A 60,948-nucleotide genomic window follows, 5' to 3' on the forward strand; every position below is an offset into this window, starting at 1 on the left:
ATTTGGGCAACTTGGGACATCCCACAGTTGAGCCTTTGTCTGTATGTCAGTGCTCCCCCCCCCTCCTCGGCCCCCAGGATTTAGGGAAGCTGGGACATCCCACAAATAAGCCCTGGTTTATAGGCCTGTCCTTCCCAGATGTTTAGGGACTCTGGGACGTTCCACAGATGAGCCCTGGGCTGTAGGCCAGTCCCTCCAGGGATTTAGGGCATCTGGGACGTCCCACCGATGAACCCTGGGGTGTAGACCAGTCCCCCAAGGGATTTAGGGAGCCTGGGACATCCCGCAATGAGCTCTGGTGTGTAGGCCAGTCCCCCCAGGGGGTTAGGGAACCTGGACAGCCCACAGAGGAGCCCTGGTCTGTAGACAGTCCCACAGTGATTTCAGCAACCTGGGCCACCCGACAGAGAAGCTTTGGTGTGTAGACAAGTCACCCCCGGGGATTTAGGGAACCTGGGACATCCCACAGAGGTGCCCCGGTTGTAGGCCAGGCCCCCAGGGATTGTGGGGAGCAGGAATAGCTGTAGTCTGTAGGATAGTCCCCCAAGAGATTTAGGGAACCTGGGACCTCCCTCAGGTGAGTCCTGGTATGTAGCCTAGTCTTCCCCAGGGAGTTTGGGCACTGGGCCGGCCCACAGGTGGGCCCTGGTCTGTAAATTAGTCCCCAAGGTATTTGGGCAACTTGGGACATCCCACAGTTGAGCCTTTGTCTGTATGTCAGTCCCCCCTCTTCCCCGTGATTTAGGGAACCTGGGACGTCCCACAAATATGCCCTCGTTTATAGGCCTGTCCTCCCCAGATGTTTAGGGACTCTGGGACATCCCACAGATGAGCCCTGGGCTGTAGGCCAGACCCCTCAGCGATTTGTGGGACCTGGGACAGCCCACAGAGGAGCCCCGGTTTTTAGGCCACTCCCCAACAGGGATTTGGGGAACCTGGGACGGGCCACAGATGATCCCTGGTCTGTAGATGAGTCCCCCCAGGTATTTAAAGACCTGGGACATCCCGAGGATGAGCCGTGGTCTGTACGCCAGTCCCCCTAGGGATGTAGGGAACATGGGACAGCCCACAGATGAGCTCTGGTATGTGCGCCAGTCCCCCCCAGGAATTAAGGGGACCTGGACCATTCCACAGATGAACCCTGGTCTGTAGGCCAGTGCCCCCCCAGGGATTTAGGGAACCTGGGGCAGCCCACAGAGGAGCCTTGGTCTGTAGGTCAGTCCCCCCAGGGATTTAGGGAAGCTGGGACATCCCACAGCTAATCCGTCGTTTGTAGGCCAGGCCCCCCCCCCCCCAGGGGTTTAGGGAACCTGGGATGTCCCACAGTTGAGCCTTGGTCTGTAGGCCCCTCCCACCCTGTGATTTAGAGAACCTGGGACATCCCACAGATGAGCCCTGCTGTGTAGGCCAATCCCCCCTGGGCTTTAGGGAAACTGGGACTTCCCACAGTTGAGCCTCGGTCTGTAGGCCAGTCCCCCACCCCCCCCTCCGACATGTAGAGAATCTGGAACATCCAATGGATGAGCCCTGGTCTGCATGCCAGTCACCCTTGGGCAATATAGCAAGGACCCATCCGTACACACACACAAAAATTTATTTGGCTGTAGTGGCTCATGCCTGTAGTCCCAGCTACTTGGGAGGCTTAGGATCGCTCCAGCGTGGAAGTTCAAGGTGGCAGTGATCTGTGCTCGTGCCACTGCACTCCCGCCTGGGTCACAGAGACCCTGTCCAAAACAATAACGGCAAGAAAAAGAGCTATATCTTGGGGTGGCATATTCTAGTCTTCTAGGCTGTCTTCCAGAGTGACTGTGTACCATTATGCATTCTCCCAGCAATGAATGAGAATTGCTGCCTTGCCTCCAGCAGTGGCTTGTTCTTTTTCTGTTTTCTTTTTTAAAGAGTTTAGTCATTCTAGCAGGTGTGCTCTGGTATCTCATTGCTGTTGTAATCTGCTCTTCCCTAACGATATATGATGCCGAGCATCTTTTTGTATGAATATCTGCCATCTCTATATGTTCTTTGGTCACGTGTGTGTTGAGATCTGTACCGCTTTTTAATCGAGGAGTTTGTCTTCTCATTGTTGAGTTTTAAGACATCTTTTTATATGTAGAATGTGAATTGTTTTTCCGGTATGTATTTGGACATATTTCTTATCATTCTGTGGCTTGTCTTTTTATTCTCTGAATTGGGTCTTTCACAGAGGATGGCTATTGAACGTTATAACAGCCATGGTATTCTTTTTCTGTTGTGGATCAGATTCTTTTTGTTGTTGTGTGTTAAAAACCCATCACCAAACCCAAGGCCACGTCAATTTTCTTTTCTGTTTCTTCCCCGAATCTTTAAAGTTTTGCATTGCAGTTGAAGTCTGAGGACGGTTTTGAATGAATTTTGATGTCCGTTGTAAAGTTTATAGCTACACTTATTTCATTATATATGCTTTCCCCTTAATTGTTCCCTCCCTCCCCGATTTTCTGAAAGACACAGGACAGTGAGCCCATCTGACTTTCCCTTTCCAGATCCTGGCTGGGAAGACGCTGAACTCGGAGTGTCACTGGCTCTCCGGCAAGGCCAGGAGGGGCGAGTTCGCCGCCGTCCCCGCCCCGATGAGCAGCGAGGGCTGCAGTGCCGGCGCGGGCCACCAGAGGGCGCAGCGCCCTTCATGTCCCGCGGCGGCTTTGCCCGCGGCGTGAGAGGACGCGGTGCCCCCACGTTAGCGTCGCCCCGCAGGCGCTGCAACCATGCCGTCTGCCGGCCTGGCCTCAGACCCGAAGCGACCGCGACCTCCTCGTCCGCCCTCAGACGCGAGGCCCCGAGGGTGAGTGCGACCTTCCCTTCCGAGCCCCCGCGGGCACCGCCTTCCCGTGCGCAGCCGCCTGCTGAGGGGCGGCCGGTCCTCAGAGACCCGGGAGGGGCTCCGTGGGGACATGTGGAAACGGGGCACCCGCACTCTCCCACCCCACCGAGGTCCCCCACGCCCAGGACGTGGTGGCCACGGGTGTGACGTCCACGCGGTGGCCTCTCCACCCCAATGGGGTAGCGGCCTCTGAGCTGGACGTGGGTCTGGCTCAGCCTCTGGGAGGGAGGTCGCTGTCCTCTCTGTGTCACTGGCAGGGCGTTCAGGTGGTTGCTCATGAACACAGTTTCCTTACAGCAATTTCGTCCTTCCCGGGAACGTGGCGTCGCCGCGCAAGGTCCTCTGTCTCCCGCCTTCAGAGTCTCCGGCGTCCTTGCCGTGTGAGGTCTGCTGCTTCACGGTAAGTCCTCCCGTGTGTTTCACCGTGTGTTTTGCAGCAGCCACACGCTCCCAGCTCATCACCGTTAACCCCAAATCAGGGGTTCCATTTTTTTTAAATAGTAGCCTTTCTAGTGTGTGTGAGAGGGTGTGTCATTGTCGTTGGAATTTGAATTTCGGACGACCTGTGACCTGGGCGTGGACTCTGGGCAGGTGCAGTTGCTTCTGTCAGGAGGACCTGTGACCCTGGCCGGGACTCTGAGCAGTGACAGTTGGTGGAGTCTGTGAGGACTCCCTGTGACCTGTGACCTTGGTGCAGAGTCTGCACAGGCACAGTTGCTGGTGTCTGTCAGGGAGTGACCAGGAGGAGGGGGTCCCCCTCTCAACCATGGGGTGTGCTCCCTTGCACATCCTGGGCCGCTCCCCTGTCCGGGCCGCCTGTAGCGACACAGGACTGTGTGAGGTTGGCACGGGCCTGGGGCTGGGTGCAGGTTGCTCTTGTGAATTCAAGTGAAGTTTGGGGAAGACCCTTCCCTACAAAACAGGAAAGGAGCCCTTCTACCTACCGTTTTGGAGGTTTTGAACGCAACTCACCTCCCTCAGTACAGAACATAGGGTAGATGGAGCCACATTCCCGACGAACGAGCTCAGGGGAGCTCAGAGGAGTGAGACTTTAGGGTGGAAGACAGGAGCCTCTATGTGTCCAGAAATGACTGAGGTACACTGTGTGGGCAGGCAGAGCCAACCCCGGTGTCCTGCCGCCTTCCTCCTGCCTGCCACAGCTCCCGCTGGAACCGCCTCCTGGCCCACAGCAGCAGCAGGGGCTCCGGCCATCACACACAGGCTCCACACCTGATAAGAAGGAAGAGACGGGTAACGGCTGCTCCTCCCTTCCAGGTCAGCCCAGGAATTCCAGCGGCCCTCTGCTCATCCCTTAGTCCTGTCCCGACCCTGGGATGTGCAGGAACCAGGGAGAAAAAGCCTTCTTAGATGCCCTGCCCAGCGAGATCCTGATCTCTGCCAGAAAAGGAAGAAAGACATGCATTAAGGTAACCTAAGTGGCTGTCACAGTCTCCCACACATTGGGACTCTGGGGAGAGTCCCCAGAAGATCTGTGGTCTGTAGCCCTGGCACCCTAGGGATTTAGGCAACCTGGGACATCCCACACATGAGCCCCGGTCTGTGGGCCAGTTCTGCCAGGGTGATTTAGGAGACCTGTTACATCCCACAGATGAGCTCTGGTCTGTAGGCCAGTCCCCCCGGGGATTTAGGGAACCTGGGACAGCCCACAGAGGAGCCCTGGTCTGTAGACAGTCCCACAGTGATTTCAGCAACCTGGGCCACCCGACAGAGAAGCTCTGGTGTGTAGACAAGTCACCCCCAGGGATTTAGGGAACCTGGGACATCCCAGAGAGGTGCCCTGGTCGTAGGCCAGGCCCCCAGGGATTGTGGGGACCTGGAATAGCTGTAGTCTGTAGGGTAGTCCCCCAGAGATTTAGGGAACCTGGGACGTCCCTCAGGTGAGTCCTGGTATGTAGCCTAGTCTTCCCCAGGGAGTTTGGGCACTGGACCGGCCCACAGGTGAGCCCTGGTCTGTAAATTAGTCCCCAAGGTATTTGGGCAACTTGGGACATCCCACAGTTGAGCCTTTGTCTGTATGTCAGTGCTCCCCCCCCCTCCTCGGCCCCCAGGATTTAGGGAAGCTGGGACATCCCACAAATAAGCCCTGGTTTATAGGCCTGTCCTTCCCAGATGTTTAGGGACTCTGGGACGTTCCACAGATGAGCCCTGGGCTGTAGGCCAGTCCCTCCAGGGATTTAGGGCATCTGGGACGTCCCACCGATGAACCCTGGGGTGTAGACCAGTCCCCCAAGGGATTTAGGGAGCCTGGGACATCCCGCAATGAGCTCTGGTGTGTAGGCCAGTCCCCCCAGGGGGTTAGGGAACCTGGACAGCCCACAGAGGAGCCCTGGTCTGTAGACAGTCCCACAGTGATTTCAGCAACCTGGGCCACCCGACAGAGAAGCTTTGGTGTGTAGACAAGTCACCCCCGGGGATTTAGGGAACCTGGGACATCCCACAGAGGTGCCCCGGTTGTAGGCCAGGCCCCCAGGGATTGTGGGGAGCAGGAATAGCTGTAGTCTGTAGGATAGTCCCCCAAGAGATTTAGGGAACCTGGGACCTCCCTCAGGTGAGTCCTGGTATGTAGCCTAGTCTTCCCCAGGGAGTTTGGGCACTGGGCCGGCCCACAGGTGGGCCCTGGTCTGTAAATTAGTCCCCAAGGTATTTGGGCAACTTGGGACATCCCACAGTTGAGCCTTTGTCTGTATGTCAGTCCCCCCTCTTCCCCGTGATTTAGGGAACCTGGGACGTCCCACAAATATGCCCTCGTTTATAGGCCTGTCCTCCCCAGATGTTTAGGGACTCTGGGACATCCCACAGATGAGCCCTGGGCTGTAGGCCAGACCCCTCAGCGATTTGTGGGACCTGGGACAGCCCACAGAGGAGCCCCGGTTTTTAGGCCACTCCCCAACAGGGATTTGGGGAACCTGGGACGGGCCACAGATGATCCCTGGTCTGTAGATGAGTCCCCCCAGGTATTTAAAGACCTGGGACATCCCGAGGATGAGCCGTGGTCTGTACGCCAGTCCCCCTAGGGATGTAGGGAACATGGGACAGCCCACAGATGAGCTCTGGTATGTGCGCCAGTCCCCCCCAGGAATTAAGGGGACCTGGACCATTCCACAGATGAACCCTGGTCTGTAGGCCAGTGCCCCCCCAGGGATTTAGGGAACCTGGGGCAGCCCACAGAGGAGCCTTGGTCTGTAGGTCAGTCCCCCCAGGGATTTAGGGAAGCTGGGACATCCCACAGCTAATCCGTCGTTTGTAGGCCAGGCCCCCCCCCCCAGGGGTTTAGGGAACCTGGGATGTCCCACAGTTGAGCCTTGGTCTGTAGGCCCCTCCCACCCTGTGATTTAGAGAACCTGGGACATCCCACAGATGAGCCCTGCTGTGTAGGCCAATCCCCCCTGGGCTTTAGGGAACCTGGGACTTCCCACAGTTGAGCCTCGGTCTGTAGGCCAGTCCCCCACCCCCCCCTCCGACATGTAGAGAATCTGGAACATCCAATGGATGAGCCCTGGTCTGCATGCCAGTCACCCTTGGGCAATATAGCAAGGACCCATCCGTACACACACACAAAAATTTATTTGGCTGTAGTGGCTCATGCCTGTAGTCCCAGCTACTTGGGAGGCTTAGGATCGCTCCAGCGTGGAAGTTCAAGGTGGCAGTGATCTGTGCTCGTGCCACTGCACTCCCGCCTGGGTCACAGAGACCCTGTCCAAAACAATAACGGCAAGAAAAAGAGCTATATCTTGGGGTGGCATATTCTAGTCTTCTAGGCTGTCTTCCAGAGTGACTGTGTACCATTATGCATTCTCCCAGCAATGAATGAGAATTGCTGCCTTGCCTCCAGCAGTGGCTTGTTCTTTTTCTGTTTTCTTTTTTAAAGAGTTTAGTCATTCTAGCAGGTGTGCTCTGGTATCTCATTGCTGTTGTAATCTGCTCTTCCCTAACGATATATGATGCCGAGCATCTTTTTGTATGAATATCTGCCATCTCTATATGTTCTTTGGTCACGTGTGTGTTGAGATCTGTACCGCTTTTTAATCGAGGAGTTTGTCTTCTCATTGTTGAGTTTTAAGACATCTTTTTATATGTAGAATGTGAATTGTTTTTCCGGTATGTATTTGGACATATTTCTTATCATTCTGTGGCTTGTCTTTTTATTCTCTGAATTGGGTCTTTCACAGAGGATGGCTATTGAACGTTATAACAGCCATGGTATTCTTTTTCTGTTGTGGATCAGATTCTTTTTGTTGTTGTGTGTTAAAAACCCATCACCAAACCCAAGGCCACGTCAATTTTCTTTTCTGTTTCTTCCCCGAATCTTTAAAGTTTTGCATTGCAGTTGAAGTCTGAGGACGGTTTTGAATGAATTTTGATGTCCGTTGTAAAGTTTATAGCTACACTTATTTCATTATATATGCTTTCCCCTTAATTGTTCCCTCCCTCCCCGATTTTCTGAAAGACACAGGACAGTGAGCCCATCTGACTTTCCCTTTCCAGATCCTGGCTGGGAAGACGCTGAACTCGGAGTGTCACTGGCTCTCCGGCAAGGCCAGGAGGGGCGAGTTCGCCGCCGTCCCCGCCCCGATGAGCAGCGAGGGCTGCAGTGCCGGCGCGGGCCACCAGAGGGCGCAGCGCCCTTCATGTCCCGCGGCGGCTTTGCCCGCGGCGTGAGAGGACGCGGTGCCCCCACGTTAGCGTCGCCCCGCAGGCGCTGCAACCATGCCGTCTGCCGGCCTGGCCTCAGACCCGAAGCGACCGCGACCTCCTCGTCCGCCCTCAGACGCGAGGCCCCGAGGGTGAGTGCGACCTTCCCTTCCGAGCCCCCGCGGGCACCGCCTTCCCGTGCGCAGCCGCCTGCTGAGGGGCGGCCGGTCCTCAGAGACCCGGGAGGGGCTCCGTGGGGACATGTGGAAACGGGGCACCCGCACTCTCCACCCCACCGAGGTCCCCCACGCCCAGGACGTGGTGGCCACGGGTGTGACGTCCACGCGGTGGCCTCTCCGCCCCAATGGGGTAGCGGCCTCTGAGCTGGACGTGGGTCTGGCTCAGCCTCTGGGAGGGAGGTCGCTGTCCTCTCTGTGTCACTGGCAGGGCGTTCAGGTGGTTGCTCATGAACACAGTTTCCTTACAGCAATTTCGTCCTTCCCGGGAACGTGGCGTCGCCGCGCAAGGTCCTCTGTCTCCCGCCTTCAGAGTCTCCGGCGTCCTTGCCGTGTGAGGTCTGCTGCTTCACGGTAAGTCCTCCCGTGTGTTTCACCGTGTGTTTTGCAGCAGCCACACGCTCCCAGCTCATCACCGTTAACCCCAAATCAGGGGTTCCATTTTTTTTAAATAGTAGCCTTTCTAGTGTGTGTGAGAGGGTGTGTCATTGTCGTTGGAATTTGAATTTCGGACGACCTGTGACCTGGGCGTGGACTCTGGGCAGGTGCAGTTGCTTCTGTCAGGAGGACCTGTGACCCTGGCCGGGACTCTGAGCAGTGACAGTTGGTGGAGTCTGTGAGGACTCCCTGTGACCTGTGACCTTGGTGCAGAGTCTGCACAGGCACAGTTGCTGGTGTCTGTCAGGGAGTGACCAGGAGGAGGGGGTCCCCCTCTCAACCATGGGGTGTGCTCCCTTGCACATCCTGGGCCGCTCCCCTGTCCGGGCCGCCTGTAGCGACACAGGACTGTGTGAGGTTGGCACGGGCCTGGGGCTGGGTGCAGGTTGCTCTTGTGAATTCAAGTGAAGTTTGGGGAAGACCCTTCCCTACAAAACAGGAAAGGAGCCCTTCTACCTACCGTTTTGGAGGTTTTGAACGCAACTCACCTCCCTCAGTACAGAACATAGGGTAGATGGAGCCACATTCCCGACGAACGAGCTCAGGGGAGCTCAGAGGAGTGAGACTTTAGGGTGGAAGACAGGAGCCTCTATGTGTCCAGAAATGACTGAGGTACACTGTGTGGGCAGGCAGAGCCAACCCCGGTGTCCTGCCGCCTTCCTCCTGCCTGCCACAGCTCCCGCTGGAACCGCCTCCTGGCCCACAGCAGCAGCAGGGGCTCCGGCCATCACACACAGGCTCCACACCTGATAAGAAGGAAGAGACGGGTAACGGCTGCTCCTCCCTTCCAGGTCAGCCCAGGAATTCCAGCGGCCCTCTGCTCATCCCTTAGTCCTGTCCCGACCCTGGGATGTGCAGGAACCAGGGAGAAAAAGCCTTCTTAGATGCCCTGCCCAGCGAGATCCTGATCTCTGCCAGAAAAGGAAGAAAGACATGCATTAAGGTAACCTAAGTGGCTGTCACAGTCTCCCACACATTGGGACTCCGGGGAGAGTCCCCAGAAGATCTGTGGTCTGTAGCCCTGGCACCCTAGGGATTTAGGCAACCTGGGACATCCCACACATGAGCCCCGGTCTGTGGGCCAGTTCTGCCAGGGTGATTTAGGAGACCTGTTACATCCCACAGATGAGCTCTGGTCTGTAGGCCAGTCCCCCCGGGGATTTAGGGAACCTGGGACAGCCCACAGAGGAGCCCTGGTCTGTAGACAGTCCCACAGTGATTTCAGCAACCTGGGCCACCCGACAGAGAAGCTCTGGTGTGTAGACAAGTCACCCCCAGGGATTTAGGGAACCTGGGACATCCCAGAGAGGTGCCCTGGTCGTAGGCCAGGCCCCCAGGGATTGTGGGGACCTGGAATAGCTGTAGTCTGTAGGGTAGTCCCCCAGAGATTTAGGGAACCTGGGACGTCCCTCAGGTGAGTCCTGGTATGTAGCCTAGTCTTCCCCAGGGAGTTTGGGCACTGGACCGGCCCACAGGTGAGCCCTGGTCTGTAAATTAGTCCCCAAGGTATTTGGGCAACTTGGGACATCCCACAGTTGAGCCTTTGTCTGTATGTCAGTGCTCCCCCCCCCCCTCGGCCCCCAGGATTTAGGGAAGCTGGGACATCCCACAAATAAGCCCTGGTTTATAGGCCTGTCCTTCCCAGATGTTTAGGGACTCTGGGACGTTCCACAGATGAGCCCTGGGCTGTAGGCCAGTCCCTCCAGGGATTTAGGGCATCTGGGACGTCCCACCGATGAACCCTGGGGTGTAGACCAGTCCCCCAAGGGATTTAGGGAGCCTGGGACATCCCGCAATGAGCTCTGGTGTGTAGGCCAGTCCCCCCAGGGGGTTAGGGAACCTGGACAGCCCACAGAGGAGCCCTGGTCTGTAGACAGTCCCACAGTGATTTCAGCAACCTGGGCCACCCGACAGAGAAGCTTTGGTGTGTAGACAAGTCACCCCTGGGGATTTAGGAAACCTGGGACATCCCACAGAGGTGCCCTGGTTGTAGGCCAGTTCTTCCAGGGTGATTTAGGAGACCTGTTACATCCCACAGATGAGCTCTGGTCTGTAGGCCAGTCCCCCTGGGGATTTAGGGAACCTGGGACAGCCCACAGACGAGCCCTGGGGTGTAGACCAGTTCCCCCCCCGGGATTTAGGGAGCCTGGGACAGCCCACAGATGAGCCCTGGGGTGTAGACCAGTCCCCCGAGGCATTTAGGGAGCCTGGGACAGCCCACAGAGGATCCGTGGTCTGTAGACAGTCCCACAGTGATTTCAGCAACGTGGGCCACCGGACAGAGAAGCTTTGGTATGTAGACAAGTCACCCCCGGGGATTTAGGGAACCTGGGACATCCCACAGAGGTGCCCTGGTTGTAGGCCAGGCCCCCAGGGATTGTGGGGACCTGGAATAGCTGTAGTCCGTAGGGTAGTCCCCCAGAGGTTTAGGGAACCTGGGACGTCCGACAGGTGAGTCCTGGTATGTAGCCTAGTCTTCCCCAGGGAGTCTGGGCACTGGGCCAGCCCACAGGGGACCCCTGGTCTGTAAATTAGTCCCCAAGGTATTTGGGCAACTTGGGACATCCCACAGTTGAGCCTTTGACTGTATGTCAGTCCCGCCCCCCCACCCCGTGATTTAGGGAACCTGGGACGTCCCACACATAAGCCCTGGTTTATAGGCCTGACCTCCCCAGATGTTTAGGGCATCTGGGATGTCCCACAGATGAGCCCTGGGCTGTAGGCCAGTCCCCTCAGCGATTTGTGGGACCTGGACAGCCCACAGTGGAGCCCTGGTTTTTAGGCCACTCCCCAACAGGGATTTAGGGAACCTGGGACAGGCCCCAGATGATCCCTGGTCTGTAGATCAGTGCCCCCAGGTATTTTAAGACCTGGGACATCCCAAGGATGAGCCCTGCTCTGTACGCCAGTCCCCCCAGGGATGTAGGGAACATGGGACAGCCCACAGATGAGCTCTGGAATGTACGCCAGTCCCCACCAGGAATTAAGGCAACATGGACAATTCCACAGATGAACCCTGGTCTGTAGGCCACTGTCCCCCAGGGGTTTGGGAACCTGGGACAGCCCACAGAGGAGCCCTGGTCTGTAGGCCCGTTCCCCACCTCCCAGGGATTTAGGGAACCTGGGACATCCCACAGAGGAGCCTTGGTCTGTAGGCCAGTCGCCCCAGGGGTTTAGGGAAGCTGGGACATCCCACAGTTAATATCTGGTTTTTAGAACAGACCCCCCCAGGGGTTTAGGGAACCTGGGATGTCCCACAGTTGAGCCTTGGTCTGTAGGCCCCTCCCACCCTGCAATTTAGAGAACCTGGGACATCCCACAGATCAGCCCTGCTGTGTAGGCCAGTCCCCCCTGGGATTTAGGGAACCTGGGACTTCCCATAGTTGAGCCTTGGTCTGTATGCCAGTCCCACCCCCCCCCCCCGACATTTAGAGAATCTGGGACATCCCAAGGATGAGCCCTGGTCTGCATTGCCAGTCAGCCTTGGGCAATATAGCAAGGACCCATCTGTACACACACATAAAAAATTATTTGGCCGTAGTGGCTCATGCCTGTAGTCCTGGCTACTTGGGAGGCTTAGGATCGCTCCAGCGTGAAAGTTGAAGGTCGCAGTGATTTGTGTTCGTGGCACTGCACTCCCTCCTGGGTCACAGAGACCCTGTCCAAAACAGTAACGACGAGTAAAAGTCCTATATCTTGGGGTGGCATATTCTAGTCTTCTACGCTGTCTTCCAGAGTGACTGTGTACCCTTATGCATTCTCCAAGCAATGAATGAGAATTCCTGCCTTTCCTCCAGCAGTGGTTTGTTCTTTTTGTGTGTGTGTGTGTGTGTTTTCTTAAAGTGTTTAGTCATTCTAGCAGGTGTGCTCTGGTATCTCATTGCTGCTGTAATCTGCTATTCCCTAACGATATATGATGCTGAGCATCTTTTTGTATGATTATGTGCCAGCTATATATGTTCTTTGGTCAGGGGTGTGTTGAGATCTGTACCGCTTTTTAATCGAGGAGTTTGTCTCCTTATTGTTGAGCTTTAAGGCTTCTTTTTATATGTAGAATGTGAATTGTTCCTCCGGTATGTATTTTGCACGTGTTTCTTATCATTCTGTGGCTTGTCTTTTTATTTTCTGAATTTGGTCTTTCACAGAGGGTGGATATTGAATGTTATAACAGCCATGGTATTCTTTTTCTGTTGTGGATCAGATCCTTTTTGTTGTTGTGTGTTAAAACCCATCACCAAACCCAAGGCCACGTCAATTTTCTTTTTTGTTTCTTCCCCGAATCTTTCAAGTTTTGCATTGCAGTTGAAGTGTGGGGATGGTTTTGAATGAATCTTGATGTCAGTTGTAAAGCTTATAGCTACACTTATTTCCTTCCATATGTTTTCCCCTTTATTGTTCCCTCCCTCCTCGTTTTTCTGAAAGACACAGGACAGTGAGCCCATCTGACTTTCCCTTTCCAGATCCTGGCTCCCAAGAGGCTGAACTGGGAGTGTCACTGGTTCTCCGGCAAGGCCAGGAGGGCGAGTTCGCCTCCGTCCCCGCCCCGATGAGCAGCGAGGGCTGCAGTGCCTGCGCGGGCCACCAGACGGCGCAGAGCCCTTCATGTCCCGCGGCGGCTTTGCCCGCGGCGTGAGAGGACGCGGTGCCCCCACGTTAGCGTCGCCCCGCAGGCGCTGCAACCATGCCGTCTGCCGGCCTGGCCTCAGACCCGAAGCGACCGCGACCTCCTCGTCCGCCCTCAGACGCGAGGCCCCGAGGGTGAGTGCGACCTTCCCGTCCGAGCCTCGTGGGCACCGCCTTCCCGTGCGCAGCCGCCTGCTGAGGGGCGGCCGGTCCTCAGAGACCCGAGAGGGGCTCCGTGGGGACATGTGGAAACGGGGCACCCGCACTCTCCACCCCACCGAGGTCCCCCACGCCCAGGACGTGGTGGCCACGGGTGTGACGTCCACGCGGTGGCCTCTCCACCCCAATGGGGTAGCGGCCTCTGAGCTGGACGTGGGTCTGGCTCAGCCTCTGGGAGGGAGGTCGCTGTCCTCTCTGTGTCACTGGCAGGGCGTTCAGGTGGTTGCTCACGAACGCAGTTTGCTTACAGCAATTTCATCCTTCCAGGGAACGTGGCGTCGCCTCAGAAGGTCCTCTGTCACCCGCCTTCAGAGTCTCCGGCGTCCTTGCCGTGTGAGGTCTGCTGCTTCACGGTAAGTCCTCCCGTGTGTTTCACCGTGTGTTTTGCAGCAGCCACACGCTCCCAGCTCATCACCGTTAACCCCAAATCAGGGGTTCCATTTTTTTTAAATAGTAGCCTTTCTAGTGTGTGTGAGAGGGTGTGTCATTGTCGTTGGAATTTGAATTTCGGACGACCTGTGACCTGGGCGTGGACTCTGGGCAGGTGCAGTTGCTTCTGTCAGGAGGACCTGTGACCCTGGCCGGGACTCTGAGCAGTGACAGTTGGTGGAGTCTGTGAGGACTCCCTGTGACCTGTGACCTTGGTGCAGAGTCTGCACAGGCACAGTTGCTGGTGTCTGTCAGGGAGTGACCAGGAGGAGGGGGCTCCACTCTCAACCATGGGGTGTGCTCCCTTGCACATCCTGGGCCGCTCCCTTGCCCAGGCCGCCTGTAGCGACACAGGACTGTGTGAGGTTGGCACGGGCCTGGGGCTGGGTGCAGGTTGCTCTTGCGAATTCAAGTGAAGTTTGGGGAAGACCCTTCCCTACAAAACAGGAAAGGAGCCCTTCTACCTACAGCTTTTGAGGTTTTGAACGCAACTTACCTCCCTCAGTACAGAACATAGGGTAGATGTAGCCACATTCCCGACGAACGAGCTCAGAGGAGCTCAGAGGAGTGAGACTTTAGGGTGGAAGATAGGAGCCTCTATGTGTCCAGAAATGACTGAGGTACCCTGTGTGGGCAGGCAGAGCCAACCCCGGTGTCCTGCCGCCTACCTCCTGCCTGCCACAGCTCCCGCTTGAACCGCCTCCTGGCCCACAGCAGCAGCAGGGGCTCCGGCCATCACACACAGGCTCCACACCTGATAAGAAGGAAGAGACGGGTAACGGCTGCTCCTCCCTTCCAGGTCAGCCCAGGAATTCCAGCGGCCCTCTGCTCATCCCTTAGTCCTGTCCCCACCCTGGGATGTGCAGGAGCAAGGGAGGAAAAGCCTTCTTAGATGCCCTGCCCTGCGAGATCCTGATCTCTGACAGAAAAGGAAGAAAGACATGCATTAAGGTAACCTACGTGGCTGTCACAGTCTCCCACACATTGGGACTCCGGGGAGAGTCCCCAGAAGATCTGTGGTCTGTAGCCCAGGCACCCCAGGTATTTAGGCAACCTGGGACATCCCACACATGTGCCCTGATCCGTGGGCCAGTTCTGCCAGGGTGATTTAGGAGACCTGTTACATCCCACAGATGAGCTCTGGTCTGTAGGCCAGTTCCCCCGGGGATTTAAGTAACCTGGGACAGCCCACAGATGAGCCCTTGGGTGTAGATGAGTCCCCCCAGGGATTTAGGGAGCTTGGGATGGCCCAAAGATGAGCTCTGTGGTGTAGACCAGTCCCCCCAGGGGTTTGGGAACCTGGGATAGCCCACAGAGGAGCCCTGGTCTGTAGACAGTCCCACAGTGATTTCAGCAACCTGGGCCACCCGACAGAGAAGCTTTGGTGTGTAGACAAGTCACCCCCAGGGATTTAGGGAACCTGGGACATCCCACAGAGGTGCCCTGGTTATAGGCCAGGCCCCGAGGGAATGTGGGGACCTGGAATAGCTGTAGTCTGTAGGGTAGTCCTCCAGAGATTTAGGGAACCTGGAACGTCCGACAGGTGAGTCCTGGTATGTAGCCTAGTCTTCCCCAGGGAGTCTGGGCACTGGGCCAGCCCACAGGGGACCCCTGGTCTGTAAATTAGTCCCCAAGGTATTTGGGCAACTTGGGACATCCCACAGTTGAGCCTTTGACTGTATGTCAGTCCCGCCCCCCCACCCCGTGATTTAGGGAACCTGGGACGTCCCACACATAAGCCCTGGTTTATAGGCCTGACCTCCCCAGATGTTTAGGGCATCTGGGATGTCCCACACATGAGCCCTGGGCTGTAGGCCAGTCCCCTCAGCGATTTGTGGGACCTGGGACAGCCCACAGAGAAGCCCTGGTTTTTAGGCCACTCCCCAACAGGGATTTAGGGATCCTGAGACAGGCCACAGATGATCCCTGGTCTGTAGATCAGTCCCCCCAGGTATTTAAAGACCTGGGACATCCCAAGTTTGAGCCCTGGTCTGTATGCCATTCCCCCCAGGGATTTAGGGAACCTGGGACATCCCATAGGGAAGCCCTGGTGTGTATGCCAGTCCTCAAGGGATTCAGGGAACCTGGGACATCCTACAGATGAGCCCTGGTCTGTTGGCCTGTGCCCTCAGTGATTTAGGGAACCTGGGACAGCTCTGGTCTGTGAGCCAGTCCCCCCAGGAATTTAGGGAACCTTGGACATCCCACAGACGAGCCCTGGTCTTTAGGCCAGTCTGCCCCAGGGATTTAGGGAGTTGGGCCAGCCCACAGGTGAACCCTGGTGTGTAAATCAGTCCTCAAGGGGTTTGTGTAAGCTGGGGCAGGTCACACCTGAGCCCTGGCCTGTATGCCTGTCCCCCCCCCTTGAATTTAGACAACCTAGGACAGCACAGAAATAACCCTGGTCTGTAAGCCTGTCCTCCCCAGTGATTTAGGGAACCTGGGACAGCCCATAGAGGATCCCTGGTTGTAGGCCAGGCCCCCAGGGATTTTGGGAACCTGGGGCTGCCCAGAGATGAGCTCTGGTCTGTAGACCAGTCCCTTCCTAGGACTTAGAGAACCTGGGACAGTGCTCAGATTAGCCCTGCTTTGTTGCCCAGTCCCCCCCCCCAGAATTGAGGAAACGTGGGACAGCCATCAGATGAGACCTGGTCTGTAGGCCAGTCCCCAAAAGTATTTAGGGAACCTGGGACAGCAAACAGATGAGCCCTATTCCGTTGGCCAGGCCCCTTGGCATTTAGGGAACCTGGGACATCCCACAGATGAACCCTGTTCTGGGGGCCTGTGCCCCCCCCCAGGGATTTAGGGAATCTGGGACATCCCAACAGTTGAACCCTGGTCTGTAGGCCAGACCCCAAGGGATTTAGGGAACCTGATGTTGCCCAGAGATGAGCCCTGCCCTGTAGGCCATTCCCTTCCAGTGTCTTACGGAACCTTACAAACTCCAGAGATGAGCCCTGCTCTGTAGGCCAGTCCCCAACCCTGGGATTTAGAGAATGTTGGACAACGAACAGATAAGCCTTGTTGGGACTGCCATGTCCTGCGTGAGAAGTGGGGACCCGTTCCCTGCATGAGGGGAGATGGGGCTAACGCATCCCACCCACTGTTAGAAAAGGTGGGGACACAGCGCGCTGCTTGAGAGGAGACAGGGACCCTTGTCCCGAGTGAGAGGAGGTTTAGCCAATGCGCTCTCAATACCGTTAGAGCAGGCAGGGCTGCCGCGTCCTGCATGGGGGGAGGTGTGGTGGCCACGCCCTATGGGGCAGGAGCCGGGGCTCCTGAGCCATGCCTGGGAGAAATTGGGGCCCCCATGCCCGACGGGAGAGGAGGTGGTTCCCCGTACCCTGCCTGAGGATGTGGGGACCGGAGTCATGTGTGAGAGTAGGGGGAGCCATGTGCCCTGCATCAGAGGAGAAACGGCACCTGCGAACAGGTTGATATGAGGGGGCCCTCCCTGCCCTGCGTGAGAGGAGGAGGGGTTGCTGTGTCCTGCGTGAGGACAGGAGGGGCCAATGGGCCTCCCCCACAGAAGAGGAGGGGCCTTGTGCCCTGCATCGGAGGAGGCGGTGCCGCCATGCCCTGCGTGACAGGAGGCTGGACACCTGCTCCGTGCTTGACAGGAGGTGGCCCTCTGTGCCCTGCGTGAGAGGAGGTTGGGTGGTTGTGTCCTGCGTCAGGAGAGTGTCCCGCCCCACAGAAGAGGAGGGGCCCCGTGCCCTGCATCAGAGAAGGTGGTGCCGCCATGCCTTGCCTGAGAGGAGGCGACGCACCTGCGCCCTGCTTGACAGGAGGCGGCCCTCTGTGCCCTGGTGAGAGGAGCAGGGGCCAATGCGTCCCACCCACTGTTAGAAGGGGCAGGGTCATAACGCCTTGCTTGAGAGGAGGCGGGGCCCCTTGCCCAGAGTGATAGGAGGTTAAACCAAGGCACCCCCCGCCCCCGCCATTAGAGCAGGCAGGGCTGTCTTGACCTGCATGAGGGGAGATGGGATGGCCACGCCCAATGGGGAGGAGCCAGGACTCCTCAGCCAATCGTGGGAGGAAGTGGGGCCCCATGGCCCACAGAAGAGGAGGTGGAGTCCCCTACCATATATGAGAGGAAGTGGGGTCCGGAATCCCAAGTGATAGGAGGTGGGGCTACCGTGCCCTGCGTGAGAGGAGGGGCCAAGCCGTCCCACCCACTGTTAGAGGAGGTGGAGCCACAACGCCCTGTTAGAGAGGGGGCAGGGCCCCTTGTCCAGAGTGACAGGAGGTTTAGCCACTGCATCCCCCCCACCGTTAGAGCAGGCGGGGCTTTTGCACCCTTCATGAATGGAGGTGGGATGGCCACGCCCTATGGGGGAGGAGTCAGGATTCCTGAGACAATCCTGCGAGGAAGTGGGGCCCCCTTGTGCCACGGAAGAGGAAGTGGGGCTACGTACCCCAGATAAGAGGAGGTGGGGGCCCGAATCCAGCGTGAGAGGGGTGTGCCTGCCATGCCCTGCATGAGAGAAGGATGGGCCAATGCGTCCCCCACGCTGGTAGAGGAAGTGGGGTCACAGCGCCCTGTTTGAGAGGAGGCAGGGCCGCTTGGCCAGAGTGACAGGAGGTTTAGCAATGCAATCCCACACCCTTAGACCAGGCGGGGCTGCCGTGCCCTGCGTGGGGGGAGGTGGGATGGCCACGCCCTATGGAGGAGGCGCAGGGACTCCTGAGCCAATCCTGGGAGGAAGTGGGGTACCCATGCCCCGTGGAAGAAGAGGTGGGGGCCCCATAGTGTCTTTCCCATGATTCTCAGGTAGGCCCCCTGTGGACGCCTGAAACCAGGATACTATCAAACCTACTTATACTATGATTTTTTCCTACACATACATGTTTATGATAAAGTTTAATTCATAGATTAGGCATAATAAGAGATTTACAACAATAATAATAAAATGGAAGAATTATAACAAAATACTATAACAAAAGTTATGTGAATGTGGTCTCTCTCTCTGTCAAAATAACTTACTGTACTGTACTTGCCTACTTTCAGACCTCACGTGACTGCTGATGACTGAAACTAAGTATAAGTACATATGCCGACTGATAACGAGAGCAAGACATTTTAGCCCAAAGGTCTTCCTTCCAAACTCCTGGGAGAAAGGACAAGAGGGAAAATATGTGAGCATTATAAAAGTATGCTTATCGCTGATACTTCTTTAAACCACAGGTGTACGGGATCTCCTCCCGTTAGATGTCAGATACAGATTGACTGACTTTGATAGACAATCTACTTGGAACGTAGATTTGGGGTGACCTTGCCAAATTGGTAAAAGCTGGTCCTGTTCTTGTTGCAGTCCTGTTTGCATATGCATGGAATGGGAATGTAGCACCTGTCTGCAATTCCTCTTGACCACGGATTAAAAAGATATTAAAACCAGGTGGCCGGTTTTGTTGCCGGCAGAACCAGCGGCGCTAGGACCGCGGACGCCGGCTGCCGCCTTGGCGCGTGTGGGGACGGAGGGCGCCTGCGGCTGCGCGGGATGTGCTGAGGCGGCTGCGGCAGCGGCGCGGGAGCCGGGACGGAGCGGAGGTAGGAGCGGCGTGCAGGGCTCGGCGGGCACGGCCTATCCGGGCGGCCGGGCGGCAGGGAGGAGCGGCCCGTGGGGACGCCAACTTTCCCGGCAACGGCGCCTAACTTCCCGCCTGGCCGCGGCGGCGGCGGCGGCGGCTGGTGAGGACACACAGTAAGTACGGGCGGCGGGGCCCCCCCGGCGTCCTCTGAGGCAGCGCCGCCAACATGGCGCCCCCCGGGCCCGCGCCCGCCCGTCCCGGCTCAGGCCCCAGAGGCGCCGGGCGGCGGGAACAGGCGGCTCCGGAGGGAGGGCCGGGCGCGGGGCGGCAGAGCCGGAGAACAATGGTGGGGAAAGCCCAGGGGCGCGGGGCGGAGGCCCGGGAGGACGGCGCGGGGCCTGCTAGGCCGGGAAGCCGCGGAGTCGCGTGAGCACGCCCGCCGGGCCCCCGCGCCGCCCGCCTGGCCAGGCCTCGGGCCCTGCGCGTTGGGGCCGGCAGCGCGGGCCCCGGGGTGCGGAGGGCGGAGAGGAGAGGACGCTTGGCGGGCTCCGGGCGCCGTGGGCGGTGGGAGCTGCAGCGCAGGGTCGGGCCGAGGCCAGGCGGGGGTCCGTGCGTGTCCGGGGGGCTGCGGGCGACCCCGGGAGCGAGGCCGCCGCTGCCTCAACGGGTCCTCGCGGGCCTCCGGGACTGTCCTGTGGGGTCCGCCGCCTCCTCCCGCCGGAGCTCTGGGGAGAAGCTGCCGGGCCGCGCTGGGACAAGGGGCTCCTTGGGGGCGGCCGGCCGCGAACTTTCCTTTGCTCTGTCCTGCCTCGCGCTTTTCTTCAGAGCCAGCTGTGGAGGCGCTTGCGGGGTGTGTGTGTGTGTGTGTGTGTGTGCGCGCGCTTTGCGGGGGGTGTGTGTGTGTGTGTGTGTGTGTGCGCTTTGCGGGGTGTGTGTGTGTGTGTGTGTGCTCTTTGCGGGGTGTGTGTGTGTGTGCGCTTTGCGGGGTGTGTGTGTGTGTGTGTGTGTGCTTTGCGGGGTGTGCACAGCACCTGGTGTTTCACACGGCGCCCTATGTACTGTGTGTACACACTGCCCTTGTCACGCTGTGTATGCAAGCGCTACCTGTTGTCTCATACAGTGTATACGAAATGCTTGGTGTCATAGACAACGGTGTATACATAGTACCGCATGTCATACATGGTGTGTAGGGAGTATTCTTGTCCTTAATCCCTTACCAACATTTTTACTAGGAATTTTCACAAGAAGTAAAAAGTAACTGATTTGAGTTCAATGTCTACTTGTATCTCTCACATATTAACTTTGAGTTACTTACTTGCAGTGCCACTGTCACATTTCAAAACAAGTATGAATCTGCTTTGGCGCGGAGACTCTGTGCAGAGGTTGCTCTGCAGGTTGTCAGTGTTTTGCCCCCCCAGTAGTCTTGGTTTCTGAAATGTTTTGGTGTCTACGATTTTATAACACAGATGAGTTACAATAACATGTATTAATATCATGTATTGTCTGTCTACTGTATATCAGCCACTGTGCAATTATTTACAAACATTATCTCACTTAAAACCCTTACGTATTATCTTAAAAGCATAGCAGTCCTCCTTTAAGTTACAGAAGGTTCCCCTCCTTGTAGCACACCCCTCATCCCATCCCATTGCATGACAAACAGAAAAACACACACACAAGAGAAGTGGGTGAATCAGATGTTTTGAGAGAGAATGTGATCCGTGTCACATGAAAGTTTGAGAATCCCTGGAATAAGAGGTAAATGATAGAAATGAAGATAATGGGAGAGAGATAAGACTCTAAATCTAAATACTCAATAAAATAGTCTTTTTGAGTAATCATGGCTTAACTTTAATTTTTAAAACATATACAGAAATGAAGTATTGCTTTAAAGAAAGAGCTTATGTGTGTGTAGGTACCTGCTGTTATGTTTTTTTCTGTAGGAAATTCATAAAAAGTTACTTAGTTTGTATTGTGAAAATGCTATACGAGCTTTAATATCAAAATTAGTTACAAATGGAAAGAAATAGTCTATAACATAAAAATTATTTGGACTTTTCTTAGTATTTGTATAATCCATTACATACTTTAGGAGGGAAACTTAGGAAATTAGATATTTAACTCAATTCAACAAAGAATCTAATTAGATATTTAATCTTTCTTTTTTGTATATTTTCTATTTCAGAGTAGTATTCTGATTTTTAACTCAGGTTTCTTTTAAGGGAAATTTAGCATCTTGGAATATATTTTCACAATTAAGGTGCAGGGTAAGATCTTTTAAATGTGTTTGATCAGAAGCAATAGAAATACTCTTATGTGCAAACACTGAAGCAATTTATTCAGACTATTAAATCATTGTGAAGTTGCATTTGCACTGGGTATGTGGCAGATTTCACTTACAGTTGGAAACATCAGCAATTGTCCAGACTGCTCCATAAGTGGCTAAAAGTTTGTCTACCTTTATGTGAAATTAAAAAGAGAAATGATGAAGGTAATAGAATACTGTTGCATCAGAGTTTTGAAGGAGTCACATAGACTGTTATCTATATGTTCTTCAGAAATGAGAGTGATACATTTCCAGATCACATTATCTTATATGTTAGTTGGAAAATATGTGTTGCTGAAAACTTGTACACAAAGTTTTATTTTTTAAACTGAATAATAAGCATAGTAGGTAAGCTAGTTTTATTTTAAATAAATGCTTTTATAGTTCAAGTTACTTCATAATTAAATCTGTTTCATAAAATCACATTAAAATTGCATTTTTTGTACAAGTAGAATATATGCAATTTTAATGTCTTAACTTCATTTATTAATACATTGTTATTTATTGAAACTCTGCTATGTGCCATACACTTGCTAGGTGCTGAGGTGAACAAGATAAGAGAGTTCTTGCCATTGCAGTTTATAGTTCAGAGTAACCCAATTACTGAAGGAAGCACAATAAAGTGTAACAGAAGAGAGCAAGTCCAGGGTACTGTGGAACAGAAGCTGAATTAAGATACATTGTATTTGAGTTAAAATTACTTGTGAGGTGTTAGCACAGATGATTTAAAATTTATTCTAATTTGTAACTTTTTTACTGTATTAACCACCTGAGGGTTTTTAAAATCAACTTACTTTTTTTTTTGGCTACAGTGCCCTGGCATCAGCCTAGCTCACAGCAACCTCAAATTCCTGGCCTCAAGCAAACCTGCTGCTTTAGCCTCCTGAGTAGCTGGGACTACAGGTATGTGCCACCATGCCTGGCTAATTTTTTCTATATATTTTTAGTTGTCCAGCTAATTTCTTTCTATTTTTAGTAGAGCCAGGGTCTCGCTCTTGCTCAGGCTGGTCTCGAACTCCTGACCTCTAGCAATCTGCCCATCTCAGCCTCCCAGAGTGCTAGGATTAAGGCATGAGCCACCACTCCTGGCCTAAAAGCAACTTTCTTATGTTAATTTTTTACAGTACTCTGTTAAAAAGTAGACCTGTATTAAATACCAAACATATATTATGTTCTCCAGATATTATCTGGGCATTTAAGTGAAAGGTAGACCCATTTAAAAGTTTTCAGTGTTGGGTTTTTTTGTTTTTTCCTTGTTTGGTCAGCTTGTATGTTAAGTAAATTTAAAATATAATTTAAAGAATGTAGGATCTTCTTTCTTAGTTTAAGCATTTATCATATGGACATAAAAGCAAGATATACAAATATTTTTCAATGGATTTCTGTTGAGAGCTTGTCACATTAATTCTCATAAGTGGGATTAAAAATACTACTTAAAAAATTTAGTTAGATACTATGGTTTATAGTTAGAGAATCTGACTTACATACATTTTAATTTGACTATGCAGATTAGATCACTTTGCAAGTCCACTTTGCAAGCAGTTTCTAGCAAGCTAGGTTTTTATCACAAACAGTGCCTGTGGCACTACCATTTTTTTTTTAAGATGTCTATCATTGAGCATCTTCCATACTAGGCAGTGTACATTTTCCATTTAGTCTTCACAACAGCATCATGAGGGGAATGTTGTTATAACGATTTTATAATAAGGGAAGAGACACAGTTAAATTGCTGGTACCCGAGTTCACACAGACAATCAAATTGGTTTCAATCCATGGATATGACTACCAAACCTATGTTATGCTATTCTGTCTCCCTAAAACCCATCAACCTCTTGGGTCTTTGTACTGATATGCCTTCATGTTCCCAATGTACCTTTATAAGTCTCCAAAAGTATGTAATATTAACAGAATATAAAAACTATGCTCATTCTACCTACAAAAGCAGGAAGTGGAAAGGCAGGGATATTAGGAAACTCCTGGTAATCAAAACATTCCATATATAAAGTTCTGGTTAATTCCAATTTCACTGGTGATGATTGATAGCTGGCAATCTAAGAACAAATGTGGATAATTGGCTCATTTTCTTGCTGTCACTATGGTAGCTCACGTTATAAAGATAACTTGAGGCAGGAGCAGTGGAGGTGGGGAGACCTATGATCTTTCTTTTAATACTTATGTAATGGAGAAAAATGTTTGAAAACACTTGGAATTAACTCCAACATTAAAGCATTCTTGTCTTCAAAGGGGAAGTCATTGTCTTGAGGAATCTTTTAACATACCTTCTCCTGGATAAGTTCAGTTTACATTGAAATAGCTAATTTCTTGAAAGCTGCAGTAAATGCTAAGGCTTCAGAATTCCATTAGGTATGCACTGTCATCTAAAATAAAATACCATTTCATGAGAAGCATGTGGTGAAGAGAGCAACAGATCGAGTGAGTTATAGCATCCACAGATCCAGATCATCCTGACAGCCATCCACAGTAATGTTCCAGTGGGTTATTAAATATGATTTTCTCATATTTGATAGCTATGGAAAGATTTTAGAAAACAAATTTTTTAAGGAAGGCTAAGTATAGAGAAGCTCTCTCAACTTGAAAGCTATTATGAATTTTTTAGTTTTCTCTTTTAGTAGATTCTTGATTTACCTGCTTATTGTTTTTCTATCTCAAAAGTGCATCTGAAAAATGCTGTTTGAGAGAGCAAGTCCTTAATTTTCAATTGAATTTTGACATGAGGCCCTTCCCCAATTAATACAAAATATGCTTATTTTAACTGCCTCGTCAAAAAATAAGAATAATTTATTTGGGATTTCCATTGATGTCAAATTTAATAGGTTTTGGGAGGAGGTGTATTTACCATTAGAGATGTTATCTTTTTAAATTATAGACAATATAAAGTCTAAAGTAATTTTTTTCTACTGTACTTATAATTTATCATTTCTCTTATATGTTTGGAAATATCAAGTTTAATATCATTTAATATCAACATACCTGAAACGTTTCTTTTGAAATACCTACTTATTTACCACTCTTCACATATATGTTCTACACAATCTTAAGAAGCCTCTTACTTGTGATTAATATCCACGTTGGTTTGTTTCAGGCAAGAAACTGCCATTTGAATCATTTGAAAGTTTTTATTGTTTTTAAGGACTATTCAAATAAAACTAGTTTTAGTCCCAGTTACTTTCAAGTGACTTAAAAGCCAAACGACGAGCAGTCTAATATAAAGTTGGACTTTCTCTTGGTTCACCTGCATTTTTAGACAAATGCTGATGAAAAATGTACTCTTGTAAGCCTTAGTTACAGCAGTATTTGTACCATATTGTTTTAAATGAATTATTTGGGATTCTAGGTGATGATGCTACACAAGTCACATTAGGAAGAAACAATATTTAGCATGCTGGTTCTCAATCATGAGTGAGCATCTAAATTGCTTTTTAAATTTTTAAAAAAACATTAAACCAGAATCTCTGGGGATGGATCTAAGCTCTAAGTTTTAAAAGTTACACTTTTTTAAATGTTTCACATTTCAAATTTTTTATTTTTCTAAGTGGTATTCATGCTTTCTTTTTAAATATTTCTTTTTGGAATAGATTATAGAAAATGGTGTACCCTGGGACCTTTCGCTCTAAATCTCAGAAATTCTCTTTCAAGAATCAGATCAATTAAGTTTCCTGGGGAAAAACAGATGATAATCAAAACAATCTGGGGGAAAAAAAACACAACCTGAAAAATAAATGCATCCTGGAAGAAAGCCTTAAGTCTTTTCAGGTTCCTCAGAAATGCTACCGTGTTGCTAGGTAAGATGGATATCAAAGGTACCATTGGCTGATGTTCCCCGATGGGCTCAGATATACCTATAATCACAGGTAAATATGTACCATATCTTGAGGTAGGTAATATTCAGGAGATAGGCTGAAGCCAGTTTGAATGTCTGGGCGTTCCAGTAACTGGACTGAAAAGCAGCAGCATGGTGTTCCTGCCCCTTCTGCCCTCAGAGCTCCAGATTTCTCTTAATCCTGTAGGAAAATCAGAAAAGCTTGGAAGCCTTTCCCTAGGGCAGTCGGACCGAGCGTGTTGGGGTCACATCTGCAGTCCGTGGTGAGACAACCTGAGAAAGTTTTCCGGGCTCTGCCCTGCTCTCTGGCTAGCCTCCTCTTTTCCCTGGCCTCTATCTGGGTTTCAGATAATTCTTCCTGTTCCTTCAGATTGGGGGTGGCATTTCCGCCTACAGGTTGTTCAGTGGGGATGGCCATCCAGAGGAGGAGATTCAAAGTCTTTCAGTTGAGTTCTAGAAGATTCTGACTTCTTTTGCCCTGGGAAGAAGTCCTTGAGCTGCAAGACCCATCCACAGCAATAGATTCAAAGCCTTTGGGCTGAGTATGAGGAGAGTATGACTTAATTCCTTTGTTCTGGGAAGAAGTCCTTGAGCTGTAAGACTTACTGTGGCTTCAGCCACTACTGGACAATATCTGTGTTCACTCCTTGCTAACTGTATTTCTCACACAAGCATTTTGAGGCTTCATAGTGATCCTAGGACCTAGGCAGTTGTGCTAATTTCCACAGGTTTCTTTAATTCCTCTGTAATATAGTTTCATAATTCTCGACCAGTTTCACAAAAGTCAAGGTGCATGGCAGATTGGTTTTAAAGGAACAGGGACATCTAGGAAGTGACAGGAAAGCCTCCCTGGGCCTGGTACTGTTGACAGGGTGTTCAGCAGAGTCTGGTCCATGTTCTTTATTTGCTTCTCCCACTGTGACATGGCCCTTCCCCAGGTGGCTGGATTCCCAGTAGTGTCAGTGTTCTGTCTTCTCAGTTTACCTCGGGGGAGAACACACAAAGTTCTGTGTTTTTAAAGTGTGTTCAGTCAAATTTTCTAAATACACATAATTTTCTCAGTTTCAGATTATCCGATACAGTCAAGAATTATATTCTTAATTGCTGCTGTTAGAATTGCATTTTAAAGAGAATATTTTTATAAAATTTGATCTTGAACAGAGTAGAAAATGTTAGGTGGTTATACTATTGTGAGTCAGTATTCTTAAGTAGGTACCATTTCATACAATTATCCTAAATATTGTAAATAATAAGCAAGGAAAGAATCTGAAGTATCAATCACAGAAAATAATTGCCTTTGAAAAATATGAATTATCTGAAAAAAGACTAAACTGAAAATTGGCCACTTCAGTCTCTGGTCTCTGTCTCCACAGCTCAGTCCTCAGGCTCCTTTTGGAGTCTCCGTCCCTGCACTGTGGCCTGAGAACTGCTTCAAGGCAGTGAACTGGTGATATCTTAAACATAGAGTTTACATTTGGAAGAGCAACACACTAGTAAAGTATAACTAAATATATTCAGTTACCTTACATTTTAAATATCTGTACTCTACATTCTGGGTATGTTTTGGTGTATATGGGGATGGATTTTATACTTTCTCAAGCCTTGCACTTTAAGTAGACATTGTATCACTTAGGAGAATGGCACTTTATTGTGAGAAAGGACAAAGGCTGAAACAGTCTAATGAAGTGCATTGTGTTCACTCTTCTTTCTCTTCCTTTTTTATGGAACCCTGCTCCTTAGATGATGCAATGGTCACTAGTTACCTTGCCCATCCTATCTTCAAAGATAATGAAGGAGAAAGTTTGAGAAATGTCATTGTGAGTGAAGGAAATAGTTTGCCAGAATTCACCCAAAGTTAGCCTGAAAGCGTTACATGCCTGGCCCAGCACCATCCTGGCAGGTTTGAGTGATTAGCCCTGCCTCAGGCTGTGGCCTGGGTCTTGGCAATTTCAGGAAAATAATTTAGATTTAAATACATGTCACATGTTAATAAACTATTGTAGCACAAAGGCTTATATAATTCTCTCTACTTTTGTAAGCTTGAAAAATGTCCATAACAGATACTTTTAAATGTTAATAGTAACAGTAATGAGGGAAACTTTCCTAGAGGGTGGGGGAAAGTCTCAAAGGAAGAGGAGACACACGGAAAAATCAGGAATCATTGAAAATTCTTTGTTAATTGATAATTTTACATAGAAGCTACAAAAATAATCCTCTGCTGACTCCCCACTTGAACAAAGTGACATGTAAATTGGCTCCAGTGACTTTTTTCCATAAATATGATTCTGTGGTTTCTAGTCTATTTACAAGGTTTTGCAACTGTTACTAGTATCTGCTTTTAGAACATTTTCACTGTCCCCAAAAGAAACCCCAGATGCAATATCAGTCGTCTCCCATTCTCTTCTCATCCCAGCCCCTGGCATTCACTATTTTACTTTCTGTCTCTGGATTATCTATTCTGGACATTTCATATGTGTGAAATCATATGATATATGGCCATTTGTGTCTGGCTTCTTTTACTTAGAATGTTTTCCAGGTTCATCCATGTTGTAGCATGTGTCACTACTTCATTCCTTTTTATGGCTGAATAATGTTTCATTGTGTCAATAATATTCCATTGGGTGTAACACATTTTGTTTATCCATTGATCAGTTGATGGACATTTGAGTTTTTCCCACTTTTTGGCTATTATGAATAATAATGCTGTGAATATACATGTACCTGTTTCTGTGTGGACATATATATTTTCAGTTCTTTTGGGCATATATGTAGAAGTGGAATTGCTGTGGTCATGTGGCAACTCTGTTTTCTTTTTGAGGAACTGCTGAATTGCTTTTGAAAGCAGCTGTACTATTTTACATTCCTACCAGCAAAGAATGAAAATACCAGTTTCTCTGCATCTTTGTCAGCACTTGTTATTGTCCGTGAAGTGGCATCTCAGTGTGATTTTCATTTGCATTTCTCTAATGACTAGTGATGTTGAGCATCCTAGTGCTTATTGGCCGTTTGTTTATCTTCTTTGAATAAATGTCTGTTCACATCCTTTGTCCATGTTTTAGTTGGGTTGTCTTTATATGGAATTGTAAAAACCTTTTATGTGTTTTGAGTAGAAGTCTTTTATCAGATGTAGGATTTGCAGGTCTTTTTGGCCATTCTGTGACTGTCACTTTCTTGATGGTGTCCTTTGAAGCATAAAAGTTTTTAATTTTGATGTTGTCCACTTTATCCATTTATATTTTTTCTTTGGTTGCCTTTTGACATGATATGATCCCTTTTTTCCAGTTTGCATTCCACTGTGTAGATGCCCTGCACTATATTCCACCAGTTCCTTGCGGATTTACTATTACAAAGACTGCTATAAGACATGAATGTGTAGGTACATCATTTTTGATTTTGCCAGTGGGATTGCTGGGTCAAAGAGAAAATGCAGATGTAATTTTGGTGGTTATTGCCACATTCCCCTCCATAAAGACTGAGACATTTTCTGTTCCCACCACTGCTGTATGAGAATCCCTGTTTCTGTACAGTTGTACGACAGAGTACATTGCCAGGCTTCTATAGTTTTGCGAGTCTGATAGGTATTAAATAGAAATGCTATATTAGATGTAGTTTAGAAATTGGTCTTCTCTAAGAGAAATTGTCTTTCCATAACTTGACCTTTTGTGTTGTGTTTTCTGTTTGTCCATATCTTTTGCTCAGTTTTCCCATTGAGTTTTTGGGGATTTTTCTGAAATTTTAGAGGTTTCTTTTCTTTTTTTCTTTTTTTTTTTTTTTAACATATCGAGGATATTAACCCTTAATTCATAGTTTAATTTGTAAAAATTTCTTTTACTTTTACCTATCCCATTTGTCATTTATATTTTTACCTTGTTTATGGTGTACTTTGGACATGTAAAATGTTTTAATTTTGCTTGTTTGCTTTAGGTTTTGTGGGGTCTTTTTGTGTTTTTGTGTGTATGTGGTGGTAGTCCCATTTTTCAGCCTTTCATTTGCTTTGCTTCTGGATTTTGAGTCATAGGAAAGGCTCAGGCAGGAGGATCTCTTGAGGTCAGGAGTTTCAGACCAGCTTGAGCAACATAGCAAGACCCTGTCTCTATAAAAAGTAGAAAAATTAACTGAGTGGGGTGGCATGTGCCTGTAGTCTAAGCTACTTGAGAGGCTAAGGCAGGAGGATGGCTTGAGCCCAGGAGTTTGAGGTTGCAGTGAGCTATGATGATGTCACTGCACTCTAGCTCAGGCAAGAGTGCAAGACCCTGTCTCCAAAAACAAACAAACAAACAAACAAACAAAAAAAAAAAACTGGAGTCTGTCTTCCCAAACCCTACCACTGCTTTATCAATTAAATTTATTAAATCCTTTGTTGTCATTTAAATGATGGTCACTGTATCTTCACCAGGAGTAGATTCTATTTCAAGAAACCACTTTCTTTGCTCATTCATAAGAAGCAACTTCTCATGTGTTAAAGTTTTATCCTGTGATTGTAGCAATTGAGTCACATCTTCATCTTCCACTTCTTTTTTTTTTTTTGTTCAATGTAGAAGGCATTCACCCATGATTTTCTAGCTTCCACAGTTGCTACTGAGAAATCTGATACCAGTTTGTTTTATGACCTCTCCTGTCACCCACCCTGGGGAGCCTTTCATCTCCTCTTCTTACCACCAGTGTTTGGCTTTCCAGGTGGATGTGCTTTGTGCTTCCTTCCATTCATATGCTGGGCATTTCATGGTCTTTGTCCATTTGCAGATGCCAATTTTCATTGGTAGGTACTTTTCTTGAATAATTTTTCCCCTCTGTTTTCATTCTGTAACTCTTGTTATTCAGATATTGTATCACAAAATTGTTTTCTCTTATCTCCTATTTGTGCATTTCTTGTCTTTTGTTTCTACTTTGTGCAAGATTGCCTCAACTTTATTTTCTAACCCTTTAATTAAATTTGTTTATCATATTTTAAAGTTTTTTGAATATTTCTATTTAGAGTATCCTATTTATGGTTTATAGGTGCGATTCCATTTCTTACTCTTCTATGATATCAATTATATGTATTTTCTGTTTGCTCCATGTGACCTCTTTCTCTCTTTTGTGGAGAAGCTGGTCTCAAATGTCTGGTGATTCCTGGCTGTCTGTTTGTATTTATGAGTGAGACATTGGGAAGCTAATTGGACATTCTTTGTGTGGGTTTTACTGTTGGGATGTCAGGTGGTCAGATGGCTTTTTCTTTAGGTTCCTTCAGATATCAGTGTCTGAAGGTTCTTTCTCTGGGATCATTTAATTTCTCCAGAAAGGTACAGTTTGGTCTCTTGTCTGAGCCTGAGATCACTCATCTGGAATTTGGTGGTAGAAAGGGACTTTACCTGTTCATGATTCATTAGGTAGCTTTTCCCTTAAAAGCCCTCCCATGCCCATCCCACCCACTCCAGCTTAAAATCCCCACCTTGCTCGCCTATGGAAATGGTATTGAGCCCAAGCTGCCCATAGTCTGTTTTCAATCCTGCGTGGCCTGATCTGAGTACAGCTCTCCACCTCTTTCATGTGATTCTCCTTATTCACCACACTCCCGCCACTGTCCTTTCTCAGTTATGTCTTTGCATGTGTTTTCCCCTTGGTGTGCCTAGCTGTTTTACTTCATTTATGATCTCCTTAACTTTCTATGATAGGCAGGATTGGTTAGGTTGTGCTGTGAAACAAGCAACCCCAAACCTCAGTGGTTCAAAACAACGGTTCTTGCTCATGCTACCCATCCATCATGGGTTAGTGGGAGCTCTGCCTCGAATGGTCCTCCTTCTGGTAGCAGGCTGACAGCAGCCACCATCGGGGTGTTGCCATTGCCTGTGGTATATAGAGAAAGCGTAGCAAATCAGAGTAAGATTCTTGAATCTTCAAATGCCAGGTGTCATAAATCACATTTTTAGGGCTATGGGGAAGTGTGACAACCCAAATAGGTGGCCAGGCAAAGATCTCAGTCAGTGGAGGGTTACGAAGCCAAAGTTCAAGGACAAACCACAGAAGCATCTGTGCCCTGTGCTATCTGAAGAGGGATTTGGAAACTCAGTATTTAAAGAGTGAGGGCATATAGAAAGAGAAAAGGGGAGAGGGTGGGCCGTGATGCAAATGGTTACATTCTTGTGAGATTTTAGTTAGTGCCAGGAAATCTGCATTTTACACAAGATTAGGTAAATGTTTGAAGAGAAAAAGGAGTAAAGCAAGAATCGGTTATGCAGATGTCCCTGGGTAGCTGGAAGAAAGAATGGTCTTGTCTCTGTTCTGCACTTGGGAAGATAAACTTGTAATCCACATTATTAGTGTGGAATCAAAGTGGCCTTTAGTTTTAGGAGCTAGACTTAGCCTGCAGACCCGGAAGTTACAATTTGCATGTCCTCATTGATGGGAGGCCAGCAAACAGTGTCCTTATGAATGATCTGTGGGAACTGTCTGTGTGGATGCCTGAAGACTTTTACCTTTCTGTGGCAATCTGGCCATAGTGTTAGTAACAGCTGTTCATTTGCAAGAGGGTGTTGCATGACTCAGCATCTGGGCTTGACCTTCCCTTTGGCATAGGGAGTTGGAGGGTCCTGAGATTTTTATTTTCCTTTACAAGTGCAATACGGCTGGTGCTTAGGACAACTAGAAGTATTTAGTGAACAACACTGATGACCACCATAGCAACCTTGACCACCCAATCTAAAGTGGCCCTCCCCATTGCCTGCTGTTTTTTTTCCTTTTCTTTTCTTTTTTTCCACAGGACTTGTCACTATCTGAAATTGTCTTTTTTTTTTCACATTTATTGTCTGTTCCCCCAATACCCTCAAATATTAACAGTAAGCCATATAAGTATAGGAACCTTTCTGAATCATTCACGACTATATCCTGAGTACCTAGAGCAGTGCTCAGCAAATAAGGTGCTCAAAAACATTGGATGAATGATTCTAGGTTAATTTTTGAAATAAGTAAAATTTTACAACACTTCCCACTAAAGGGAATATGCACTTTTAATAGAACTGGGCACTTTTCCTATTTTCTTTAATGTCCATTAAACAAAATTAGGTGTGCTTTTGATATGAATTGCTATAGACAACTGAGAGTAATAGAGTTAATTTTTAAGTATTCAAAAACATTTTAGGAAAAGTCATTAGAAATGACCATCATTAGTCAATACAAACCAGAAAGTTATCACAAAAATATAATGTATTATGCTTATAATTCCATAAACTTCCAATTGCGGTATTGATTTAGATCACTGTTAAAAAACTTCATTGGCCCAACAACGTGGAGTGCAAAATTATGCAAAATTAGTAGTGTTGTCTACCAGCAAATATTTTCAACTCTTACTATATTTTTATGAGAATACTTGTTTATCTTTGCTGAATAGGGAGACATTTATGTTATATTTAATCATAATTTTACATGACAAGATGTAAAAAAAAAACTTTTTAACCTTCTTCTAGTTCTTTCTGTCCCTGCAGAAATGAATAATCACTAATAATTATTACTCCCTTTTGCTTGCAAATGACATTCTTCCTTATGAAAGAGTTTTTCCTTTCTGTGAATAAAGAACTTTTTACATTTTGAAATGTTAGCTTTATATATTTATAGGCTACCTTCTATTAGAAGTGTAAAATATTAGGGTTTTTAATGGAGGAAATTTGTCATTTAATATTTGTTAGGTTTGGACACATAACCCACCTTGGATAAAACCAAAATCATTTATAGCAAGTACAGAAACTAACAGCCTAGGTTTCATAATGTAGTTCTAAAATTTTTAGATTAAGGTGATATTCTCATTTTTTTATGTAGTAAATTGTTGATAAGCTATTACAACTCAAATCTCTTCCATAATTTATGATTTTTTGCAGACTTCCATTTTTATGGAGAAATGTGTAGACAGCAAAACTGTGCTTTAGGTTATTTTTGTATGTGATAGTGTCTTTGATGTGTTCAGAATGCAAAAATTTGGCTCACACCTGTAATCTTTGCACTCTGGGAGGCTGAGGTGGGAGAATTGTTTAAGGCCAGGAGTTCAAGACCATCCTGAGAAAGAGCAAGACCCTGTCTCTACAAAAAATAGAAAAAGTAGCCAGGTGTAGTAGCACACGCTTGTAGTCCCAGCAAGTCGGGAGGCTGAGGCAGGAGAATCGCTGGAGCCCAGTAGTCTGAGGTTGCAGTGGGCTGTGATGACACCACTGTACACTGGCCCAGGCCACAGAGTGAGACTCTATTTCAAAAAAAAAAAAAAGAGAGAGAAAGAAAGCAAAAATTTGAATTATGCAATCAGCACCCAAAATTTCTGTTTATATAGATTTATTTACTTCCCCAGGATACAGTGTTGTACAGTGTTTGAGAATTATTAAATTCAGACTTTTCCATGTTAAGCTGTGGATCCCATGCTGAACAGTGTATGGTCTCTGTCCCACAGAATGTAAAGAAAGTGTCAAAACAAACTAACTCTTACGGGAACTGTGCTATGCTCTGGCAGGTCCAGTGCAGGTTATGTAGATACATAGGACATTTTTATGCATCAAATACTTGAGGCTAACAGAGAAGCCCTTTATAGTTCCCCACTTTTTATGATTAAGCAGGAGAAAATTGAATACTTTCTTTTCACTATTCTTTTATATTGATTTCAATAATTTTATGGCATATTGCTGAATTTCTATTTAGGAGAAGATAATTATTTTCCTTAGGATTCTTTAGATTTATAAATATTAATAAATCTTTTCAAATGTGGCCAAAGTTGTTAATTTACATGTGATATACTTTTTTTGATCTTATGAGAAAGTATGTTTTCTCTGGCTTGAATTTGATCTTCTGGCTTTAAAAAAAGTTTATGGGCCGGGCGCGGTGGCTCATGCCTGTAATCCTAGCACTCTGGGAGGCCAAGGTGGGCAGATCGTTTGAGCTCAGGAGTTCGAGACCAGCCTGAGCAAGAGCGAGACCCCATCTCTACTAAAAATAGAAAGAAATTATATGGACAGCTAAAAAATATATATATATAGAAAAAATTAGCCGGGCATGGTGGTGCATGCCTGTAGTCCCAGCTACTCGGGAGGCTGAGACAGTAGAATCGCTTGAGCTCAGGAGTTTGAGGTTGCTGTGTGCTAGGCTGACGCCACGGCACTCACTCTAGCCTGGGCAACAGAGTGAGACTCTGTCTCAAAAAAAAAAAAAAAAAGTTTATGTATGTCTTTTCTCTCTTACATAGTCAACCTCATCCTCTCTAGTGAATCTTTTTATAGGATCTCAAACATTTTGAAGTCTTTCGTATTTGAAACAAACAGTTCAAACCTGACTTTGTTGAAACATGATTAACTGAATGTGCATTCTTTCCTGAAACCCTATTGAAATGAGCGTTGTTGTGTGTGTGTGTGTGTGTGTGCGCACGCACACACACACACATGTATATATATCCATATATATAGACAAAAAGAATGAGATAGACTAGAGTGTAGAAAAGATGACATTTTGGAAACTGGAAAGAAAGTGGTGGAAGTGTCTTTTGATTTAGCAGGAAAGGTAAGTGCCTGAGAGGGAAGGTCAAGGAACATGCCAGTTTGAGCCTCAAAACCATGGAAATCTCAAGAATTAGAGGCACGAGGTCCCTCTGGGGGTGGGGAAGTGAAGGGGGCTGAGAATAGGGTGATCGCTCCCAGTCTGTGGTAGTTACATGCACAGAGCCCTTCCCCAGCACCTGCAGCCAGCTCACTACCCTTTTCTATACTGCAAATGCCTTGAGGTGTATTTTCTGAAAAGGGCAAATGAGAACAGTTCTCATTTAGACTGTCTTGAAAGTGGGTGATGCCCTGCTAGAAACAGGGGTACTAGGAGACAGTCTAGACTTCTACTTCTGGCCAAGGCAGAGCAACTACTAATGGACTTACATTCCCACCATCCATGATGAAACTGGGTAAAATACACAAGGCTATTGCTTTCCAGCACTGGGCAATAGGCGACTGCAGTCCCGAGAGGAAGTAAATAGAGGAGATGAGCCCACAGTTGCCCTGCTCCGTGTCTGGGGAAATGTCTGGACTGATCTTGGGGAGCTGGAGATGTGATAAGAGTTCAGAGCAGTTGTGAGTGTCAGCACGTTGTCCTGGTAATTAAAACAGTGAATGCTGGTTTAACTAGAAAGTGGGGTATGACTTTATCGAGAAGATAAGAGGAAGGATAGCGTATGTGCATTTGTGTTGGGGTGGGTGTGTGTGGAAGAGATTAATTGACTTGAGGTAGGACGTCAGTAGGTAAGGGTGGGGCTTATAAATACAGAGGTAAGTACCAAAAAACAAAACTAAAATAGAGGGCAGGGGTTGCCGTAGGGTAGCAGCAATAGGGGTATGGGGTTTGGGATTGTTTGATTTTTGAAAAATCATATGTACGTATTTTAATTAAAATGAGGATAAAATTTGCATAACTGTAGACCTTCCTGTGCCTTCTCATCTCTTTCCAGGTCCTTTCCCATCTGCCTCCTCCCTTTGTTCAGTCTGTCTTCTGGGAAGGGCTCTCTTTCTGTTTCAGTTTCTCCACCTGTCACTCCTTAACCCACCCTGATCTGGTTTGGAACAATATTATTTCAACAAAATAACATTACTCTTGCTAAAGTCACCAGTGACCAACAGTTTGCTAAATCTAGTGGACTTTTCAGTTCCTTTTGCTTTTTGACTTTTCAGTGATACTCTGCACTTTTTGAAATCCTATCTTCACTGGATTTCTGTAGGATAGCTCTCCTGGATTTGCTCTTAGTTCTTGGGGCCTAGGTCTCTTTCTGCCATATTCTGTCCTGGGGAAGTCAAATCTGCATTTATGGTTTTGGTTACTATTACGTGTCTCACAGATCTTCAGCATGTGCTCTCCTGAAGTCCTCAGCTGTATCTCCACATAGCTGCTTGGCATCTTCCCTTGGATTTCTAAAAGGCATCTGAACTTAGTCTGCCCCAAACCAAACTGAGCACACACATGCACACACCACTGCCTTCTGCAAACTTAGTCTTCTTCCCACAGTCCTTACTTCAGTACCCTGTGTAAGCCAGAAAGGAAGCTTTGTCCTTGAGACTTGCCTCTCCCTCATTCCCCATCCAAAATTAAGTCCTGGTGATGTTTTCTCTTCATTTTGCACCCTGTAGCTGGAAGCAACTTAAAAAAAAAACTATCATTTTCCAAAACTGCAGTTAGTCTTCCATTCCTTGTCCTGCTTTTTCTCAACAACTCTCCTCTTCTTCCTTCTCCTCTCCCCTTCTTCCTCTTCCTCCTCCTCTTCTTCTTCCTCCTCCTCAATTCAAAATTTACTACAAAGCTACAGGAATCAAAACGGTGTGGCACTAGAATAAGGATAGACATATAGACTGAAGAATTAGAATTTATTGTTCAGAAAAAACCCATAGATCTATATGGCCAGTAGATTTTTGACAAGGACACTGAATCCATTCAATTGGGAAAGAATAGTCTCATCAACAGATGGTGCTGGGATAACTTGATTTCCACATTGTAGAGAATGAAGTTGGACCTCCTACCTCACATCATATATAGAAGTTAATTCAAAATGGATCAATGACCTAAATATAAAATCCAGAACCCTAAAACTTTTAGAGGAAAACAGAAGTTAATCTTCAGACTTTTGATTTTGCAATGGATTCATAGGTATGACACCAAAAGCATGAGCAACAAGAGAAAAAATAGATGTTATAATTTATCAAAATTTAAAACTGCTATGCATCAAAGAACATTATCAAGGAAGTATAAGGACAACCTACACAGTGGGATAAAATGTTTACAAAGCTTATGTCTGACATGGGACTAATATCCAGAATCTATGAAGAACACTTACAACTCAACAACAACCAAACAGGCAACCCAATTCGAAAATGGGCAAAGCACTTAAATAGACATTTCTCTAGAGAAGATAACAGATATCCAATAAGTACATGAAGAGATACTCAACACCATTAGTCGTTAAGAAAATTCTGATCAAAACCACCATGTGATACTGCTTTACACCTACTAAGATGGCTGTTTTAGTTTTTTGAGGAAAAAAAAGAAAAAATGGGAAATGGCAAGTGTTGGTAATATGGAGAAATTAGAACACTTGTACAGTGCTGGTAGGATTGTGAAATGGTACAGCTGCTGTAGAAAAGTGTTTGCTGATTCCTTAAAAGGTTAATCATAGAATTACTATGTGAGCTAGCAACTCCACTTCTGGGTATATACCCAAAGGAATTAAAAGCAGACTTCAGCAGATGCCTGTGTGCCAGTGTGTCCTGCAGCGCTATTCACAGTACCCGAAAGGTAGAAGCCACCCACGTGTCCAACAGGGGAATGGGTAAGCAGAGTATGATATCCCATACAGTGGAATATTATCCATCCATGAGAATAAATGAAGTTCTGACACAGGCTGCAACATGGATGAACATTAAATCATTATTCTAAGTGAAATAAGCCAGACACAAAAGGACAAAGAGTGTATGTTTCCACTCATGAAGTATCTAGAATAGGCGTATGCATAGAAACAGGAAGTAGCTTTGAGGATACCAGGGGCTGGGAAGAGGGGAGAATGAGAAATTATTGTTTAATGGTTATAGAATTTCTGTTTGGGGTGACAAAAAGGTTTTGGAAAATAGTGATGGTTGCAAAACACTGAGAATGCACAGTAATTAATGCCACCAAACTGTATACTCAAAAAGGGTTAAGGTGGCAAATTTTATGATAACATATTTACCACAATTTAAAAAAATTGAAATCGAATCCCCGTCCCCGTCAGCCTCTGCGGTGGGCGCAGGCGGCCCGCTTAGCTGTCCCCGCAGCGCCGCCTGGGGGCCGCCACTGGCACAGCGGGTTCCGGTGTTCCGTAAGTGCCATGACCGGGGCTTAAGAAAACGTACAAGTTGTGATTCAACAAAGCTCACAATCCCTCCGCGTTAGGGATTTCTTTTTTTTCCTTTTTGAGACAGAGTCTCGCTCTGTCCCTCGGGCTAGAGTAGTGTCGTTCTGTTCTCACAGCTCGCTGCAGCCTCAGACTCCCGGGCTCCAGCGAGCCCCTGGCCTCCTGCCTCGGCCTCCGTAAGTGGCTGGGGCTGCAGGTGCCGCCGCGCCCGGCCGGCCTCGCTGACTCCAGGTAGGGACGGGGCCTTGCCCGGCTCGGGGGTCTCGAACTGCTGGCCGCGGGGGACCTCCTGCCTCCGCCTAGAGCTCCAGGGTTCCAGGCGCGAGCCGCCACGCACGGCCAGGGTTTCTAAATTTAGGACTGTGACGTACGCTTTTCCTCAAAGTTTGTGTATGAATCAACATTTTTCTGATAAGAAAGCCAAAGTCTCGGCCGGCGCGGTGGCTCCTGTGATCCAGCACTCTGGGAGGCCGAGGCGGGCAGATTGTTTGAGCTCAGCAGTTTGAGACCGGCCTGAGCGGGAGTGAGACCCTATCTCTACTAAAAAATAGAAGGAAGCTTGGCCAGGCAACTAAAAATATTAAAAAAAAATCAGCAGGGCAGGGTGGCGCATGTCTGTAGTCCCAGGTACTCGGGAGGCTGAGGCAGGAGGATCGCTTGAGCCCAGGAGTTTGAGGCTGCTGTGAGTGAGGCTGATGCCACGGCACTCTAGCCCGGGCAAAAAACAAACCAAGGAAAAAAGCCAAAGTCTTAAAAGTGCTCGTGACCCCCAGAGAAATAACTGTGTTTCAATATGTAGAGAATCTATTGCAAATAGTGGGCCAGCCTTTTCTTTTGAACAACTCTCTCGATGGACTTTGCAGAGGAGAAACTTGTACTTGGCCAAAGTTTCCCTTCTCCGCAAATTACCTCAGGGCAATTTTCTAGGAGTGACTGTGGGTATCTTTATGGCCTTCTCTCCCACCCTGACAACTGAACCTAAACATTTCTGAAGGAAGGATGCTCTTTGCCAGCAGGGAGCCTGGGACCATCTTTCAAAAGAATGCCTTTGTGGTTTTCCCTTTGGGGGCTGGAAAACTGATAGTGATCGCTAGACAAAGGCCTTGGAATTGAAGTGCCTGGGGACAGAACACAAGAGAAGGAAGGGGATTTGGTTAAGTGTTGCTGTACACTATGTTTTATCCCTTTTTGAAAAGAAAAGAGTAGAATTTCTTTAAATTCTGGCTGTGAAACTGTGCTACTTATCCAGGCACATCTTAAAACAAGGCCAGGGAGGACCAGGCCTTGTAAGAGTTATTTTTGTGTTGCTAAAAATTTAGAAATGTGAGCTTCTGTGTCAGTCTTAGTTTGAATCCCAACTCTGCCACTTACTAATTGTGGGACTTCGGGTCGGTCACTTGGCCTTTCTGTACCTCAGTTTTCTTATCTGTAAAATAGGAATAGTAGTATCTATATCATAGGGTTGTTGGGAAGATTATGTGTGTTAATATGTGAAAAGTATCTTGAACAGTGAATGCTATATAGTATCACTCAATAAATGTTAACTCTTATTATTCAAAGAAATTTTAGAATGGAGATTTGGGGATGAAAATGGGACTTTGAGCAGTATAAGTTTTAATTATTAATAGTTTACTGTACTCTACTTAATTTGAATACAAAGAGCCCTGGAAACGTGAAAGAATGAGGTATCACAGTCTCTATGTGCTAGAACTTTATAATCTCTTATGGAAAATATTTAACAATTTGAGAGCAAGGCCTAGTTGGCAGTATTACACATTAAAAGCACAAATGCTAAGATTTCCCAAATAAGGTGTGGTAACCAGAAAAGACTCACTGGTAGACAGAACTCAGCCTGAAACTTGGATAAGGTTTTTGATATGAGAGAAAGGCATCCGAGGAAGGAAAGGCATCCTCTGTATGGAACACAGAGTGAGAGGAGGGTGTGACCATTAACAGCTAAAGATGCATATGCTCCTGTTTGAGGCAAATAAAAACAAAGGTACAGTACTCCATCGGCTGTACTGGGGTTTTAAACTCAGGATTTTCATAGTATTATGTTTATTTATGAAATTTGTATAAGAATATCCATGTCTTTTGCCTGCATCTGGTGGTAATCATTGACTCAGAATGGGGTGGGCCAGGTAAGGCTCAGCAGAGTGACGTTCTTGCTTCACTTTCTCCAGCTCACTTTTTTGTAGCAATTTTTTGATAACAATCTCTTTGTAGAATTGCTGTTTCCTAAATGGAATGGCAGTGGTAACAACTTACTGTTGTGGTTTTTAAAAAATATTTATTTATTTTTTACTTTGAGTTTTTGTTTTATAACCATTGTGTTTTTCCAGAGTTAGTTTCATCCTCTAGAACTCAGAGAACTAGGTAAAATTACATGGATAAATTGAGGTGAACTTTTGTCCTAAGTGGAGCTTGAATTCAGTTAACATTTCTGATTTGGTTAAAATCACAACATTTTTCTTTTAGGCCAACGTAAGTAAGTACATTTCCTACAATTGTTTTTTGTAATAGAAGGAAAAGCGCCTATATTTTCTTTTTTCCTACTCACTTCTTAACCCATTCCAGCCTTGCTTCTGTACTCATCACTGCTCTGAAGCAGCTTTTCCATGGATGTAGTAGTTCTCACTTATCCTCAGGGGATATGTTCCAAGACCCCCAGTGGAGGCCTGAAACTTCAGATAGTACCAACCCCTATATTATGTTTTTCCTATACGTACATACCGATGATAAAGTTTAATTTATAAATTAAGTACAGTAAAAAGATTAATAACAATAACTAATAATAAAATAGAACAATTATAACAATATACTGTGCACAATTTCACGGATGAAAGATTTCTTCTTACCGTAGATCTTAGCAACCTCAGCCTACTTTTTTTTTCTTTCCTTATTAAGTTGAGAACTTTCACTTTTTCACTTAAAGGAAGCACTTTGTGGCTTTGGCATAGCTGAGTTGCCAGTATCACCACTCTTGAGCTTGGGGGCCATTATTAAGTAAAATAAGATTTACTTGAACATAAGCATTGTGACACTGTGACAGTCGATCTGATAACTGACGTGGCTACTAAGTCACTAATGGGCAGGTAGCATATGCAGTGCAGAGGTGTGGACAGGATGATTTCATTCTGCTACTTAGAATGGGAAAAGATGCATAGTAGATAACCTCCAGAGCATAGATAAGAGTAAAATGTAAAAATAATTAAGAAGTGATGAGTTTTGAGTATTTGTGATCTGTTTTTAATATAATTTAAAGTTTACACAATTTAATGTTTAATAATGGCTATTTAAAACCTGTCTCAAAATTTCTGAAAATGAAACTGTTGGCTCTCATGAGGCAGTGTCATCTGGCTCCAGCTTACATCACAGCATCCCATACTTCCTATCCAGCTCAGTAGTCACTTTCACAGGGAGCCTTTCTAAAACCTTCAGTGTACATCAATATCCTTATTATATGTTCTCAAGATACTATGTACCTCTTTTTTATCACAGGGTAATTTTTTATTTGACTGATTGATTAATTGATTAAGTGCCATGAGGGTAGGGACAGAGATTGTTTTACTTTTTCCTCTATCTCTTCCATTATGTAGCCCAGTGCTGGAAATAGCAGATGCAATATTTGTTGAATGACTGAGTAAATGATGAAAACAGGGGGCATGTATATATTTATGGATTCCAGAATATCTGTTCCTTTGAAAAAGGTGTCTTTTTCCCTATTATAAACAAACTATGTACAATGGAGTCTCCTCATATACAAATTTGGCTTATGCAAATTCAGCTATATGAGCTTAGCCCCACAAAAATAAGAGAGGGAGAAAGCAACAGTCTAAATGGTGCATTATACTGCCTAACATTCCACTCAATGAACCGTAGGGTGAGCATGAGATGAAATGTGTAAACCTGCTTTTTCTTCACTGATCCCAGTTTCTGGGTGTCTCTGATATTATCATCTCACTAGATTAAGTGTGATTCTAAGAAGAGATACAATGTAGATTTTTCTTATGTTACCCAGTTGCTTTTCTGTTGCTCTATCTGGTACTCAACTGAAGAAACAGCAATAATTCCAATGGTAGACAGAAAATGGGTTGTATTGCAAAATTACCCTGAACATTTCTTCAATCACTATTGGACTTTCTGAGAGACAGCCCAATTTAAGGGATGTTCAGGGTAATATTACATACATGACTTTTGTTTTATGTGTTAGCTTGGCGCTGAATCTCCATGGAATATGAAACTACATTATTTTAATTTAAAAATTTGAAAATATAGAAAATTGGAAGAAAGTGTACATACTTAAAGCCATAAAAAAAAAACCTATCTGTAAACTTAAACATACAGTGATAGAATATTTCCTTTTAGTTTCTTTTCTAAGTATTGTGTTTTGGGGTGTTAGTTTGTATATTGTGGTACATATGTAATTTTGTATTCTTATTTCTCCTATTATAACTGAGAAAGAAAAAAAAAAAAACCAACCTTTTTTATCTGAGAAATTCCAGCACTTTTAAACTATCAGGCCAGGAGAGGCATTTAAAATATAACAGCAGTCACTCTCACTCCCCCTTTAGCAAAATAATTACCTCTTCAAGCCACTTGCTATGAGCTTCTAGACTAACCTGACGCGAAGTAGCCATAAAAATGCCATACACCCTATAGTTCAACAGTCTATAGCCAATCGCTAACCACTGTTGTATCTGTAAACCAATGAGAATTCCTGCTGAACAACTTTTGTAATTGTCCCCTCTCCTGATTTTTCCTTTTTTCTTTAAAATCTTGAACTTTTCCTTGCTCCCTGGATGGCTCCTCAAGGCAACTTGAAAGTGTTTCCCAGGCTACTGTCCTCAACCTTGGCCCAAATAAACTCTCTATATTAATTTTTCATCAGCTTCTTACTTTTAGGTTGATATAACACAGAAATTTTTATATTATAATAAATTGAGTGTAAATATATATGTTGAATTTCCCAAAAATGTATTATAGGTGCATTGTCCTCACATCATGTTCTAAAGATGACAGTTTAGTAACTATTACTCTATATAAGAGTTAAACAAGGTTTATGGGAGGCCACTGTTTTGGACTAGCCGCCTGCACTAGGCCCCAGTAGACCAGGCCAAACCAGAATGGGTTTGCTTGTGCTAAGTGCCACAATTAAATAGAACTCTGAAACAGACCAGTTTCCCAAAAAGCAGGTGAATACCAGTCAACCAACCTGAGTCGCATAGTAAGGAAGTCCCCTCTTTTTTAACCCTATAAGGAAAGTAACTTTGAAATGGCCAATCCATTTTTTGTGTTGTTTCTGCTTTCTGCAGCATTTTTTCTGCCTATAAAGCCAGACTTCTCTGCTCAGTTCATTGGAACACTCATTCTATTTTCACAGAGTGAGGTGTTGCCCAATTCTAGAAGCACAAATAAAAGCTAATTGGATCTTTAAATTTGTTGTAATTTTGTCTTTTGACATAAGTTAAACACCCTAATAACAAACAAAGGAATGAACAGATAATGCAGACAAGAGAAAACCGAGCCTGAATGGCTATAGACATATAAAAAGGTGCCCAACATCATTAGTAATTAGAAAAATTCAAATGAAAACCACAATTCCATATTGTTGTTGTTGGTTTTTTTTGGGGGGGGGGAGATAGAGTCTCGCTCTGTTGCCTGGGCTAGAGTGCCATGGCATCAGCCTAGCTCACAGCAACCTCAAACTCCTGGGCTCAAGCGATCCTCCTGACTCAGCCTCCCGAGTACTTCTATATATTTTTTTGGTTGTCCCTATAATTTCTTTCCATTTTTAGTGGAGATGGGGTCTTGCTCTTGCTCAGGCTGGTCTTGAACTCCTGAGCTCAAATGATACGCCCATCTCGGCTTCCCAGAGTGCTAGGATTACAGGCTTGAGCCACCATGCTCGGCCATAATTCCATATTCTTTGGATTGGTAAAACCTTAAACATGTTGTGACATCAAGTGTGGTGTGGATTTGAGAAAGACAACTGGCTTGCTGTGGGAGAGCATATCATTAAAATTCCTTTGCAGAGCAATTTGGCACAATTTGGTAAAGCTGAAGATGCACAATTATTTGACCCAGCAATTTTACTCCAGGATGTACATCCTAGGGCAGTGGATCTGAAAGTGTGGTCTTCAGGCCAGCAGCATCAACATCACTTAAAAACCTCCTTTAGAAAATGAATCAGAACCTCTGGGGGTGGGATTCAACAATCTATGTTTCAACAAAACCCTCAGGGGATTCTGATGCATTCCAAAGTTTGAGAACCACCGGCCAAGATAAATGCTTGCAAAACAGTGTAAGGCGTAGATTTGGTGTTCATTTTAGCATTGTTTGTAATAGGGTAGATGGGATAACAATTTAAATGCTCATCAATATGATACAGAATAAAAAATAATATATTTAAACCATGGAACACTACACAGCAGTTAAAACGAATGAATTAAAATTATGTATATCAAGCTAACTAAATCTAAAACACTTGAGTGAGAAAAATAAGCTTGGAAGGATGTATATGGTATTATACAATTTCTGTAAAGTCAAATATCATGCCAAACAAGATTATATTTTGTTAAGAAATATATACTTGTGAAGCAAAAGTATAAATACTTAAAAGGGAATGACAGATACTATTAAGATAAATTAAGACAGATAAATTAAGAATATTGTCCTGGGAACACGGTAGGGAGAAGAGAGTCTGTTGTGTTTAGAAATGTTTTATTTTAGGCTGGGTAGGTGTTCATTATATTACATAATGTATTTCCTAGGCTTTACTGTTTTTTTGTAAGGCAAGCATGGAAATGAGGTTTATTGAGGAGAGAAAGATGGGATTATAGGGCAAGAGCAAGATACAGGTTTACAGAGTGTGATGCATACGCCACAGATGACGACCAGACCCATTGTCACAGGAGGAAAAGAGAGCTAGGCTTTTTTTTGCTTGACTTGTTTTATGATGAAATAAAATAAAAACCTTATATGAGTTAACTCCAGAAGAACTCTCTGATACATAATCCTCTTGGGATCGTTGTACTTTATTCTTGATCCTAATGTAAAAATATATGAAGAAAAGACCTCTTAGAACTTTTCTGGCCCCCCATGGCTCTTTAACAGTAAAATTTAGTATGTAATTAAAAGATAGAATCCAAGATTCATAGGTCTTAATATATTTAGTAACTCTTATTTATTTATCTTTATAAATTCTTACTTTGTGCATGACTTCTTTTTTTTTTTTTTTTTTATTTTTGTGTGTGTGCGTCATCCTTGCGCAGGGGCCATGCTAATCTTCTCTGTATCGTTCCAATTTTAGTATATGTGCTGCCAAAGCGAGCACATGACTTATTTCTTATTAGTTTCATGCTCTTATTTTATACTGATCTTGAATTAAATTGCTGAAGGGGATGTTACAATAGGGTTATTAAAAATATTTCAAAGCTATTAAAGTGGAAATAATTAAACTCTTCAAAACAGTTTCAAGAATAGTACAAAGATATCCTGTATTCCCTCAGCCTGATTTCCCAGTTGTTAGAAATTTACCACATCTGCCTTATCATTCTCTCTTTCTCTCTGTGTAGATACAAGTCATTTTTTTCTGAACCATTTGGCAGTAAGTCGCAGACATGTCACAGGACCCCTCAATACTTCAATGTCTGTTTCCTAAAAAATAGACACTTTTCTACATGAATCACATTATGTGCATCAAAATCAGGAAATTAATACCATAGCACATTCTAATCCACAAACCTCATTCAAATTTTACTGGTTTTCTCCAATAAAGTTTTTTACAGATCCAGGATCCAATGTAGGATCACACGTTGCATTTCACTGTCATGTCTCATTAGTTTCCTTCTATCTGGAACTGTTCCGAGTCTCTCCTTCCTTTCATGACCTTGATATTTTGGAGAGGACAGGCCAATTACTTTGCAGAATGTCCATCAGTTTGTGTTTGTCTGATGTTTCCTCATGACTGGATTTAGGACATGCGTTTTGAAAGGCAGCTGTGCTCACCACTGTACCACCAATGTACTCAGGACAGGCGTTTTTGGCAGGAATACCACAGAGGTGATACTGTGTTCTTCTCGATGCATCCATCAGAAGGCACATGATGTTGATTTGTCCCATTGCTGATGAAATTTACTTTTATCATTTGGTAAGATGATGTCTGCCAGATTTTGCAATGGAAAGTTAATGAATAAATATTGTCTGGAGATATTTTGAGACTATGTAAAAATCCTGTTCCTGATCACACTTTCACCCATTTATATTAGTATCCAGTTTTGCTCCTTGACCAAAGCAATTATTATAAGGGTTGCCAAATGGTAACCATCCCTTCCATCATCCTTCTACATTTATTAGTTGACCTTCTATTGTAAGGGAAAGCTTTCCTGCCTCTGTATCCACCCCCCATTTGTTTATCTATTAATTGATATCAGTATGGGCTCCTCGGTTCCTATTTTATTCAATGGTTTATAAACGATTGCTCTCATTATATCATTTCTTTGATGTTCAAATTGTCCCAGATTTAGCCAGTGGGAGCCCCTTGGTTGGCTCCAGTGTCATTTTGATATATCTCCATGATCTTTTGGGAATTTCCATACTTTATGGTACATGATGTTCTAGGCTTATTAAATACTTTCCCTGCCTGAGCCCTGAAGTTAGCCATTTCTCTGGTTCCTTTTGAGGAGAATAGTATTTAGAAACCAAAGTCTGGATGTCTGGCATGCTCATTGCTGCTGGTATACTCATCTTTGTTTATGTGTGTATGTATGTATGTGTGTGCATGTATACATACATACATACATACACAGTTGTCCCTTGTTCCTTAGTGGGGGATTGGGTCCAGGACCTCCTACAGGTACCAAAATCCATGGATGTTCAAGTCCCTGATATAAAATGGAGTAGTATTTGCATATAACCTATGCACATCCTCTTATATACTTTAAATCATATCTAGATTACTTATAAGACCTATAATCCCTAATGTAATGTAAACGCTATGCAAATAGTTGTTACATGGTTTAGGGAATAATGACAAGAGAAGAAAGTCTGTACATGTCCAGTACAGATACAATTTTTTTCTCAAATATTTTTGATCTACAATTGGTTGAATCCATGGATGCAGAGCCCACAGATAGAGGCCTGAGTGTATATGTATCTATGTCTATATACAGATAGATGCTTTTCTATCATCTATCAATCAGAAACCAGGAGTTTTTACTGATAGTTCCAATTACAATCCAATCTTAGATGTTTCTAATTCTAGTCTTTCCCCCTTTTATATTTGTAACTGCCTTCCCTGAGAGTGAGGGTAGGCACTCAATGTATTGACATATTTGCTTAGTCGTTTTTTTTCTGTCTTTTTTTTTTTTTGAGTCAGAGTATTGCTCTGTTGCCCAGGCTAGAGTGCCATGGTGTCAGCCTAGCTCACAGGAACCTCAAACTCCTGGGCTCAATCCATCCTCCTGTCTCAGCCTCCCGGGGAGCTGGGACTACAGGCATGCGCCACCATGCCCGGCTAATTTTTCTATATATATTTTTAGCTGTCCATATAATTTCTTTCTATTTTTAGTAGAGGCGGGGTCTCGCTCTTGCTCAGCCTGGTCTCGAAATGCTGAGCTCAAACAATCCATCCGCCTCGGCCTCCCAGAGTGCTAGGATTACAGGTGTGAGCCACTGCACCGGGCCTGCTTAGTCCTTTTACATGTAACCAATCACCTGAGCATATGGCCGTCTCCTCCTCTTTGGCACTGCCAACTCAACTGTGCTGGCTGAGACTTCTTCTTCAGTCCAGCTATTGTTTTTTTTTGTTTTCCAATCTAGGTTTGACTTAATTGCACATAGTGACAAATATGGCAATGAAACATTATTCTCTCAATTTAACTTGCAGGCAGCTGGAAACAGAACTAACTTTTTGGAGAGACTACAGGAATTCTCTTACTTCATTTAATTTTTTAGAAGACCCTTTTAAATTTGGTATTACTTGAGTTTACCCCAAAACAGTTAAAGATATTGTCCAAGATAACTGGTTAGGCAAGACAATCCACTAGATGGACAAACTGCACTTCAGTGTTAGCTTTTTGGCTACTTTCTTTCTGATTGCATGAATGACAACTCCTTCCAATGATGCAATAGGCCAGATGGGGAGGGCCTGTTTCATAGCCACCTCCAGGAATCTGGATCAGAGAATCTGGTGGACATTGTCATGAGTGGCAACTCAGCATCTCCTTCCTTCCTTCCAACGAATACTTTTTGGGTGCTTATTCTTAATAAATAATGGTATATTAATTCTATGGAATACTATGCAGTTAAATAAGGTAGATATATTTGTAGTCAATAAAAAATATGCTGTTTTACACTTCTAAAAAAATTAAAAATGTTATACATAACAAGTACTAAATTATATACTTCAAATAGTTAAATTGCATGGAGTGTGCATTATGCCTCAATGTAACTGTTTAAGAAATGAAAGATCAACAATTTCCCCACCCATCATTTTGTTTTATAAACTGCTATTCTGTCAAATCCAAAAGCCTGGAAACATACTTTTGCTTTACTAGTTTAACTAAAAAAATAATTAAAACATTTTTAAAAACCGAATAAAGTATTCAAAATGACCTGTTTTGCTATCAGGAACCTTGATCAATAAGTTGCATAGTGTTATTTCCTGTTCTTAATCTAATGTACTTTGATGCCAAAATAAATAAATAAACAAAAACCTACCAGGAAGTCTAATTTAAGTACTCTGCTAACTGTCCACATTCAGTGCTTGCCACACTGACTGCTTGGAGGTTCTTGGGGAAATGTTATTGATAGTTATTCTTCTTAAAAAATGGCTGGTTACCGGATCTTATTGTTAAAGACTAACTTTATTTCTCCTCCCATTATTTTTTCTTTCAGTTAGTTTTATTGTGGTAAAATACATGTAACAAAATTTATTATTTTAATTATTTGAAGTGTACAGTTGAGTGTATTTACATCATCTATAATGCGCGGTTCTCACCACCACCCACCTCAGTGGTGCTGCCGTTTGGTAACCCTGGAGCTCTGCACCCACTAAGCAGGAGCTCGCCCTCCCCTCCCCCGGCCGCCAGCAGCCACCTGCTCATTACTATCTCAGGGTTGGTTGGGGAGAGTATTCAATTGGTGAGTGTTTATTTAGTGTCTATTTAATGGTTAAAATTATTAGCGACATAAAGAATGTTGAAAGCATGGCATGCTTTAAAACACTGACAATATTGCTGGGCAGATAATACATATACGATAATTATATAGAAATGAATGAAAACATGGAATTATAATTGTAGCTTTTAAATATGTAGCTTGTATATATGCAAGTTGTAATAAATTATGGGGTACTAATAAGAGACCAAACAGATCAAAGAAAGTAATGCCAGCATTGATAAGAATTTAATTACGATGCCGGGCAGTGGTGCACAGCTGTAGTCCCCGTTGCTCCGAAGGATGAGGTGGGAGGACGACTTGAGCCTAGGAGTTCGAGTCCAGCTTGGGCAACATAGTGAGACCCTGTCTCTAAATAAAAAAGAGTTTAATATACGATTAGGAATGTATCACATTTTGTTGGAGAAGAAGGAAATCTTTCAGTAAATCATGCTACTTCAGTTGTTGCCTCTTTGGGAAAACACTGCATATTCTCATTTAATGTCATATAAAAAAGTAATTTCGTGGCTTCCAGTCTGGCATTTCAGGAGCTCCTAAGTCCCCACTCCGTCCTAACAACAACTGGAAAGCTGAACAGTCAAGAAAACCCAACTCTTAGCTCTTAGAGGAGTCAGACTACAGGACAAACTGCTGCACCAAAAATGAAGAGACAGGCAGATACAAAGAATCCCAGCTCCTCACAGCAGAGGCCTGCAAGCAGAAACCTCTGCGGGAACCAGTGCTGGGGCCGTAAAACCTGAGCTGTAACTGATGAGTTGCTGGACATTCTATGTGGACAACTCAGAGTTACAGACTCCAGAGGGACCGAGTCACAGGGGAGGGCCTCCATGCATTGCTGAGTTTTACCTCCAGGAGCTCAGCCAGGACCTCACAGTGAACACTGGAGAAAAACCCCTTTGTGCTTCTCACATGAGAAAGGAGAGACGAACCGTTCTGATAGATGCTGGAGCACTCTGTTCTTCACGAGGCCTCCCCTCTGGAGAGGTGATTCTAGCAGAGCCTAACCTACCTGGGGGAAGGGAATACCCAACTCCAGCCCCCTCTATCATTCTACTGGGCGAAAGGGAAACAAACAACTTCAGCCTCCTCCAGCCGTCCTGCCCCACCCAAGGGGGGACTGTGAAGCACCAGTGAAGTTCGCAGTGCAGGGCACAGGCTCACCAAAGACTGCAGTCTGATGACAGGGCTGGGAATGCCTCCCTCCCACACCTCACACTGCGTTACTGAAGGCCTGTGTACCCTGGTTCCTTGTACCCAATACATCACGTTTGCCTTTCAACAAAGAAGTGCAAGGCCTAAAAGGTAAAAAATAGCTTGAAGGGACTAAACAACCACAAGAATTAGAGTCAGATATGGCAGAAAGGTTGGAATAATCAGACCAGGAATTATTAAAGGCCATGATTAAAATGGTAAGGACTTTAAGGCAAAAAGTAAGCAACATGCAAGGTTAGATTTGTGATCTAAGCATAGAGGTAGAAATTCTAAGAAGAAACCGAAAAGAAGTGCTAGAGATAAAAAACACTATAGCAAAATGTACACTGCCTTTCATGGGCTCACAGGACAGGGCTGAGGATAGACTGTCACAGCTTGATGGTTGGAAACTTTCAAAACTGAAAAGCAAAGAGAAAAAAGCTGGGTGTGGGGGAACCCAAACCCAGAATAGAATATTCTAGAACTGTGGGGCAGCTACAAAGGGTGTAACATATGTATAATGGGAATGCTGGAAGTGAAGAAAGAAAGGAACAGGAGCAATATTTGAAGCACTCGTGCCTGAGAATTTCACCAAATTAATGTCGACGCCACACCAATGATCCAGGAAGCTCAGAGAACATCAAGCAGAATAAATGCCCAAAATACCTAAGCATATGATATTCAAATGTCAGAAAATTAAAATCCTTTCCTATAAAGGAGCAAAGTTAAGAACTATGTCTTTTTCCTCAGAAACTAAGCAAGAAGAGTGGAGTGAAAATATTGAACGTATTGAAAGAAAAAAAATCCACCCACCTAGAATTCTGTATCCAGCAAAGCTATGTCTTCCATAAAAAGTAAAAATACAGACTTTATTTTTTTATTTTTTTTTTTTTGGTTGAGACAGAGTCTCACTTTGTTGCCCAGGCTAGAGTGAGTGCCGTGGCGTCAGCTTAGCTCCCAGCAACCTCAGACTCCTCGGCTTAAGCGATCCTACTGCCTCAGCCTCCCGAGTAGCTGGGACTACAGGCATGCGCCACTATGCCCGGCTAATTTTTTCTATATAGATTTTTAGGTGTCCATATAATGTCTTTCTATTTTTAGTAGAGACGGGGTCTCGCTCAGGCTGGTCTTGAACTCCTGACCTTGAGCAATCCACCCGCCTCGGCCTCCCAGAGTGCTAGGATTACAGGCGTGAGCCACCGCGCCCGGCCAAAAATACAGACTTTATAAGACAGACAAAATTGAGGGAATTTCTTGCCAGTTACCTGCCTTTTTAGAAATTTTAAAAGAAGTTCTTCAGAGGAAAATTATATAGATTAAGGCTGGGCGCGGTGGCTCACGCCTGTAATCCTAGCACTCTGGGAGGCCGAGGTGGGCGGATCGTTTGAGCTCAGGAGTTCGAGACCAGCCTGAGCAAGAGCGAGACCCCATCTCTACTAAAAATAGAATTAAATTATATGGACAGCTAAAAATATATATAGAAAAAATTAGCCGGGCATGGTGGTGCATGCCTGTAGTCCCAGGTACTCGGGCGGCTGAGGCAGGAGGATCCCTTGAGCTCAGGAGTTTGAGGTTGCTGTGAGCTAGGCTGATGCCACGGCACTCACTCTAGCCTGGGCAACAGAGTGAGACTCTGTCTCAAAAAAAAAAAAAAAAAAAAAAGGAAAATTATATAGATTAGAAACCTGGATCTTCCTGAAGAATGGAAGACCATTCAAGAAGGAATAAGTGGATGCAAAAAAAATGATTCTAAAGTTTATATGCAGAGGCAGAAGACCCAGACTAGTCCACATAATTTTGAAGAATAATGAAGTTGGAGGACTGACAGTACCCAATTGCAAGACTCACAGTGATAAAGGGATACATAGCTAGATTTCAGTATAATTTTATTTAAGGTTTCTTAAGGGGCAAAGAGAGAAAAGTATGAGTAATGTTAATATATGAAAAATTAACACATAAATGGGAAAGTGGTATGAATAGACGAGGAATGAAAAATAATTTAAAATTGCTAGTAGACTTTTGGGGAAAGTTGAGACTTACCGAAGTAACAATGAAATGTACATCCAAAACAAATGGGATTAAGTTTTTAATTTTATGTAATATTTGATGCAAATGTTTGAAAATATTTTTATATTCATTTTAAACAACATAATAAAAAAGCAAAAACTTGAACTCATTACAAGTAAAACTCAGAACCTGTTTGATGGTGTGAATTTGCATGTGGCTTCCCTGCCTCCTCCCTGTCCCCTCCCTGTCCCCTCGCTGCTCTCCTGCCTGTTGTGTTTATCATTCTCTTGCATTAAAGCAATTTTCACATACATGTATATCCCCAAGCAGATTGTTCTATTTTGCCCATTTTAAAGGTTTTCCTGACTTGCTTTCTCCTTTTCTCTCCTCTTTTCCCTGCTGTTTGTGTAAAGTTGCTGTGACGGAGGGGCTGCGGTGAGCCTGAGTTTGTAGAGTGGAGAGTGTCAGTGTCGCCTGGGGCCTCATTAAAGTTACTCACAAGTTTTCTGTTTTTTATTTTGGAGGGTCACGAGCTACTTTTACTGAAAGGAGTCTGTTGTATTCCTCAAATGCATTTGAGCAGAAAAAAGATTGAGGACTATAGCAATGATCTCTGCAAGTCTTCCGGTCTTGGTCTTCCTTTTTGATGTCTCAGTCTTTGATAAAACAGAAATGAAGACTTACTCTAGGATCTTGTTGTTTACATAACAGCTGAAAAAGTTGAGTTTAAAAATTTTGTATTGCAGATTTAACATGTTGAAACCTGTGCTAGGCACCTTGAAAGACATTAGATGTAAAAATAAACGACATGTCTTGTCTTAGTTGAATTAAAAGAATTCTTTTGAGGAATATGTAGTTATGTGTGCAGGCAATAAATTTGTGAGAGAGATATAAACAAATTACTGGTAGAACACAAAATACAATTGAGTTTGATTTAGTTTGGTCAGGGAAGATTGGATTAGAGTAAGTCCTAGAAAGGACAGTTTTTACTAATTAGTAATGGGGCAGGGGAGAACATTCCAGAAGAAAGAACTGCATAAACAAAGGGCTAGAGGTGTGAGGTTTGGGGGCATATTTGGGAATGTGAATAGTACAGTTTAATAGTGATAGAATACACATCCAGGTAAGAAGGGGCTGAAAAGTTGGTTTGGCCACATCAACAAGGACCTTAAGTGATCAACTGTCTACACATAGGATCTAATTTTCTTTTTATTGGTGAACACCCAAATTACAATTCTTTTCTTGTATCTAGTCACGTCATTAATCATATTTACTAGATTAGAGAAGGATTTTTGTCTCTTTGCTTATTGCTGTATCCTTAGAGCGTAGAAGAGCTCCTGGTGTTGTCACAGGCGAATGTGAATTATATGTTAAATCAAGGAATAAATTTAGATTTTGTAAGAAGAATGTCAGTGGTTATACTTTAAAGAGATCTTGTCTTAATAGGTCAAGTTGTTTTAGATACTTTTATAGTACGCCCCAAACTTCATTGTATTCACCTCAGTTGGATTTGTCTTTCTCTTGCGTTCTTTGTAGTGTTCTACTTGGGCTTTTTTTTTTTTTTTAATACCTGTCATGAATTTAATGTAAATCACAATTCGGAGCCTGTCACAATCTCAAGCCTTAAAATATTGAATACGTGTACAGTGTGACAACAGTAGGTAAATTGGGGCCCCCATTCGCTGGAGCCAGTCCCACATGGGAAGCGTGTGGCAGGAGTGAAGAACACAGTGGCAACTGCTTGGTCCCACTGGATCTTTGCTCGTCTTCAGGAAGGACACTCCGGGTTGGGGAGGCCACATCCCGGCCCAGCCAGTTGAAATCGTCAGCGTCGTTCCAGTTATTTTTGCTCCTGTCTAAACCAGAGCCCTCGAGGTCTCTGTCCATCCCCGGGTAGGTCCAGGTGGAAGGGGCGAACTGGGTCCCACTGCGGCCCCCGCGATGGCCCTGCTGACCACCTGCAGGAAGACGCGGGTGTCCCCGTGCCGTGATGCGGAGCTGTCGCGGGCCACGGCCAGCGCGCAGTCCCTGCGGTCCTCCAGGGACACGGAGGCGGACCCTGGGCCGCAGAGCAGCCGGCAGCCGCGGGCCTTGGTCGGCTCAGGGTGCTGGGGTCGCCCCGGCTCAACCGCGCATCGCTCGGGTCGGTCAGAAGGGCTCGCGCTGGTGGCTCCTCGGCCTTCGTCCCCGGGACTCGGGACTCCGGGCGGGAGAAGCCGCAGCCCCGGCTGCAGCCGCAGCCTCCCGCCTCCTCCGAGGGCGGCCGGGGCGCCGGGAGCCGCGTCCACTGCGCGGCGGAAGCTCCGTCCGGCTCCGGTTCTGGGAAGCGAAACGCTCCTTGGGCTGCAGCTCCCGGCGCCGCTCGGCCAGGGCCGCCCGCACCGCGCCAGGTCCCCTGTCCCCGCGCAGGTCGCAGCGGCCGGGACCAAAACCGCGTCCTTGAGAAGTTCCTGCAGCCCCGGGAGCCGCGGGGCCGCCTCCCCGCCCTCCAGAAGCTTCCACGGCCGCTAGCTCCCGCGAAGGCAGCAGTGAAAAGTCGCTCTTCTCCTCCGCCACCTCCTGGCCCTGTCGCTTTTGCTTCCCTACTTAGGCTTTTAGTGCGAATGACCCTCCCCACAGGGCACCTGCATTGTGAGGTGTACCTGCTGTCTGTGTCTCGGTTCAGGCAGAGCTCACAAATCTTTGATTTTAACATTACATCTCTCTTCCTGAGGTGTGTAGCATTGCATCATTCTTTAATCTCGATTTTAATCATTTCTAGAAATATGTGACGTCACTTTTGGAGTTTTTGCCACTTGGTTCCCACTGTGTTTTTCTGCTTGTTATATTCTATAAATAGTTGTGTTTCCTATTTTAATATTATTTAGAAATGTTAGCTTTGCTGCTTCATATTTGATAGTTCTGAATAAATTATTTATAATTTTATATATGTGTATTTTGAAAACACTTACAAGTTTCATTATATATTAGCTATACCTATTTGTATTATTCCTTAGTGTTCTAGAAATTACAACATGCATGCTTAATGTACCATAGCCTCCCATGAATTAATATAATTGATTTACAATATATAATATATAACATTGTAGCATAATACCACTTCACAAACAATGTAAGAGATTTGCAATAGTATCATTCTGTTTATTCCCCCTTTCCCATCTGTTTGCTGTGGTTCTCATCTATTTTACTTCTACATGCATTATAAACCTAATGACACCTACAAATTATTTTTATCTTTGCTTTAAGCAGCCAATTATCTTTTAAAGAAATTAACAAAGGAAAAGATTGGCTCTTATATTTTTCCATATATTTACCATTTTGCAGAAGACATCTCTTTCTTTCTGCTTAATTTTTACTGAAGCTAGAAGTAATGTCTCACCATCCAAATTTTCATATTGCGGACAATTTATATGTCATATATTACCGTACAATTCATAGTTCCATGTGTATGCCAAATTTTCTCTACTGGTTTTAGGTTACTTTTTGGCAAGCATCAGCATTTTTTACTTTTTTTTTTTTTTTTAGACAGGATCTCATTCAGTCACCTATTCTAAAGTGCAGTGGTGTCATTACAACTCAAAGCAACTTCAAATTTCTGGGCTCAAGTGATCCTCCTGCCTCAGCCTCCTGAGTACCTGGGACTACAAGCATGTGCCACCATGCTTGGCTACAATTTTTTTTTTTCCTAATTTTTATAGAGATGAGGTCTTGCTTTTGCTCGGGCTGGTCTTGAACTGCTGGCCTCAAGCAATCTTCCTGCCTCGGCCTCCAAAGTGCTAGGTTTACAGGCATGAGCCACCATGCCTGGCCATTATTTATACGTTTTTAAATACTTCATTATGTTTAGCACAGTGCTTTACACAAAGTGGGCAACTATGTATTTTTTCAAGCGTGTAAGAATGACTGAAATTTTGTTGTTTTGTCTGAGTCTTTGTGTAATCTCACAGGGTTAAGTTGTATTATTACAGTTCACCATTAGATGTCGCTTTCTAACATATGTTCTTACCACTGAATTCCTGCTGTACAGCTTATCAGATCCTGAAAGTTGGCACTCCTCTATGAGTGCACTTAAACTGAGAAGTTTCTGTCTTCTTTCATCTTAAAGTTTCATCTTAAAGTGATTACTCTAAAACAGAAGTGTTTCTTAATTGTAATTTTTATTTATCTTTTAGTTTTACATCTCAGTTTGTACAGAACCAACTGATTTTCCTTAAGTTTTCTTTAAATTTGAATACTGGCATTATTTTTTATTTATTTTCTTGGAGCAAAGTCTGGAACTATTACAAGTAAAAGTGTGAAGAAGTAGGATATTCAAGAATACCTTTTAAAACATGTTCAACATGTATTCTGTCAGCGTAATTCTGAAAACCATCTCATTCTAGGAGCCCCACTGACCCCAGACTGACTGGAAGTGAGTCTTCTCAGGATAAGCTTTGATAGCAACTGTGGGGTTTACTTGGGTTTGTCAAGGAAAGGGAGAACTGAGGGGGCTGTGAAAAGAAGTGTGGAGGTGGAGAAAGAGGAGATTCACAGGGCTCAGTTGGCAATCACGCAGCACAGTGAAGTGCCGAGAATGAGCTTCCCTTGCTCATTCTGTTCCCTTACAGGACAGGAAAGGTCCAGGCAAGGAGATTTTAGGAATCCCAGAAGCTTTAATGTGTACTGTATTTTTAAGGCCTAGATTTTAAACTTAGTATTATAATCTGTAAGATTTAGAGATATGTTTCAGTTGTTGCCAAATGCTGGGATTCATGATCTAACACAAAGTTCGTGGTGAAGGTTTCATAGGCTCACTCTGTTCCTAACAGATGAGTCCCTCCAAGCTGAGTCAGGAGAGGCCTCTTTTGTAAAACCCGCAGTCACCAGACACCCAAGCTGTGGCCCCAGGGTTTTCCCCAGTCTTGCCAGGCACAGGTGGAGAATCATCTGGAGGTCGGGTGGCTATTTTCTTCAGTTACTCCAGAATATTGAAATGTGAATAAAATAGCAATGTTGTTTCTTAATAATGTAACAAATACTCCTGAAGTTAACATCTATTCAAGAATATGATTGTTCCTAATAATTTGTGGCCCTCTGGTATCCTGTTTGCCAGCTTTTCCCATCTTACCCCAGAAGTAACTATTAATACTTTTTGCATTTTCTGTTCATGGTTTTAATTTATTGAAATGCTTTCATTTATCAATATATGCATACAGAATTGGACTTTTTAAGCCATCATTATAATAAACCAAAGTACAAACAATTAGGGCATTTAAATTCCATTTTATATTGATCAAATTACAAACAATGCATTATTGATAAATGAAATTTTGTCATGTAAAATTTCTGTGCATTAGAATAAAACTTAAATTTGTTTAATAAAACATGTTGGCATAAGGTAGCCACTTGTCCTCTTTGGGAAAACCTTAACCCTTTCATTTTTAGACTCTCACTTTTTATGAAGTAATGAAGCAAATGGTAACTTGTATGAAGAAGGTGGTGAGGTGGACGGTAGGGAATGAGGCAGAAAGTTGGCAGTGCTACCTGCTACCTTGGTATGATCAGTAGTCAGGAGGCACTGATGATGGTACTCACTTGTGTTGATAATAATTCAATTTGTAATGTTTTTTTCCCTTATGTTTTTATGTCTTACTACAGCTAAAGAAGTAAACAGGTCATGGCACATTTAACAAAAAGATGACAGGTGGATACAAAAGCTATCCAGCATCTTTGGGCAGCCATTGAGATTATACGGAACCAGAAGCAAATTGCCAACATTGACCGTATTACAAAGTAAGTAAATTTAAACAAACAAACAAAAGAATCCCTGTAAAATTTCATGTGAGACCTTGGGGGGAAAGTCCAAAAATACTTTATTATGCTAATCAACATACATTACAAAGGACTGAAGTCACTTACCTTGCAGGAGTATATAGTTGTTAGAAAAACAAATACAGAAACATACACAAGCAACTTGTGTTTATAAAATAAATATTAGATAAGTAAAATATCAGTATGTATATTTATAATAGTTTTGCAGTTATCAGAATTTTTAACTCTTGGTAACTTTATTTAGGTGTTTTATTAAAAGGGCTTTTAGTTAATCATTTGTTTTAGGTAGTGAAGCTGTCTAAAAATAGTATACTGTTCGTTACTCATTGTAATACAGGAGAAGCATGGTATGTGCAGTAAGTAAATAACATCTTGCCTGTGTGCTCAGGCTTGTAATCCTAGCACTTTGGGAGGCTGAGGCAGGAGGATATCACCTTAGCCCAGGAGTTGGAGACTGCAGTGAGCTATGATGATGGCATTGTATTCTAACTGGGGCCACAGAGCCCCTCAAAGACCCTCTTAACAAAACAAAGCAAAATTGCATTAGGTCATAGCCCACTGACAGAATTTTTAACAATTTCATTCTATATTTTATAAATTATTAAACAAACCACTCAGTTTTTATTTTATTTTTATTTATTTATTTATTTATTTTTGAGACAGAGTCTCACTCTGTTGCCCAGGCTAGAGTGAGTGCCTTGGCGTTAGCCTAGCTCACAGCAACCTCAAACTCCTGAGCTCAAGTGATTCTCCTGTCTCAGCCTCCCGAGTAGCTGGGACTACAGGCATGCACCACCATGCCCGGCTAATTTTTTTTCTATATATATTTTTAGCTGTCCATATAATTTCTTTCTATTTTTAGTAGAGATGGGGTCTCGCTCTTGCTCAGGCTGGTCTCGAACTCCTGAGCTCAAACGATCCGCCCACCTCGGCCTCCCAGAGTGCTAGGATTACAGGCGTGAGCCACCGCGCCCGGCCTACCACTCAGTTTTTAAAAAGAAAGTTCCTCCCCACTCCAGTTTCTAATGCTATTTATATTGGTAGACAAAGATTCAGGACACAAAATAAAATCAAACTAATTTATGACTCTTCTATTTACTTGTTATATACTAATTATAAGGATGTCTTAAAATAAGAACTTGGTTTTATTTTGTTTCTCTGGGTATTTTTAAAGGAATGAAGCCAAATTTATCCTAGCACTCTGGGAGGCCGAGGTGGGCAGATTGTTTGAGCTCAGGAGTTTGAGACCAGCCCGAGCAAGAGTGAGACCCGTCTCTACTAAAAATAGAAAGAAATTATATGGACAACTAAAAATATATATAGAAAAAATTAGCTGGGCATGGTGGTGCATGCCTGTAGTCCCAGCTACTTTGGAGGCTGAGGCAAGAGGATTCCTTGAGCCCAGGAGTTTGAGGTTGCTGTGAGCTAGGCTGATGCCACGGCATTCTAGCCCGGGTGACAGAGTGTGAGACTCTGTCTCAAAAAAAAAAAAAAAGCCAAATTTATCTTTTTAAATGTTTGGAGGTTGGTTTTGTTGTTGTTGTTACTGTTGTTAATTTAGATAAAATTTCTTTATACCTATATCTCCATATTCTTTAAATGCTATGTGTAAAAATGGAAAACAGATAATTTACAAAAGCTCACTTAAACGCTTTTTTTTTGGCCTTTGTTAATAAGTAACAAAATTGAATTCCATATATTTTTGTCCCTTCCCTGTATTCTGGTGAAGATCATAAAATTACTTGCAAGGGAAGGAACAGAAGATAGAGAAAGGGTTCAGGCTCTGTGTGCCTCTGACTCTACACTCACGCTCAGAATACTTTAAAGCTGACCGTGCACAACTCTTAGCTCCTGTAGCTTAGTGGAAGGAACAAAATAATACTGTATGAAAAATAAGAATAAAATAAATAGTACATTGTTTTAATTATTATACTTTTAATTAAACAAATAATTTGAGGTGTGGTAGCTAAATACAAATTACAGAGAGGTGATGTTGATAATACAAACATTTAAAAAATCTCGAAGACTTAAAAGTAGTATTTTCTTATGGTTGAGACTTTTAACAAAACAGTTTTTGTATATCAAAATTGCTCACAGAAGGCTGCTGAAATGCAATACTGTTCTTTGGATTTGTTTTTAAAAATTAAAATCATGTAAGCTTGACTGAACCATTTCAGTTTTTCAGACTACTCCTTTTTCTCACGTGTGGCATCTTTCTAGATCTCACGTGTAGCATCCTTCTAGAAGCTCTAGGGATGTTCCCTAGGAAGCTGTCAGACTCCCCTAGTGAATGTTGCTGTTAGGTTGTGACCACCTGCCCTGTGGGAGTCAGAGAATTAACCCCACAGTGCCGGGTGCAGAGGTCTGTTGGATTATCACAGCACCTGTGTGTGCGCAAGTTAACCTGTGGCAAAAGATGCAAAGGTTGTTGAACAGGATTGCACACGCCTTCTCCTTTTGTATCGCGGCTTGTCGGTAAGTGTTCCTTTCTCTCCTTGCTTCATCAGTGTAGCCTTAAATGATGCCAAGGGTTATCTTCCTTCATGTTGTGAGGTCCATAGCTCCTAAATTAAATGTCAATAAATTTATTTTACCTAGTAAATAGTCTTAGTTTTATTAGTGTCATATAAAGATTGATGAAAAGAAAGGAAGAAAACCCGAGGTTAAGTGCTCAGGAGGGGTTCCCCGTGTGTCCTCTGCCTTGTCCCCTCTGAGAGCTGTGCGGCATTTCCTCCCATCACA

At 45.0% G+C, this 60,948-nt stretch overlaps 1 long non-coding RNA gene and 1 other non-coding gene across 2 annotated transcripts; one reads left to right on the top strand and one right to left on the bottom strand.

Annotated features, from left to right (window-relative positions):
- Nucleotides 1-22,126: 22,126 nt before the first annotated feature.
- Nucleotides 22,127-60,487, top strand: LOC138396970 (uncharacterized). The gene is made up of 3 exons (XR_011236173.1): nucleotides 22,127-22,213; nucleotides 58,033-58,167; nucleotides 60,427-60,487. It is a non-coding gene; the product is annotated as an uncharacterized lncRNA (long non-coding RNA).
- On the bottom strand, nucleotides 45,246-45,352 carry LOC138387829 (U6 spliceosomal RNA). The gene has a single exon (XR_011233989.1). It is a non-coding gene; the product is annotated as a U6 spliceosomal RNA (small nuclear RNA).
- Nucleotides 60,488-60,948: the final 461 nt, after the last annotated feature.

This window comes from Eulemur rufifrons, chromosome 1, assembly GCF_041146395.1.
Source record: "Eulemur rufifrons isolate Redbay chromosome 1, OSU_ERuf_1, whole genome shotgun sequence".
Classification (NCBI taxonomy): Eukaryota; Metazoa; Chordata; class Mammalia; order Primates; family Lemuridae; genus Eulemur; species Eulemur rufifrons.